This window comes from Brachyhypopomus gauderio, chromosome 11, assembly GCF_052324685.1.
Source record: "Brachyhypopomus gauderio isolate BG-103 chromosome 11, BGAUD_0.2, whole genome shotgun sequence".
NCBI classification, from domain to species: domain Eukaryota; kingdom Metazoa; phylum Chordata; class Actinopteri; order Gymnotiformes; family Hypopomidae; genus Brachyhypopomus; species Brachyhypopomus gauderio.
The window spans coordinates 24,340,135-24,391,593 of NC_135221.1; the positions used below are offsets into that span (position 1 = coordinate 24,340,135).

Consider the following 51,459-nt stretch of genomic DNA (forward strand, 5'->3'; position numbering starts at 1 on the left):
AAGGGGTATTCAAAAGACTCACAAAGCAATTCAGGAAAATTACCCTAAACTGCTCAGAAATGCAGTTTTCTAAAACATTGAACAGTATCTGGTTCTGTAAAGAATACGTATTAAGGAGGAACAATGTAAACACATCAGGATGCTAGATATCCCTGTGTCAAGAGTATAGGAATTTGTGACCCTCATACAAATAAAAATCTGTTTCCTAATGAACCTTACTGCAGTCATTCTGACAGATGGAGGGATGCCCTGGCCGGGAAACGGTTCAACAGATCCTTCATACCGTTACGCTACGATTAATTCATTTAAAAAAACAATCAGAGTCCAGCTGCCTCTCCCCAGCACCATATACAAAATCTTTCATGCAAAACAAGTTCTAAATGCCACATCACACTGCCCCAACTCTAAGTCATCAGACAACATCATTACAATTAACTAAATTAAGCCCTTCATAAGCAACTTCCATTACTCCCAGAAAAAACTCAAATGTGCAGAGTTTGGGGTCTGTGGACTGGGAACCTCTGGTCTGTAATTATTCCAAGACATTGCATGAACACACAAGTCGACTGATGCTATTCCATACATGCACTAAATCATCCAACAGCTTTATTTATTTTTATTTGCTATAATTACTTAGCTGATTTAATTGAAAGGGCTGGGAACTGCACCATGGCAGGAGAAGCAGACTCTCTAGAACGGAAGATCTCCAACCTTGAGCTGTGCACTGACCAGACGTTCTCCTGTGTGAGGCCAGTTCAAGAAGGACTTGATAGTTATGTGAATACTAGGGTGTGTCACTGCAGAGAAACAGCGAACCATGCAGTATGCAGGAGTGGCTCTGGAAGATGATATGGGGTAAATTTGCCTGTAATAAACTGTTCACACGATAAGGGAAAATGACTAAATGAGGCCGTATCATCCCTGTAATTTTACCTGGTCACACTGTAACGACAGAATCATTACAGTTGGACTCCGGTATGACACCTTGCTATCACCCTCCGTTCACATTGCGTCTCACAATATCTCAGGAGGAGATCTGTGGGTATTTCGACGGTGCTGAAGGTTAAAATAAAAAATGAAGGCAGTGACATAATGGAGCTACGTTAGTTGACTTGGTAAAAGGGCGCCATGTCTAGGTACATTTACCCAGTACAGACAATTGAATTTGGACCAAAATCAAACATGCATTTTGACTAAGACGTCCATTTTCCATTAAATGTAACTTAACTGCACAATTGAGACGTGTTAAAAAAAATAATAATCACTTTTGATTTACTGAATTCAGTGCAAGAAAAAAATACAATACAGATAAGGCATGACCAAGTTGAAATCCAAAATAGTTGGCAATATATGCACCTTTGCCAGTTACATGTGTTACATGTGATTATACATACACATTAAGTAGTGGCATTCACAAAGGTAACAGCTAAAATATTTATTCCAACTACAGTGATTTCAATTTTTGACCAAGATTAAGAGCCCAGCATAAAATTCATCGGGGAAAAAATTACTGGTTGTTGGAAAGACTACTTCCAAGTGAGCGTGTTGTTATAAACTATTTGCACATATACATGTTTACATATGCATGACACATATGTAAACATGCAAAAGTAGATCATTCATATACCACAGATGACCTAATGAAACTCAACATGATGATCGAGAGTGCTTAAAAATAAAGGGGGGGGGGGGAGCTAAAAGCCAGGCACACTACTAGTTGGTAAAACACCTGCTGAAGGAGTACAATGCAGCCCACACCAAAATGACGACAGGGATCCTCTTAAGTGTCATACTGTGCATTTCTTTTAAATGACAGCACTTACTTCAAGCTTCACTTACCCAATTAACATTAAGGACATTGTTTTACTTGCACCATTTCAGCAAAGAAGATACAAAAATATAGACATGAGATCCTGGCCAATCTGTGTTTTTCTTGCGGTAAATTCATGGATGAAGGTAAAATGACAACAGTGACCTTTCCTGCCTAGTTTCGCACATTTACAACCCCGTCTGCTTCAGGACCGGGTTGGGTTCAGGGTTGTTTGAAAAGTCATTAAAAAAAAAAATAAATAATAAAACAAAAACAACAACAACAACAACAAAAAAACTAAATAATAATAAAAAAAAAAAAAAAAAAAAAAACCTGCAGGGCAAAAGGTGGATAATTATAATGGTGTCATTAATTACCAGGCTAATCTGTACCGATCCCTTCTCATTTGTACTGTAATTTGGGCTCTAGTTTTCTGGGGGTTGAAGGGGTGTGGGGTGATGTTATATAATCGTGTCTTTGTGATGCCGCATTATGTGCTGGTTCTTTTCGGAGGGCCGGCGGAAGCCTTTCTTGCAGTAGTCACACCTGTGCGGGTAGTCCTTAGTGTGGATGGAGATGACGTGGCGCTTGAAGCCCGACGCGTCCGCCGTGTTGTATTCGCAGTACTGGCACTGGTAGACCTTTCGTCCGCTGTGCGTCTTCATGTGTTTCTTGAGTTCGCCCTGTTGCCGGAAGCCGCGCTTGCAGCGTTTGCACTTGAAGGGCAGGTCCTTGGTGTGCACGGACAGGATGTGCCTGCTCAATGTGAAAGGGTCCGAGATCTTAAAGTCGCAGTGCCTACACTGGTGCACCTTGTTGCCCTTGTGCGTCTCCGCGTGCTTCTTCAGCTCCGACGGCCGGTGGAAGCCCTTCTCGCATACGTCGCACTTGTGCGGAAAGTCCTTGGTGTGCACGGAGATGACGTGACGCTTCAGGTCGCTGGAGTTGGTGCTCTTGTGCTCGCAGTGCGGGCACTGGTGCGTCTTGTGGCCCTGGAAGATCTCCATGTGCCTCTGCAGCTCCTTGTCGTCGGCGAAGGCCTGTGGGCAGTGGCCGCACTTGAACGGCAGCTCTGCCCCGTGCTTGCTCTTCACGTGAGTCTTTAGGTTGGACTGGTCAGCGCAGCGGAAGTCGCAGTGCTGGCAGCGGTAGGGCTTCTCGCCCGTGTGCGTGCGCATGTGTTTGCGCAGCTCCGACGGATGCCGGAAGCCCTTCGCACACTCCACGCACACGTGTGCAAATGTCTTGCTGTGTACGGCCAGCAGGTGGCGGTTGAGCAGGCCCTGCTCGGCCGTCTCGTACTCACAGTACTTGCACCTGTGCAGTTTGGGCTCCTTGTCGCGGAGGATGAGCGTGTTGGGGCTGAGCGGGCTGGCTTCACGGTAGTGCCGCGTGTACTCCGTGTACTCCGGCGCCCTCTCGCTCTTCACCAGCAGCTTGTGGCCCTCCAGGTGGTTGTGGAAGCTGGCCTTCTTGTTGGTGGTGAAGTCGCAGTCTGTGCACTGGTACTTTTTCTTGAACATGTGGTCCGGGTGGTTCTTCATGTGGCGTTTCAGGAAGCCCCGTGACTTGAACTTCTTCCCGCAGATGTGGCATGGGTAGACAGTCAGCGGCTGGCCATCAGGACCGATAATTACAGCTGAAATGGAGAAGACAGTTTCAATATTTGTGCACATAATAAATAGGGGCGTGGGGGTGTAACAAAGTTCCCTTAACTAACTAATTATTTAACTAGTCAATATTAACAAACCAAATAATTACCAAAGAAATTACATTTTCTTTTCTTCCCAACTGCCTCCAAGTGGTACACTCGATCTGAATGTGGGTTATTATGAAGATGAATGAAGATTAATACAAGGATATGCTAATATTACTTATGATTTACAGATGGGGAGTTCAGGACTGCTAACAACTATAAATAATGTTAGATGACCAATGTGACCCTAAACTGCTTGTTTGCTGAAACCCAGTCGTACCAGTCTGGCACTGCCGTGTCTCTCCCTTCTTCTTCTTCTTGATCTTTTGTTTAAGAGCTCGACTGGTGCTAATGCTGTCGCTGATCTGCAGGTAGGGTGTGGCCGCCCCGTTCTTAGTTTCTAAACGAGACTCCAGATTGTTACCTGCGGTGACACAGCAGCAGTCCTTCACATCTGCACTTGCAATCAAACAGCTGCTCAAACGTAATCGCCACACGGTGAAGAGAGAACATGTTTATTTGCACTGCGGTCATTAATGTGAATCAAAGGCCTGAATAAACACTGAATAACTGACTGGGTTAATGTTCAAAAGATTGTAAGGAACAAAGGGTAAATGACGAACCATAAGCAGCTGCCCATGCAACAGGAACAAAGGTCTTATCCGATGGAGAGTCCTCTAAATGTGCTTCCTGGATTGCAGGAGCCTCGTCCTCCCCAACAATCACCTCCATGTACACCTGGTCAGTCATCTCCGAAACATCTATACCCAGGATGCAGTGCATTTTCAGACATGGGACAGTACACTAAGGATGCGAATATTTCCATTTTAAAACGATAACAGCACAGTATAGATTTTCAATTCTCTTTTAATTTCTCAAGATGGTATGTAATTTATTATGACAACAGACCACAGAGCTGTCTATCCAGCTTCAGTAAAATATACCTGTATGTATCCACTATTTTTAGACCTCTGGAATATACAAGAGTTCAAGCATGTTGCGGGGGGTTGTGAAACTCTCCAGCGCTGAATAGGTATGCAGGTGTGCTCAAACAAGAGTGTGGAGAACATTCCACACGGCGCAGTGACGCAAAGGTCCACCGGTGCACAATAAAGCTATTACGGCCTCGCACTGTGAGCTTCCACAGTTCCATCTACGGTTCCTCCCCCCTGATCTTCCAGAGAACTCACTCATGTCCTCGTCACCCTGGCCGCTGTCCTTCACTGCCATGTAGACCATCTTCTCCCTGGGCAGCCGGCCCGCGCTAGCCGGCTCCAGCACTGCATGACCATTGGGGAAATCGCTATCTGCTACCACCTCCGTTCCACCTACACCCACATAAACACAAAGGGTTGAGGTTCATTAGCGTTTCACCACTGGGTTTGGTTATTATTAAATTATGCTAATAATCTTTAGGGTAAAATATTTCTGGCAACGCATTACTATACACAATCATTTAGTATGCAAAATGTAATGAGGCATTTTTCCGTTTTGTAAATGTGGACAAAACAAGCATGTTTAAAACATTAATGCGCCTCCAGGAATTTGAGGTGTCACCTATTTCCACATCTTCATCCCCTTCAGCCTTAAAGATGTACACTTTGATGACCTCAGAGCCAAACTCATCCTCCTTGGGTCCGTCATCATCCTGGCCGACCTCTGTTCTGATCTTTAACGGCGTATCGCCGATGTCCAACTTCTCCCCCACATCATCCACTACAACATAACAAGAAAAAGATTGAGAATAAAGAAAAGTGGCGATAATATCAGGTGCACCTAGCATGGTGCCCTGTACTGATCTGTACATGTTTGATCCTGATGATCCATGCCTAGAGTCCCAATCTAACAAATGAACTTAAGTCATCATGAGAATTTCAATATTTGATCCATGCATGTTAGATCTGACCTGAACAAAGACCCAAAAGGAGAGTAATCTCCAGAAGACCCCTGTGGTACATTACTGTCCACTAACATGAAATCATGAGGTAGTCTTCCGAGGTACTTTTGCCATCATCTTCATCATCAGTCTTAAGAGTGACGCTGGAAGGCATGGTCTCATGTTCCTGGATGACAGTCTCTGTGTCAGTGACCATCACCTCCTCAGACACTAGTTCATGGTCCAGAGGGCTATCTTCATGCGCGGACATGAGGTCAGCCACAAAAACCTGGTCTGGCACAGTCTCCTCGATCAGGTCAGCGGCCAGGACGTGGTGGTGAGCATCCAAGGCCTCCTCGATGGCCACCTCGGCACCCAGAATGGACTCAGACATGATCACGCCTTCAGCGGCGATCACATCCTCGTGGGCGATGTCAGGCCCCTCCACCACCTCGGCTTCCAGGCCGTGCTCCAGCAGGACACCCTCGTCGGTCACCACATCCGAAACCAGCACCGCTTCAGGTACCGACACCACGATGTGCTCGCCGTCTATGTGGGCCATGCCCCCCATTCCTGCAACTGGACACAGAATCAGTACTGGACTGAGCAGAGCCTCAAACGGATATGCATCATAAACTGACAATTATGGATGCTAGACCAAGATTACAGTCTTAATAAAACACAAACAGCACATGTTGCCTATTGTAGTCTATTCTGCAAGATACTAACATGTTCCATGATTTTTGCTTACCAAAGTCTTGCATTATCATTGCATGGGGCATTTTTAAATCCTGCGTGTGAAGCTCCAACACCCCTCCACCTTGATCCATTATCTTTGTTTTTTCACAATGCTATATTTAACAAGAGGAAAAAAAGAAAAAGCAAGAACAATACAGAAAATACAAAAGAATAATGAGTTAACCATCGTATAGGCTTTAAAATGCAATTTTTTTTATTATACCCACACAGAAAATAATTATTTACTGCACATCTTATAGACATACCTTCACATTTGATGTCTATTTAATTCTCATAAAAGCACCAAATATTAAGCAGAGCAGTGCTTTTGTCATCTGGGAGGGAAATCCCTGGGGAAGAAAAAGGGTGATTAATAATGTACCAATGGCAACATCCTGCAGTGTAAACAGGACATCACTGTGTCCAGTCGTGATCACTGAAACACTTCGCCCATTAAGTCAGTCTACCTTGGTGGGTTGGTCTAGGCTAAACTGTGATTTTCATGTACAAAGTACTCATTGAATGCCACACGGTATGCATAAAGGTGACAGACGTTTCTCCTGCAAAACACGCGTCTCCAAACTTGTTTAGACGTTCGGGGGGGGGGGGGGGTGTCCACCGTGACGTAATGTCCCCGCCTCTGATGAACAGGACACAGGACACGTCCCCGCCGTCCACGACGGGCGTGCGCGCCGCCGCCTCGTTCAAAACGGGCAGCCAAACGTCCAACGTCTAAGAATAACGGGTTACGGTGTTTGCAGTTTCTACATTGTCGTTTTAACGTGTATTCCTGTCCCCCCCACCCCGTCCCCCCATCACGGCCACACGTCCGTCTGCCGCCTCCACACACACACACTTCACCCCAGTTTCCTTTTGTTTCTCCTCATTTCAACTGTTGACTTGATGAACACGAACACACACGAGAACGCGCCCGGTTCCGAGACGCGTCGCTCAGGACGGAGCCGAAACCCGCCGCCGACATCTTGAATTCCGCCATTTTAAGTTGATGCTAGTTAGCATCGGGGGCGCTAGCCAGCGAGGCCGCCGCCCGCGTACCCGCACACACACGGCGAACCCGTCCAAACCGAGCTGCACCGCGTGTGTCCGAACGCACGACGACACGCCGACTCCCGCACACGACGAGTGCGTGTCCGCACGGTCGGCCCGCGGGCGTTAGCGGCGTTAGCGGCGTTAGCGGCTATCCCCGGAGCTACGGCTCCTCACCAACCTTTGTTTGGCTTTCCGACATGGCTTGGCAAGGCCCAAAACAGGCCGTGTGGGCCCACCACTTCAGTTTCGATTACATCTGGCATTAATTCACACATTTTTACCTGGTGGTCGATTCCCTTCGGCGTGTCGACAAACCTCCTATTCTACCGAATATGTCCCGGTTAGTTTCGCTTTATTTTGCTACGGTTCCGCTTCTGCGGCCTGCACATTCTGAATCCCCGAGCAATCTTTTCCAGGCCTGAGCCAATCAGGCAGCGCCTTGACAACAAGGGCGGGAGGGGGGTAGGCACGCGCGGCCTCGCGCGCTGAGCCCTGTCTCTTTACGTCACATCACAGAGAATAACAGCAGCATCTAGGTGTTGTTGACATGCTGTAACTTTGATCCAGGCATACTCGTATGATGCTTTGCCAGTATTAGAGAGATGATCAGATTAATTAAAACCTACAGGTTCAGAATCTTTAAAGCGTCAGCCCAATTCTTCCACACAGCACATAAAAAAACATAACTCCACAGGTGCAATTCAATTTCCCATTCTTGCAAGTGCCATTTTTTACATTTAAAACGGAAAGGCAATACTATATATGCAATACTATATTTTTAAATAGAAGGGTAGTTTTGCAAAGATTATCTCATTTAGACTGAGCCTCATTCTGAGCTTCTTAGTTTCTGGATTTACCTTGAGTACTCACTAGTGCCATGCACCATGCTCTTCTTAAACTACTATAGCATTAAATAATGCCTTCTGCCCACTGCAAAAAAAAACGTTGACACTATTCTATCATTTTGAGCAGGCTGTACTCCTATTTGGAGTACATAGAGTTGTCAACCATATAAATTCAATGTTTATATATATATATATATATATATATATATATATATATATATATATATATATATATATATATATATATATATATATATACACACACACACACACATTATAGAGCCAGGATAAATTAGGCAAAAATTCTGCACTTGCATTTAGTTTATTGAAAGTTCATTACATTTCCTGGTTTTCCAAGGAAGACCTTTTGAAGGTGCACAGTAAAAGTGTAGCAAGTTGTGTACTTTGCATATTTAGTTATTCCTTCATGTTACAGACGTCCAAATAAACTTTATTCAAACACAGTCATCGGGGAGTAGGGAGAAGCACAGGATCATGAACTGAAAGACATCTGTAGCTGAGGAGCAGTGTTGCAGCAGTACCTTGGCACATAGACGTGACTTCAATTTTATTGTAAATTTCTCACCCCTCTACCTCTCTGTATCACCCCCACCCCCCCTCAGAGAGGATGGAACTTCATAGATAGTGTAGTACCTTGAAAATGCAATCCAGTTACCCTTCTTGCTGAGTGAAACACTTCACTCACCAAATTATGAATTACAACCTTTCCCAAAGTTTGAAAAAGTCCATATGAACTCATAGTATTTAATAGTATTTAATTTCTGGAAGAACAAACACGCAACACTCACCTTAAGTTATTCTCAATAAAAAGGTATAGGGACCAAATTCCAGACTTAGTAGTTAAAACAACAAATTAGATGTTTCATGTATTTTTTACAAGACGACATATTCTACAACATCAATTGTTCCAGCAGCTTCTCCAGTTTTCATAAAAATAAAGAACACAGATTCTTAAAACCAAAAATAAATCACAACATATTTTACAGCTTTCCTCAGGCAAGTGTGGCAGTGAAATGGGAGGATTCATGCTGGGGTCAATCTTTCTGGGCTTAGTGGTAGTGTGTCTTTGAGCTTCCAGTGTCCAGTGTCCAGTGTCTCTGCCATGTTGCCTTGGCAGCATTTTTAAGGAACGTGCGTGTGAGCCCAGCAGAAGCGTCAATAGCAACCGTCCTTCCAAGAATCATCTGTCACAGAACTGCATGTCTTTGTCATGCCCAGAGACCTACTGCAAAAACATCAATTAAGAGCAGAAATTGATTTGTTTTAGATTTCACAAGGTTTTGCCAAAATTAAAGCTGCTACAAAAGATGTTTAAAGGACCTTTCAGGTAAAATATATTTACATTTGATGATCACTGAAATAATTTATCTGAGGAAAAAAAAATCTGACTGGCCTTTGTTCTTTAATTAGCAACATATTTGCATGCCTCTCCTTCATGTTAACTAGGGCTGAACAATTAATTGCATTTGCGATAATCTCACGATATTTTAAAACGCGATTCTTTAATCACACAGGCTGCGATTTAAACTGGTCACGTGACTTGGGAGCGAGCCGAGGACGAACGGAGCAACCCCGAACAGGAGGCAGGGAGGTGGAGAAGTGAAGTTAACACAGCGCACTTTAACTTGTTGCACAATGGCTTCAGGCTCGACAGAAGCTGACAACTGAAAGTCTAATACCAAAGATGTGTAGAAAGTCTAATACACATCAGTTGTGTGGAATTACTTTGGCTTTAAAAAAGATGCTGCTCAACTTCAGGTACCCTGCAAAACGTGTCTTGCTACTGTCGCTACGACGCGAGGTAACACTACAAACCTTCAGCATTAAAAAAACCACCACAAAGCCTCGTATGATATTTGTAAGGCTGAAATGCCAACGACTAGTGCTGCGTCTTCAAATACGCCAAAGTGTTTATCTGCGCTTATACAGCCTTAGTATGCGGTGAGCAGCGAAATACCGTAAAATCACGCATATAGGCGCAATAAGATTTAAAGCACGGATGAATCGCAAAAGCGCGGATAGCTTGACCGCGGTCCAGCAGACTGGGTTCACTGACTGAATCGTTTGAAAGTGTAACTCCTTATGGATGTAATTGGAAGCGGCACGCTGAAATAACTCGGGCAGTAACGGAGTTCATAGTGAAAGACATGATACCCGTTAATATAGTGAACAAGCCCGGCTACATGGCTTTGTTAAACACATTGGATATGCGCTACCAAATGCCCTCACACACATATTTTAGCCAAGTTGCTATACCTGCAGGGTTGCCAACTCTCACGCATTGAGCGTCTTAAGACTAAAAAGTAAATTATGTTCGCCACCCACTCCAGGTTTAAGTCTCACTCCAAGCGCGATCTTGAAAAGTTGCCAACCCTGTATCTGAACTGTATTAAAAAATGCCGAAACAGAGTTTCCTGAAAACAGAGGAAAAAAACGCATTTTAAATCGCAATAGCGATTTATAGATAAAAAATTGCAATTAGAATATTTTCCAAAATCGTTCAGCCCTAATGTTAACCACATTTTACTTGCACACAGCACATACAAAGGTAGACTGAACAATAAGCATGCATGTCTTTGGAAGGAATGGCCTTGAAGAACGTTTTGGATAGAGGACATGGGATCTACACAGATGGCCAAGTCTGGAGGATGTTGGCAAAACAACGAAACACTGATTACATCAGCTTTAAAGAACAAAAATGCAAAGACAAGCAGAACACTCAATTCTTGGATGAGAGTGAATACCACAAATCACCTCCTGGGCGCCTGGGCCAGCCTGCCTCTGGACGGGGGTGTGGCTGACGTCACAGCAGCGCTGGAGCCTTGTCTGGGCCCTCCAGCAGCGGTCCTGGAGCCCGTGTACGCCCCTCCATTAGTGGGCCCGGGTGATGGCACCCGGCGCGACCCTGCTGAAAGCCCCCCCTGAGCACCCGGGGGGCCTCTTCCAGGCTGCCGTGCCACGGCCATGGAGCCCACAGGGCTGAGGGCTTTCATAGGGGCGCGGAGCGAGAGGGGTGACTGGCCACTCCCCCTCAGCCGGGCTGAGGACACACCTGTAGGAGGGTCGGGGAGTGATGAGCCAATCAGGAGATTGGGACTGAAGAGGGATGGAAATCTGGCTACCCTGGATGCTATTTTTTTTTTTTGTCTAAACTATACTGTGCTATTTCCTGTCCTTTCTTAAACACGAGTTGTTTAAGAAAAGACAGGAAATCATAATTTACCCCGTTTACTGGTGCATGAAGAGTGGCACTGGAAAACAAATAAATAATTCAGTGGTGAAAAATGCCATCTTCGGCAGGAGTTTAACAAATATGAAGATATGTCCTTTCAAAAAGACATGCAGTAGTATATAGTAAACTACACATATATTAATATTTTATTCTGTAAATTTAGTTTTAGAATTAACCATTAGAGGGAGACAGATCACATGTAATTACATCCTTGTATCTACCAGCCATGTTATAGTACTATCCATTACCACTACACTACCTCTCTCTCTGTAACCTAACAGTACATTATGCACTCTATTGATTCAGCATCAATGTGTCAGATCAATCAGTTTCACGGATGAGCTGTGAAAAAATACACATTTCCCCGTCCAGTCGAATGGCACTTCAAAAGAAGTCAATATAAATGAAGTGTGTTGCATTAAGGCTTGTAATAAAAGGGGCCGGTGGCTTTAGGAGACAATCTGCCCGCCAGCAGCATCCAATAACACCTCTAAGTGAAGGATATGGGACCCAGATATGTGAATTATGCTACAGACTGCAGGTTTGTACTCAAACCTCTACTGTAAGCTACACAGACAGGCCCCATTTGCACCTGGTATTAACATGCATCTCATCATGGTCATTCAGGACCATACGTACTCACATCTAGCCTTTTCATGCGCCTTAGCTGACCACTTGTGTTTGGATTTTGTGCTATATATATATATATATATATATGTGTGTATGTATGTATGTGTGTATGTGTGTGTGTGTGTGTGTCACTTCTGCTGGCAGATCAAAGCGGCCCGGACACATTTATTACGTCAGTAACAGGGGTCTTAAGTGTTCTTTGCTGCTGCTGTTATCAACTGTCGTATTTGTTTTGCAAGCCAGTTAGTCTTCGGCTTTAAAGCTTCAGGTTTGTGCACAGAGTAACAATACCCCAGATGTTGATGTGTTTCCACGGAGGCCGGTTCTTTGATGCTGCTCGTGACTGCATCGAGATTAATACCAGGTGTAAATGTGCTTAGAGAAACCTACTGCAAAACCCTGGAACTGGCCCGGGTTCCTAGGGGCCCCGCTGGTCCTAAGGGTGTGTGAGGTGAGGCGGGTACCGACCTGGGGACTGGGGCAAGCGGGATATGCGACTGCCTGAACTCTGCAGGTTAGCCTCCATGCTGCGGCTGTTTCTCACGGCCTCTAGGGAGCGCAGGCTGGTGCGTGGAGCTAGGTTAGGCATGCTGTGCCGTAGCTCCTCTGAAAGCCACACACACACACAACACACACACACACACACACACACAACACACACACACACACACACACACACACACACACACAGTCATCTTTATGCACACCGTCTGAGCGTGTCCACTGCTGAGCGTGTTCAGAAGGAGAAGGGTTGCATGCATGACCCCTTCCTTCAGAGTGGCAGCTGCATTCATTTGTTAATTCAAATGTGTCAGTGTGTGATATTCATTCCCTTAAAACTGCTCTCACCACGGGGCTAGAATTCAGAAATAGGAAATATATGTGACAATATACGAGGAAATATATGTGACAATATAACAGACAATATAACGTCTGGTTGAAGCCAGTCTTGTGCCAATTTATCCAGCGCGATATACAAAGCATTTTAAGTACATGCAAATCTACACACATGCTCAGTGTACACAAAAACATAACTGGAACTACAAGAAGCCCAAGCAGTAGATATTCCCCCCCCAGCTGGTTACAGAAAAAGAAACACAAGCAATTAATTAAAACAGTTTTACACGCAACTCAGTGTACACTACTCACCTTGCCAGAGGAGGGCGTAAGATGCAAGTACGTGCCTCTGAAATGCTAATAATTACAGCGGTTTCAGGCATGCCAACTAATATTCTAATAAGAATATTTCCCAGTTCTTCATAATGGTGTGTAACATGAATTGTTACTATCAATATGACCCAAAGAAGGGACAGTAGCACCTGACCCTGTGGTGGACATTATGATACATAATGATGGTATGTAATGATCCAGTCCTCAGATCAGCCAACCATCAGTAACTCGTAAGACAAAAACCACAACAAAGGAAAATAATAATAGGCCAAAATAACAAGAATAGGTTCCACAGGCTATATGAATGGCAGAATGAAAGACGAGAAAGGATGTATGTGGTTAACCTTTACACTGGTGTATAACCGCTGCACCATCAAAATACACTATAAGTATATTGTTCAATCTCCATTCTATCGTACAACTTTGACAAGGTCCTTTTCACCTCCAAATGGAAAACCATTGTAGACATGTTTAGGGGAGACTGCTGCAGGTTAAAACGGGAAAAACCCGTCCTTTCCTTTCACTAACGGGTTTTAAAACAAATATATAAAGATGTAAGATAGCGTAAAAAAACAAACTTCCAACAGCGATCACAAATGTCATGGGGTAAGTGAATGTGTGAGACATCATACCCTCACTCCGGGCGAACTTGAGGAGCTCCGGTCCAGGCGTGGGCAGAGAGCGTGCGGGGGCGTGTGCGCGGGGGGCCGCCCGCCCGCCGGGCTCGGGCGGGGCGCCGGGCGAGGGGCAGCGAGGCGAGGCAGCGTGCCGGTGAAGGCGACGAGGAAGGGAGGAGCAGCCGTCCTCCTCGTCCTCCAGGCTGCGGGAGTCCAGCTCCTGGTCACTGTGGGCGCCCCACCTGAGGGACTGCAGTGAGGCCGTCGAGCTGCGGCGAGACGCAGACGCCGAGCTGGAGGCGTAGTCCTGCCTCAGACCTGCGCACAGGGCACGTTAACCACACTCACACTACTGACACACTTGCACCGCACCTACCACCTCAGTCCAGGACCTTGCTTCTAAAATAATATAAGCTTTACATAAGCACACCACTCCATTTTCATATGTCACATAACAGAAGTGTAGTGAGATATGATGGTGTGAGTGGGCGGGGCAGAAACACAGACGTGTTAGTGTAGCGAGATATGATGGTGTTAGGGGGCGGGGCAGAAACGCAGACGTGTTAGTGTAGCTAGGGCTGTCGCGATAACTGCAGTATAGCAATACCGCGCTATTGACGAGAAAATCGCAACGTACGGGAATTAACCGCAACAACCGCAATATTTGTGTTTTTTCCCATGCGAGGGGAAAGTGCCTGTGCAAGAGTTAAAGTCATTTTCCCATCAACCCCGTTATCATCCGGTGCGGCTGATCAACAATCCGTCTCCTTTTTTCAAAGATGGAAACTACGGCAGATGCTCTGGTCAAAAAACAAAACGCGACTTCGCCGGTTTGGGAGCATTTCGGGTTCAAGTCAAATCCACGCAGATCCACTCGCCTGGTGGCGCGTAGGCTAGATTTCCTCTGCTCTCCAAACTCGCCCACAAGTACATGTGCATTTGTGCAACAAGCACACCATCAGAGCGAATTTTTAGTACTGCCGGGAATATTGTTAGCCCTTTCCGCTCCTCACTGAAACCACATAAGGTGAATATGTTGGTTTTCTTAGCGCGCAACAGGGACGTGACAACTCCGGTTTAAGCTGAGACGTTATTCTTCTGGTTAAGGAAAGATTTCGTTTTATTGATTTATTTATTAAATTCTCTTTTTGTGTTTAAAATCTCGTTTAAAATATTTACCCTACACTTTTAAGAAAGCGAAAGAGCATGGGTTTTTACTGCATCTCATTTGACTTCTGTGTTCTCTATTTGACAATAAACACATTTAACTGCTCTTAAAACTGTGTCTTCTTTGCAATTTAAAAACAATAAGAACCCCTTTACAATAAAAACAATAAAACAATTATATAGCTCTAAAATTAAGATTTTAGACGACAAATGACGCATATCGCGTCATACCGCATATCGCGGTGTTGAGCCACCATAAATAACCGCAGGGGAAATTCTTTCACCGCGACAGCCCTAAGTGTAGCGAGATATGATGGTGTGAGTGGGCAGGGCAGAAACGCAGACGTGTTAGTGTAGCGAGATATGATGGTGTGAGTGGGCGGGGCAGAAACGCAGACGTGTTAGTGTAGCGAGATATGATGGTGTGAGTGGGCGGGGCAGAAACGCAGACGTGTTAGTGTAGCGAGATATGATGGTGTGAGGGGGCAGGGCAGAAACGCAGACGTGTTAGTGTAGCGAGATATGATGGTGTGAGGGGGCGGGGCAGAAACACAGACGTGTTAGTGTAGCGAGATATGATGGTGTGAGTGGGCAGGGCAGAAATGCAGACGTGTTAGTGTAGTGAGATATGATGGTGTGAGGGGGCGGGGCAGAAACACAGACGTGTTAGTGTAGCGAGATATGATGGTGTGAGTGGGCAGGGCAGAAACGCAGACGTGTTAGTGTAGCGAGATATGATGGTGTGAGTGGGCGGGGCAGAAACGCAGACGTGTTAGTGTAGCGAGATATGATGGTGTGAGTGGGCGGGGCAGAAACGCAGACGTGTTAGTGTAGCGAGATATGATGGTGTGAGTGGGCGGGGCAGAAACGCAGACGTGTTGGTGTAGCGAGATATGATGGTGTGAGGGGGCGGGGCATTCACACTCACTCTCTTCCTGCAGTCGGGCCATGATCTGAACGTCAGTCAGGTCCTGCAGCTTGTAGCCCATGGAGATGGAGTCATCAGACGTGCTCAGCTCACTGTCAATGGATGACTGGGAACTCAGGGTGGAGCGCATGCCTGTGTAGCCTGCAGTGACAAACACACAGCACCATCACCTCCACCCGTACACGTGCTACATGTGTAAGTGTTGTGTGTAAAAACTAAAAATCTACACATATCACACTTATATTTTAAGGGCTGTCATAATTTTCTGTGCTTTAGATATTTAAAATAGACAATCCTTACTCAAATTGACTGCAACAAATTATATGCATTATGCTGTGTGAGATTTACTGTCTACATAAATGTTAGTCAGAACAGCACTCAAATCTTAATGGGGCAACGTCACGTGCACTGAACAAAAACACACACACACACACACACACACACACACACACACACACACACACACACACACACACACACACACACACGTCACTTTACTTATTTACTTGCGCTACTTGCATATTTATTTATGGATTCCTTTTCAGTCTATTAATGTACACTGTCCCTCCTGAAAACCCAAAGCACTGCGTTAGTGCTTCGGGCCCTTTAATTACTGCATTACATTTTACTTTACCCCTGAAAAACAATTCACATGAAAATCACAAAGGATGAGGTTTTAAGTTCACATTTATAATGATGGAAATGTGTATGTGTCTGTATGGAGTATAATAGCTTGTTCTGTAGTTGAGCAGTGTGTGTTACAACTTTAACTGAAACTGGTAAATGAGCTGTACTTAAAAAAATAAGCACATTGTATTCACATTAATCAGTACCACTGATTAGCCAGACAGGGCTACTACATAAATCAGACTGAAGGGTACTGAAAGAAAATAGTACAGCAAAATGACTTTTGCATCAAGACCACTTCAGAGTTGGATTAGAATCATGGACATTGTTCTTGATAAATGTTTTGAGCTTCCTTCTTGCAAACAATTTGGCATCATTTATTGCCCTAATTTATGAGGAACACACTATAAGAATAGGATTACACAGAATGAACTTGTGTTCGTCACAAATCCAGTGACTAACTGCAATAAATCTAAACATCTAGGTTGTACTGGAATACTGGACCGAGAACTAAAATTTCTGATAAAAGAACTGCTGGTGATTCCTCTGAAGCAGACCAGGCAAGTTAGCAGAGACAGACTGAGGGAACAGAGAGGACGGAGCTGGACAATGAGCTAACAGAAGAACATGCCTATAGGAGGGGGGGCGAGACCTTCAGGAGGGGGGGGGCGAGACCTTCAGGAGGGGGTGGGCGAGACCTTCAGGAGGGGGTGGGTGAGGCCTTCAGGAGGGTGGGTGAGGCCAGGTCAAGCTCGAGGGTTCCGTGTATTTAATTTCTAATTTAGACAAAGTTTGGATCCACGGGGCTAAAATGGGTCAAGGAGTACTCAGAACAATGGGATTCTGGGTAAACAGGAACCAAGGGCAAGCAGGAGAAGTCAGTGCAGTCCAGTGACATTTATAATGAATGAAAGCCCTGGATCCAGAGCTTACGGCAACTGTTCAGGAGGCTTTAGCTGGATATTTATCATGGTGAAGAGGATTTTGTGCTCACCAGAGCCTTTACCGACAAGAGAAGAGTAATAAAAGTAGAAAGCTGAATTAAGCATCCCTGAACTGGTGGGATGGTAAGGCCAATGCTCTCATACAAGTGCTCAAGATGCCTATCTGCAGCTTTCATAGCTCAAACATTCACAGGCAAGTCATGAAGGGGTGCAAGTGGACGGGGCAAACATGGTCCTTAAAGGGGCAAGGGTACTAGAATCTCTAGAAATAAGGCGAGTAGTAGTAGATGAAGATTAATAATGTGAAAAGGGGAAGACTGCACAGGTGCCAAGGAGGTCTTTAAACAGGTCTGGTGCAGCTGATCCACACTTTATGGTAATGATCTGTATATGGGTGGACATTTAAATAGAGATCAGGAAGACTTTCTCATCAGTTATGAAGACACACTATCTAGACCTGAACTGCCAATCAAATCGAGTGAATATTCAACTAACTGAAGAGGAAAACTGGTGTATAAACTGAAGCATTCAAATACAATGCATGGATTATTTTGCAAAAGGACATCGTGTCAACATGTACAGCAAAATCACACAAGGCCACTCAAAGCAAGCAAAGCGTGCATTAAATCGTGTCTATGTATCATGTCCAGGATCTTCTCTAGAAGTCTTATAGTTTTGTTGGTTGTGGAGGAATACTTTAAACAGCAAGTTCCTGTGCACCAATGAGGTCACTCTTATGAGGTTAATTTTACCTTCCTAAAATTTTTCATAGAGAAATTTGTATAATTTCTATGGAACATGTACTATTACTACAAGGTTGTTTGTGAGTATTTAGCCAAAATCTCCCCTTCTTTAGCCTTTAACCCACAACTCTGCTTAGGTGTGATATTTACTCTACAAATAAATGAGTCACCAATAAACGAGTCATACAAAAGCTGTTCATTCTGAATTTTTCTCACCATATTAAAAAATGATTTGACAGGGAAAATAATTTGCCCGTCATCTCATGCATGGGACATGATGCACTCGAGCGGATGCAGACCAAGACCAATAAAAATAATAAATAATTGAGCTTGGCAGTCTGGGCTGACAGCTTGAAGGCAGGTCACCCGGATATGCATGTGTGTGTGTGTGTGTATTCTGGCTGCGGGTGTGTGTGTGTGTGCAGTAAGGGAGGTGGTGTGTGGAGCGAGGCCAGACAGGAGCAGGTGAAGCCATGTGTTAACGTCATACCTGAGCTGCCACAAGTTAGTAGGGTTTTGTTAGTTGATTTGTGGTACCCAGGAGAGAGCAGGGCGGCTGCCGAGGAGCCGGGCTCCACCGAGCCTGCGCAGCTTTGAGAAGGGCTGCAGTACACGTTCCTCCATCGCGAGGCTGGGGGAGAGAGAGGGGATAGTCAGCACACAAACCGGCGCCACCGGGCCACGTGCATCAGGCCTCCAGGCAGTACGGTTTACACTGAGAACACAGGACAAGGTTGTGTAAAAGCAGTCCTGAAAAGTCTTCTTTTACTGTACTGTACTAGTTCACTGTACTCTAATGGCCTCCACAGTCACCAGATCTCAGTCCAATAGGGCACATTTGGGATGTGGTGGAACGGGAGATTCACATCATGGATGTGCAGCTGACAAATCTGCAGCAACTGTGTGATGTTATCATGTCAATATGGACCAGACTCTCTGAGGAATGTTTCCAGTACCTTGTTGAATCTGCCACAAAAGGATTAAGGCAGTTCTGGAGGCAAAAGGGGGTCCAACCGCGTGGCCGGTGGGTGTAGATGCATTAATGTATGTATGTATGTATGTATGTATATATATATTAGGCCATGATAATGCTGGTGAGAGTAGTTCCTTCCCCTGTAACATGGTGTTAAAGATAAGCCCCCTTTGTCTGAGCCAACACTCACCATTTCTTCCTTCCTGCTCACTGCAGTCTTAAAGGCACTGTTCCACATTCTGGAGTTATTTATACACATCTATATGCAGTTAAGTGATAGAATAGATTCAACTTCAGCAAATAATACTGCCATGAATGTAGCAGTGCTGGTGTGAGGGCAGTAAGCAAGAGCACTACTGGAACACACAGAATCATTGTAGCTGCTGGAAGAGTGTTTGTGTCAGAGACGAACCCGTGAACAAACAGGGGAGATGGTGCCACAGGATAATGGCAAAATCCACCTGACTGCTGTTAATACGTTTAAGTGCAGGCGGTGCCTTTTGATTTTGTTATTCAAACTGATGAAATACCACAAGAGCGTGATGGGTGTGAGCTGCGAGCGTGATGGGTGTGAGCTGCGAGCGTGATGGGTGTGAGCTGCGAGCGTGATGGGGGTGAGCTGCGAGTGCGTTTGTGCTGCGGGTACTTTGGTCCAGGCGGCTGAGAAGCGTCCTGCAGGCCACCTCGGTCTCAGGACTGGGGTGATCCAGCACCTTTCTGCACCACTTCAGGGGAGACTCGGGACCCTGCTGCACCAGCAGCTGCTTCTTAGGAGACACGTACAGCCTGCGGAGGAGATAGGAGAGGAGCTGACTGAGCCGGCCGGGCCACCTCGGCGTAATGAGACCAGACCGAGGAGCAGTTTACCATGACGGACTGGTAACACGAGGGTGTGAACGTCACGAAAATATGGCTTAAAACTCAAGGTCAAGCCTTCATTCACACAGGGAGGAAGAACAGTCATGGTTAAGATCCGCCCTTTCAAAGTGAGCACAGGATCTGAAGGATTATGGATTTAAATGTAGATTCATCATCTAAAAGACAAAATTGGATTGGTTTTCCCAAGGAGTCCAAAAAGAAGTTCAATTTCCCCCCAATATTTCCCTCACCTATGCCTTTTAGTGAACGCTTGATTGATCAAATGTTCAATATGGTCTTTTTCAAAAGCATTAAATACACGAGAAAATTCGGTACACTGTCCATGCCTAACCTAATTCAGGACTCAGCAGGGCAGTCATGGCCTGCCGGTTAGAGAACAGGTCTTGTGACCGGAGGGTCGTGGGTTCGATTCTCAGACCTAAGGCCATGGCTGAGGAGCCCCTGAGCAAGGCCCTCAATTGCTCACTTGTATAAAAATGAGTTAAAAATGTAAGTCGCTCTGTATAAGGGCGTCTGCCAAATGCCGTAAATGTAAATGACTCCTGAGCAGTACAGGTCAACTAGCTCTTTCTTCAGGAAAGAACTCCATTTTGGAGGTCTGCACTGAGCACAGTCTTGATTCCTATCAATCAACAAGGCCGCTAGGATGACACTCAGCATCAAACTCAGCGCCGCTGCTTGTCGGGCCAGTGAAAGCTGTTACACACCCAGGGGCCGCACACTTGCCTGGTGTCTGTGCTTCTAAAATGTCAAAGTGCTACTGAGAGCTATCCAAGTCTACACTGTACTATTCACCATTTCTCCCCTTGGTCACCACAGCTCCCTTCCCTAAAGGATCACGTGCACTCTGACTGCAGCCAAAACATTTTAACCGTCCAGCCAAAGGCAGATGACAGCCCTCTTAGAGGATTACAAAGCAGCGCAGTTGTACCGGCACCATGTACAGCTGGACTGCTACTGTGCAACAGAGTCACAGGAGGTTTTCTCCAAAGGGCTTTGGAAAAGCTGGTGGCTGCTGGAGTAAAGTGGAGTCCATGGTAAATTAGGCTCATAATGAAGCCCAGAAGACAGTGAGCAGCTAAGTACCGAATGAAATGAATGAATTATCATCCACTTTCTCGTACTAACCATTTTTGGACAATTATTCCAAAAACAATAATTTTTTTTTTAATGTCAGAATGAACTGACAAAAAGGAAGTCCATGTTTGACTGTCCCTTTCACGCACTGCAGAGGGTAAAATGCACCATTTCTGACCGTAGTTCCCATGAAGGAAAACTTAGGCCGTTCACGTTTCTCAATGCTACAGTTTCCTTTAGAAACAGCAGTTCAACTACCATGAAAAGGAAAGCCAGGCCCAGTAATGTTACACTACACACTTGGCAAGGTGATACAACGCAAGAAGAGAATGTGACGACCTGAATGAGCTCCATTTACAGCCTTACCATTGAAATTCAAAATACTAGGCTACACTCTGATACTCTTTCAACTGGTATAATAATAATAATAATAATAATAAATCAATTAATCAAATAATAATAGAGTAATCTGTGCTTATTCCCATTGATAACCACATTTTACCTTCATCTTCTGACAGCCTTTAATCTTTTATTTCTTATTACTTCTTAATTGAAGACAAAAAAATGTTTAAACATATTTAATAATACAGAAACACAGATGCATTGATTAAACTTGTTTTGTCAGGAGAACTACGTCAAATCTACAGAGCTGATGGAAACTCGCAGATCAGTCCGCCAGTGGCTGCCACACATAAACGCTGCTTGTGTTGTGTGTTAAATCTCTGCATAGTTCTGGCCCTGCTATCCTGAAAGACTGAAGCCCATTCTCAGCTGGCTCTCTCTCTCTGCTGAGGCCCCTCCTCTAAGCTGCATTACCACCGGAGACTCAGTGTTGAATGTTACTGGCCCCGAGCTGAGGAAGAGACTCCTCTGTAGTTACATGCTCCTTCACCTGTGTCTTTATTCTAAGCCAGTGCCAAATCCTACGTGCCTATGGGTGAGACAATGTGTACTGGGTATTGCACGTGTTTGTATGTAGGCCTACAACATTACAGTACATGTACATTAAGATCTTCTTACCATAACATCGAGCGTTTTGATGCTACTCTCATAAAGATGTAATCCAACCTAATTACGTAGTTGTGTAATCTAATGCTGATGGAGATTTCGTCATGTTAAACAGATGCAGTCAACCTACTGCTTCTTTACACAGCACTCTACTGCAACACAACACGTAGTAAGAATACGAGAATCCACAGAAACCATGTCCAGGAGTGCCCTAAAGGTGGCTCATTCAAAAAACACATCCATGTCCAGGAGTGCCCTAAAGGTAGCTCATTCAAAAAACACATCCATGTCCAGGAGTGCCCTAAAGGTGGCTCATTCAAAAAACACATCCATGTCCAGGAGTGCCCTAAAGGTGGCTCATTCAAAAAACACATCCATGTCCAGGAGTGCCCTAAAGGTGGCTAATTCAAAAATACACACCCATGTCCAGTAGTGCCCTAAAGGTGACTCATTCAAAAACACACACCCATGTCCAGTAGTGCCCTAAAGGTGACTCATTCAAAAACACACACCCATGTCCAGTAGTGCCCTAAAGGTGACTCATTCAAAAACACACACCCATGTCCAGTAGTGCCCTAAAGGTGACTCATTCAAAAACACACACCCATGTCCAGTAGTGCCCTAAAGGTGACTCATTCAAAAACACACACCCATGTCCAGTAGTGCCCTAAAGGTGACTCATTCAAAAACACACACCCATGTCCAGTAGTGCCCTAAAGGTGACTCATTCAAAAACACACACCCATGTCCAGTAGTGCCCTAAAGGTGACTCATTCAAAAACACACACCCATGTCCAGTAGTGCCCTAAAGGTGACTCATTCAAAAACACACACCCATGTCCAGTAGTGCCCTAAAGGTGACTCATTCAAAAACACACACCCATGTCCAGTAGTGCCCTAAAGGTGACTCATTCAAAAACACACACCCATGTCCAGTAGTGCCCTAAAGGTGACTCATTCAAAAACACACACCCATGTCCAGTAGTGCCCTAAAGGTGACTCATTCAAAAACACACACCCATGTCCAGTAGTGCCCTAAAGGTGACTCATTCAAAAACACACACCCATGTCCAGTAGTGCCCTAAAGGTGACTCATTCAAAAACACACACCCATGTCCAGTAGTGCCCTAAAGGTGACTCATTCAAAAACACACACCCATGTCCAGTAGTGCCCTAAAGGTGACTCATTCAAAAACACACACCCATGTCCAGTAGTGCCCTAAAGGTGACTCATTCAAAAACACACACCCATGTCCAGTAGTGCCCTAAAGGTGACTCATTCAAAAACACACACCCATGTCCAGTAGTGCCCTAAAGGTGACTCATTCAAAAACACACACCCATGTCCAGTAGTGCCCTAAAGGTGACTCATTCAAAAACACACACCCATGTCCAGTAGTGCCCTAAAGGTGACTCATTCAAAAACACACATCCATGTCCAGTAGTGCCCTAAAGGTGACTCATTCAAAAACACACATCCATGTCCAGGAGTGCCCTAAAGGTGACTCATTCAAAAACACACATCCATGTCCAGGAGTGCCCTAAAGGTGACTCATTCAAAAACACATATATGTCCAGGAATGCCCTAAAGGTAGCTCATTCAAAAAACACATCCATGTCCAGGAGTGCCCTAAAGGTGGCTAATTCAAAAACTCATCTATGTCCAGGATTGCCCTAAAAGTAGCTCATTCAAAACACATCATCCATTAATGTTCAGTGACTGCACATACAAAACACACACGCATGCACAGGCAGTTGTGCACAGACACATTGAGAGAATCACTTCAGGTTAGATGCTCCATGCAAACAGAGGAGGTTCATCTTCGATCTGTGTATCTCATAATCCTCAAGCACAATCACAGAGACAAGCATGCTGACCACATCCCCACAGAGCTTAGTGTCAGCATCGGTGTGACAGAAGTAGCTGACATGTTGGCCCAATGTGATACAGGTGGATATAATTCAAAAGATAACTAAAGTAAAGTAAAACGGCCATTGTTGAGAATGTTATGGTTGCCTTAAATTTTACCTGAGAAAAAAATATGCCGTTAAGTACAAAGTTTCAAATGTCAGGATACTTCAATACAGACAAATTGTGACAGGAATATTTATTATCATAGATCAAACATAAATTGGTAAAGACTTAATACACAATGTTTAAAGACAGACCTGAATTACTTTACCATTTTAAAGTGTGAGAGCACATAGCTTAACTGAGCAAAACACCTTACACATCACGCAGAATATACATGATGCTATAGGTGGTGAACCTTGTGAAACCCTAAAAACGTGTAGTCCAGTGATATCAGCCTTTCTTCTCAGCGAAGCTACAAAAATGTACTAAGAATAACTAATTCTAACTAAAGTTAGTTCATTCTGAAACTGTTCCAAATGAGGCAGTATTAATTATTAAGAATTAATCAGCAGAATCTTACCAGCTGTCTTCGTCTTCTATCTCAGCACAGTCCTCCAAGTCGAGCACATCCACCTCATCCAGAGCGGACTGGTCCATGCCTGTATCGCTCCCACCGAGCGTCTCTGAATCATAGCTGTCAGGAGACGGGCTAGCCAGAGGCTGTCCCTGCATGTGTCCTAGCCCACATGGAAGACCCAAGAACCCGGCACACTGCAACAACCCCTCCTGATCCTCCTCCAGTCTTGTGGCTTCAGGGACCGGAGACATTTCTTCGCTACTGCCACTGTCCAGGGGAGGGGACCGCTCAAACTCTCCACCTGTGAGGTTGCCAGCATCCTCTGCGTTGGCTGAAGAGTCTGTAGTGACCCCTTCGCACAGCGTATGCGCACCACCGTCGCCAACGGCGAGGCCGCTGTCGGGGGCCCTGAGTTGAAGCTTGCCCGTCCTGTTGCGCAGGGTCTGATTCTGGACCTCCAAGCGTCGTACGAGCTCCTGCAATTTGCGCACCTCCTCCAGCTCCATGCCTGCCATGTCCTGGTCCACCACGAACCCAGGCTGTGCGCTGGCCATGATGCTGCTGGCATCACCATTGTCTGCCTGCTGAAGCGAACTGCCACTGTCTGGGACCACCATTCTCCCACTCTGTGGAACTGAAGAGATTCACTACAGGTTTGTGCATGTTCTGTGAACACAGTTCTTCATACATATCAGATCACACCATTACTCACGAGTACAGCAGGGCTAACCTCAGTTAAGCCAGAAGCAAAACTTGTCTTCCTGCAGGCACTTATTCCAATTCTACAGTATATAACTGAATGGTGATTGTATTATTTACAATCAGTATTATATACCTACATAGATTATGCTTTGAAATTCCATATGTGCACATACCAAATGGCAACAGTTGTATTTTATTGCTGTGTTTAACAAAAGAAACTGCAGGAAATTGTGCAAAAACAAGAGTTCATATTCCTCGTGACGGTGTTGTCTATCAGACCCTTGAGCCATCAGACCCATAATGAGAGACAGCCTAGCTGATCAAGTTTTCACTTACACTTACCTTAGGTTTAAATCTATGAAACTCCAACTGAAAATACTTACAACGCCGTCCGCAGTCTGAGGGTTTAGTATCAGGACTAGAAAATATAATTTTCAGGGTAACGTGATTTAAAAAGCGACTACAACCATAACCCAGCTAAGTAAGCCTAGCTACCCATCTAATGGGCAGACTGCGGTAGCGGTGCGGCTAGCCTCGCCGGCTCCACCCGCGTCCAGGGGATCCGCCAGCTAGCCCACATTAGCTGGAACAGCAGCCGAGTTACGGCAGCACACACACGGCCACCACACGTAAACCAGCCCACTGAACATGTACAAGTACAGTTTACACGTATTTATATATGTTGCTTAATGACAGGATGTGATTGTCTGGCTAACACAGTTGGTAGCAAGACAGCTACACACGTCCTACAATCCGGCACGTCGCCACCTCAGCTAACAGCTAACAGCTAACCGCTAAACTTTATTTGGTCTCAGCTAGCTAACGCTAACGCTAATGCTAATGCTAACGCACAGGCGCTGCTGAGGTGATTCGCGCTGCCGAAGCGTTTCAGAAATTATTAGTCCCGTTTTGTTCTTTAACCGCCTCACCTCGCCAACTGCTCCCAGTTCTTCAGTCAACGACTGCCTTGTTCCGACATTTAAGAGTAAATGTGTTAATAACCGATAATCCCCCGTGCGTGTCCTAAAACCCTCTGCTAGTTAGCTAGCTGGCTAGCTTTCTCCCACATTAGCCAGTTTGTTATCAAGCGGCGGGTAGAATGACACTAGTTGAACCAATCAGACACAAACTCCCGCCCAATTGCAGTTTCCACGCACGCTGCTTGGAGCTTGAGCTCCCCCTGCTGGAGACTTCCCGTAGCGCTGTGTTGGTCCTCCAAACCTGCAACAAACCAGTTCATTCAGAAGATGGCAGTAATATTTCGAGTTTATTACAGTAAACGCGTCATCAATCGGAAGGGGCGGGTAATTTATTTATCATGGACGTGATTTTATTACACATGTCCTTCAGAAAAACGCAGTTTTGCCTTCAGAACTGCCTTAATCCTTTTGTGGCAGATTCAACAAGGTACTGGAAACATTCCTCAGAGAGTCTGGTCCATATTGACATGATGGCATCACACAGTTGCTGCAGATTTGTCAGCTGCACATCCATGATGTGAATCTCCCGTTCCACCACATCCACCACAAATGTGCCCTATTAGATTGAGACTGTGGAGGCCATTCGAGAACAGTAAACTTATTGTCATGTTCAAGAAATCAGTCTGAGATGATTAGCACTTAATAACATGGCATGTTATCCTGCTGGAAGTAACCATCAGAAGATGGGTACACTGTGGTCATAAAGGTCAGCAACAATACTCAGGTAGGCTGTGGCGTTGGCACGATGCACTAATGGGCCCAAAGTATGCCAGGAAATATGGATGAATGTTCAATTTATATAGCACCTTTCAAGATACCCATGGTCACTTTACAATTTTAACACAGGTACAAGTCTTACATGACCAATCACACACCGCGAGAAGTGGCAGCCAATTGCACACAGCGTACTCTCTACCGGGATCCACAGCCCCCTGGGGGACTGAATGGGGTGCAGGAAGGGGAGAGAGGACAGACCCTAGGTTGTGCGTGAAAATCCCAGTAGATCAGCAGGTTCTGAAATACTCAGACCCGCCCGTCTGGCACCAACAACCATGCCACATTCAAACTCAATCTGATGCTCAGATTGAACTGCAGCAGATCGTCTTGGCAATGTTTACATGCCTAAATGCATTGAGCTGCTGCCATGTGATTGGCTGATTGTACATTCATATTAATGAGTAGTTGGAGTGTCCCTGATAAAGTGGCCAGTGAGTGTAGAAGCCAGTTAACCTAGACATTAATTTAGGGGTTGTAATCAGATGAATAAGGCAAACTGTTGGCAAACACCGATTAGATACATTCAACAGAAATAAGAAGCTTTGATTTCACCACGGGTGAAATATAAATATGCCGTAAAGCACACATAATCTAATAAATTTTGTTCCTACTCCATTTCGTGTAATATTGCCAGGTGCACCACAATGATAGACCTTTTTTATGAGCAAGTAGTCCCCATGTCCATGTGTGCATGCCGATTCAGTACACACCCACATGCATTACTGCCAATGTGTTGGAACTTGTCTACGTGGTCCGCATAGAGAAACCTGACCTACTGCTAACTGTTACTAGCTGATGGAGTTAATCGAGGACAAAGAGTGAAGTGTAGGATAATGCACCGAGCTAACAGGCAGGTCATTCACGTCACGCCCTAAAAACAGCACTACTGTTATCTATACAAATGCTCAATTAACCGATTGTTTATAATTGTTCATGTTGTGGCCTGGTGAGATTTTATTCATGCCTACGACCTGCAGTGGAAATTTACTGGCTCCTTAACTGAGAAAGGGACTTGTCTTAGAAGTGAGGTTTCCAGATGGAGCCTTAAAAAAGAACCAAAATGTTAGTCAATTACATTCATAGAATTCAAAGGAAGATTTTTTTCAGGTGTTATGCAATAATCTTGTTATTTTTTGGCATCAATCCAGAAGAGAAGCTGTAGTAATAATTGTACTCATCTTGGGCCTAAATCTGCAGTGGCAGGCTTTCTTTTCTCCTTGCTAAAGCTTGCTCAGGTCATTTGACCAAAGAAAGCTCCATATTTGAACAGCAGTATAGTTGGAGGACAACAGACATTTTGCAGACTTGCTCAACCAGTGCAACAAGTAACTAATCACACTGCATGCTGCTTACATTCTTAGGACAAGCATTCTTTGTCTAAAGATGAAAATCAGCTTCACCCACCAAAGGTGTATTTCTTTCGGGAGAAGGGTTGTTTGTTTTGGGTTTGCCTGAGTATTTTATTGCTATTTATTTGTTTTTATAACATAGAAAACACTGTATAACATTTACATTTTAGCCATTTAGCAGATACTTTATTGTAGAGTGATTTACAAAAGTGCTTTCATCTACTCATAGAATGTATCCTAGTGACTACAATAGGTTAGAGTTGCTAGATACCGTTGGACTAGAATACTGTTGAAATCATGCTAGGTTTTCAATTACTCAACAGCAGTATGAATTTCATAGGTGCAGGTTCAATGGTCATATAAATGCGTTTGAAGACTGCAAAGGACAGCCAGGAAACGTCTCACCAGCAGGGAGCCAGGTCAGGGAAAAGTCTCAATGCTTATATTGCACAAGACTTGAAGCACCTCTACAAAGCCTCTGGTAATTTTGGCTTTGACCATTATAATCATGCATGTAGGGACTCATTTTTGACTTTGTAGGTGAGCATCAGGGATTTAAATCTGATGCGGGCAGCTACTGAAAACCGGTGATGGTAACACAGCAGTAGAGTGACGTGAACTTTGGAAGACTGAAGACTAGTCATGGTGTATTCTGGATCATTTGTGGAGCACCGATGGCCCATAGAGGAAGTAGGAAGTTGCAGAAATCTAGCTTTGTGATGACTAGAGACTGCACAAGCAGTTGGTTAGCTTCTTGTGAGAGAATATGACAAAGGTGAAATCTGAAAAACCAGGTCAGATTTGAAACACTGAGAGGGACGACATTGAGAACGATTGTCCGAACCTTTTCTCAGGCTATGACCACGGACTGTGCAAGCATATAGGCTGCACTAGCGAGATAATATGAATAAAGCATGAATGATTTCCACTGTCCAGACATGTCAGGGGATCTCAGTGGGGTTGACTTGCTACACGACTTGTGTAATAAGATTGCTCTGCGGAGGAAATCCTGTTACACACATTGAGTAACATGCAACTGCTCCAGTTATATTAACCAGACATATCACACACCTGACTGTTTACATAACTCGCACACATGTGCTTCATGTGGGATGTGAGTAAATGCTTTTCTGTTCCATGTGTGCCTTACAGTGTCCTTATTCACACAGAGCCGCTTGGAAATGCAGCTGTCAGCTCTGCCTACATGCACAAACATGCTGTGCTGCTGTCGTGCCCAAGCAAGTCGATTGCAGCGAAACATTCTTGTTGCAGTCTTCCAGCCACATTCTTCACCCACAGATGTATGTATGCATGTACATGTTTGTTTGATTTTGGATTTCCCACAATTCATACCCTTTGGTGTATGCCAAAACACAAATGCCCTGATACCGAAGTATGGGCCTCCTGATATATTCGGTTTCGGTATGCTTTTAGTTATTCAAATCAAGGACAACTTAAGAAAGTCCAAGGTATTTAAAGATGCAGTGAGAGAGCCTTACAAGGTGGGGAGTCTTGAGATGATCACTTCTGTATGTCGAGACTTGTTGCTAACCTGGTCTGTCAACTTATGCAACATCGTTGCCCTTTGATCGTTTCCGTTGGTTTCTAGATCATTTGCTCATAGCATTATTGTAGTTTATTTTGGAAGAGTTTGCACTATGATTTTTTATCATTCAATTATTGAATAATTAATGAATTATTACTAAAAAGAAAGTTTAATTCAGCATTAGGCTTTGTGTCTAAAAAAAAACAAGTCTTGTGTTGGACTCTCTCATGAGCTGTGAAAACGAAGAGTGCACTCTACAAGTTTACTCTAACCACACCCTCGGGAGTGGAGCGCTGGGTCTGCAGCAGGAAGACCGAGATGTGCTGCTCACTCATATGAACATGTCAGATCCCCAATACCATGACAAGGAACACTGAACTGAAGTGTCATTGTCACCTTTCACAGCAAAATGACAAACAAGGACAAGATATAGTACTGTAATGTACTTAGAGTGGTGAGAGTTGTAAACATTTTAGGACACTCCAGAAATTCATGGTTATAATTTTACTTGTAAAACACACATTTTGTATAAAAAGATGGAGTGAGAAACATGAAGTCTTCTTGATTGGTCAATTATCATTCTGTCCATCTGTACACTGGATTTGATTAAGCTTTTTAGTGTCACTATGCATATTTATTCATACATGTATCACAAAATTCCAAGAAACTAAGTAAAACAATGTCTGAATGTGTTTTTAAAACAGTAACACAAAGTCCTCATGTTCATGATCAAAACATTGTGATCTACAAAGCCTACATGATATAATGCAAAATAATCTATTACCTAATAATCCAATCATAATATCATGCAAGAAAATCTATTGCAATGATTTGAGGAGGCAAATCAGTAAGGTATGTTTTAAAACATTTATTTTTTTAAAACAAAAATAGCATTTTACATGTCATTCATTCAATATCTCATCCAGAATGGCACCAGATACATGACACCGACATGGGCATAGTTGAAAAAGTTATTGGTTTGCTACAAGCGATATACACATGCTTGTGCTTGTGCTGGATTGCTCAAGTGCACCTATGTCATCTTTTCCTACTCTAATGAATGCAATATAAGAAGTTTCAGAATATAGCTGCAATTATACATGGCTTTACAACTGGCCTCATCCGCCCCTTAACGTTGCACTCCTCTTTGCCCACAGAGTTGTGGGACAATGCAATATGATTTAAACATGGATTTACAATGCACAAAGCAAAGCAAAGGTGGTGATCGCATTAAATCTCTTAAGATGGTGGAGGAAGAGGGGGAGGGGCTTGAGAAAGGGGCGTGATGGGCCGGCGCACGGGGATCTCATGGACCCGCATCTTTGGCCTTCTTCTCTTGCTCAATATCTGTTGAAGAAAAAGGAAATGCCTGTAAGAATTGGGATGATGCAACAGTAGAAACTAATGGTGGCGAGTGCAACAAGGCACCGAGAACACTCCCATACTGCACTGGGCACGAACACTCCCATACTGCACTGGGCATGCAGGGTTATTTTAGGAAGAAAGTAAAAGTGAGATGAATGCACATTCCATGAGTCAAGACACCATCATTCAACACCAGTCATTCTGACTTTGTATTACTCAATCCTGCAAACTTCTACATGGAACTTAAAGCCATTAGAGTTAAAGAAAGTAAAAAAAAATCTGGTCAGCTTTAATGATGTTCTCAGTATTCTATATGTTCATCTGGACATACATAATATATCTACCTACCCATCTATCTATCTATCCAGACTTAATTTATTTCATGTTTCTATTGCACTATGGTCCAGATACCATCTTGAATTATACACATGTTAATACACAAGGTAATTACATTTTCGTAAAACATTTGGTATATTTATATCTGTCTATGCCACACTCCTAAGCCATTTGCAGTCTGCACTCAAGATACCATTTGGCAAAAAATGTGCGGGAGGTGCTTAAACAGAATGCGTTAAGCACGGCATGTTAGGGTATATACCATTTTTCGCCATGATGGTGAATGCCGGAATTCATAGAGACTAATGTGGGATGTATTGTGAACAGGCTTTAAGATTTAAGAACAGGCTTTAAGATTTTATATAGAGGCCCCTGCATTGCCTCTCCAGACTAAAATCTTCATCTGTCCTACTGGAAAGTTTAGAGTCCTGTAAGGTCATGGTGGAAACCAAAGGAAAACTGGTGCAAATCCACTCACTCAAGACATTTGTCCAAATCACAGCGCTACCAGGAGCCTCAGACACAGATGGACTTATATGCAATAAATTGTATTGCTGTTTAAGGTCAAATCTTTTGTTATTGTGAGCAGGGAACATGGGCCAAGTGACAGTGACTGATCTGATTACACTGGGGTTATGTAGTCTTCACAAGCAGTGGCACCAGTGTTGTGCAAAAAAGTGAGGCCAGTAAACTGTTCTCAACGAGAAACCTTTGTTGCAACACCAGTGGAGCAGGAAGAGAATGAAGGGGACATGGGCGAGTAACAGCGGACACTAGCCAATGGAATGGGAGAAATGTCCCGGAAAAAGTAGAGAGTCGGGAGTAGATGAGGACATTCGTCACCTTTTGAAATTCTCTCAGGTTAACATACCTCCCCTGGGCTCGGAAGCTCCAACATTACCATTAATCATTTACACTGCAAGTTATATTTTAACTGCAGGTTTACATATAATGAAAGTTCGACAGGTTAATTAGTAGTATTACCAATAAAATGCAACAAGAAAAATATCAAGTCATTTTTATGAGACATTTTCTCCTGGCTATGAGACTGACGAGGAGGGATGAAACAACAACACAATTAAAGGACATGCCTTTCTATATTTTGGTTCTTTTTCTTGGCACCAGTAAGCTACAGGTGAAACACATACAAGCAGTCATTTCCACCATTTCCTCCCAGCATGTCTTTGACTGCCAAAGTCTTCACATATCTACTGTTGTGATCCGCTGTTTGTTCCCCTCTGTAGAGGCAACACAAATCTTGAATACATGGATCATTGAAGGAGCTAAACTATCTCACCCTCTTTAGTTGGAAGGGTGTTCTTCTCCGCCGTATTTGTCTTTTTTAGACATTTCTTGTCGAAGTTCTGGACCTCCTGTTTGACTGGGTTGTCACTCATTTTGGATGATCTGTGGGGAGAGTAGACATTTCACTGGATCATTTAGTGGAATGGGAGTAAATTCAAGTATTTGACTTGTTTGAATGCTAAAAGCTAACCATTTCATGCTTATGTAAAAAACAATATGTAATAAAAAGCCTATAAAGGAAGTGGAAGTCTTTGGGAAGTGATAAAAATGCCAAAATGGACATTGCAGATTCTGAACCTGCAATCTAGTTAGACCAAGTACACTCAGATAAATGTAGTAAATGTTTCCAATTAAATCAGTTTCTTTGAAACTGGCAGGCTTGTCTTTCTGATTGCCTCAAGGACTGAGTCACCTTTTACATGTTAGTTCATGCCTTTACCCGATTTCTCCACTCCAAACAGTGTCTAGGCAGGTAGTTGGGCCCCACCCCTGAAGTTATTTTGATGTTACGTAACATTTCACTATCAGTACATAAGATAAGCTAGTTTTAAAACTAAAAAAGAGTGCAAAGTATACTAAAGGGTTTTGTTTATTACAAGTGACAATCTTCCTGTAGAAACCTTACTTTGCTAAAAATCAGCAAATATATAATTGCAATTTTTTTGTGGTACAAAAAAATAATAACAACTACTATGAGTAAACCACTCTGTCCCACAACTTTAGCAAGCTTTAACACGCTCACACAGCTGCAGGGCATAAACAGGAGGTTGTTGCAGGGAGTAAACTCTCAATTTAGTTTTTTTACTCCTTTGTCCCAATTCATTAATACACATGTACAATTAAAATAGGGATTTTTTAAACTGTAATGCTAGCCCCTGGATGTTCGATCATTCTAATATTGGCACTGCACCATTAGTATTAACTATAGTAACTAAAAGAGTCAAATACTCAACACCAAAGCCACAGTGTGGAAATGTATTTGTTTCATCAAGCTGTGCAAACAATTGCAGAGCTTATACACAAACACAATGACAACTCATATGAGTCACTACAACACAGAGTAGTGCGGTTATTATTATTAGAAACACAAGGTTGGAGCATTGCCCACTTTATATGGAATACATTTCATCTGGCTTTTGACTATTAGCAAAATGCAGAAAGCAAACAATTTATGAAGCATTGCAGATTTTTACTGCATAACATGCCTACTTCTCATCATCCCTCATGTGACAATGTCGCCCACACATTCTCGTTCTGGAACAAAAAGGCTACTGTGTATTTCTATGCAGATTTGTTGCTGAGCGAGAGATCGGTACATGATCTTAATGCAAATTTGTCTTTCCAACCTTACTCTACAGGAAAATAATAAACAATGTTATCACTTGACTTCCTTATCAGCAGGTGCCCTTGCATAAGAGGTGGGTGTGGATGAGGTGGCAAAATACATTATGGCTCAAGTATACTTTTTTAATTACAGAGGAGGCAAAGTAAATACAAGAAAAATCTATTTGTCATCTCTCACCATAAATAATGGTTTTTTAGTTTTGTCAGAGATATGAGAATACATTATTGGATCTACAGGGAAGTGAAAGCGTGCTACTTTACCCCGCCCAGAGCATTCAGCAGCTGTTATCAGTCCCCACGATGCAGGTAAAAACTGCTTCAGACTTTATATTGTGCCATTAGCGAGTTATATGTACTTTTGATCACAAAAGGGATCTCTTATTTTCTCTAGAGATGATCCATTTGATAATATATTTGCAATATTTTTTACTAATAGTGCTGCAATGAAACAATTTGAAGATAAAGCTGAAGGGGAAATAATACCAACTGGGTAACTGTTAATCCATAAATGCTTATAAATGTTTACTCAAAGGAATGCAGCTCAGCCTTGGCATTTAGCCCTCGAGTTGGCACTGAGAAAACGGAGATCTTGGACTGTAAGATTTGACACATTTGTGGGCAAACCCCTAAATTCTCCTCGAAACTGACCAGAATGCCAAACAGCTCTCACGCCATCACATTAACGGGCTTGTATAAGACCTGGTGTTAGAATAGCTTTTGGGTGGGTACCTGCATATCGTTACCTTCAAACACTCGGCACATCCTTAACGAGACTACACGATTACAGCCTACCTGAAACCGTAGCAGACTAGGTCAGCTACACGGAGAGTAACAGATATAGGACTTTATCGTCCTCCCTTACCTGGTACTGTCCTTGTGCGAGTCCTTCACAAAACGTCTTTATGGGACCTATGCGTAATGCACGGAAGTCGACCTGTTTAAATAGTAAATCACGCCCTGCGCCGTGTAACATGGATGCAACACGGTGGCTGTCATTGGTCAGATCGACCCGTCCACTTCATCATTGGGTAAACCCAGTCCACCACACCGCCGTGGAATAAAGTGGCATACGTCTACCAGAAGGGATGTGCCATATATATATCTTCGTGTTTAATAGAACTCGCATATAAACTCTTCACCATCAATGCAACTAATTACATCCATTTAAGTCCTAAGAGAAAATTCGGTAAAATTCGTTTTTAATCTTCTTTCTTAAGGTGTGGTGAAGTGAATGTTAAGAAAGCAACAGCACAACCTTGAGGTTGCTTTGGTTCCGTCAGATGCAGAATTGAATTTGCTATGTGAAAAAACACGTATCTTTATCACAACCTCCCGTGGTGCATTTTTCAATGAACACTAGAGCGAATAACTGACCACCTTAAAAAATATTCAAGCAGATTGTTACTTTCTTTTTCTTACCTGTGATATTATTCATTTATGTTTTCCCTCATTCACATTTTCACACCACGCTTATACTCTCCCCGGCCACTTTATTAGATACACCTTGCTAGTACTGGTTTATTACACTTTATTAGATACACCTTGCTAGTACTGGTTTATTACACTTTATTAGATACACCTTGCTAGTACTGGTTTATTACACTTTATTAGATACACCTTGCTAGTACTGGTTTGGACTCCTTTTGTGAGAGACATAATAAAAAAAATCCAGAAATCACAATGTATGATTTTTTAATGATTTTTTTTTGTGTTACTGCTGCAAATAAGTATTTGAACACATGTGAAAATCAATGTTAATATTTGGTACAGCAGCCTTTGTTGCTGTACAGAGAACTTGCAAAGTGTGTTTAAATACTTATTTTCCTCACTCTGTATATATATATATATATATATATATATATATATATATATATATATATATATATATATATATATATATATATATATATATATATTAGCACACCTTGCTAGTACCGGGTTGGACCCCCTTGTGCCTTCAGAACTGCCTTTATCCTTTGTGGCATAGATTCAACAAGGTATCAACAAGGCATTTGCACCCACAGAACTGCCACCCACTGGATATTTTCTCTTTTTTGGACCATTCTCTGTAAACCCTAGAGATGGTTGTGCGTGACAATCCCAGTAGATCAGCAGTTTCTGAAATACTCAGACCAGCCTGTCTGGCACCAACAACCATGCCACGTTCAAACTCACTTAAATCACTTGTCCCCTGTCCCTGAAGGTAAGAATGATTAACCCACAGAGGATGTTTTCTTATCCCTCAGATATACTGGATCTCTTCTGCACCAGCAACTTCATGAAGTTCGCTCAAGACTACCGGAGCTGGATGGCCCACGCTCCCTCTCCCAACACACACAGGTACAGTAAGCAGCAGTTCTCAGTTCTTTATTGGTCCTTTACTGTTTAAAAGACATTGTCCTTTTATGGATGACTTAATGAGGCTGGTGATAGGCAGGGGTACACGTACTTAAATCCGTGATATCATGCTAGAGTGAATGTTTTTCAGAAATTTCACCCGAAAGCCAAATATCCCTACATTTTTCTGGGTAGTGAGGGTTTCAAACATCCCTTAAAACTACCAGTGATATGCCAGTATTGATTAATCACATTAATTGATGCACAATCTTAGCACCATTTTACATCTATGAAGATGTAATAGGTAAAGAATGTATTAAATCAAAATCAAATCAAATATATTTGTATAGCGCTTTTCACAACATATGTTGTCACATATGTTGTCATATTGTCTACACAGTTGCATTTATATAACCTGTGATGCTTTTAGGTATGCAATACCTAACCAAACCAAAAGTTATATTTTAATTTCCATTATGTGGTCTTGTATTCATTTTACACAAAAACAAGACTATAGTCCAGGGGTCGGCAACCTATGGCACGCATGCCACCGTTGGCACGCGGAGGCATAATCAGTGGCACGCGACACGCTGGACCAGCATAAGCAAAAAATCTCAGACAGAGAGCACGATCCTCCAATCGAAATCGCTCCTCAGCGCTCTGCTAAGCTGAGGCGTTTATAATATAATATAATTTCGATATAATTGTGCCCATTTACACCCCCCCCCCCCCCCCCCGCTCAACAACTTACGTTCGCCACTCGGCACACACTCCGTGTCTCAAAGGTTGCCGACCCCTGCTATAGTCTGTAATATTTTAGGAAATTCCTAGCCATGTGAAACCAGATTATTTGGATGTTATCAGATTATTTATATGAACAGAGAAGATCCCTAGAACTTAAAAATAAATCTGGAGGAAGAGTGGAGCCTCCTGACCACGGAGATCCTGACCACGGAACTCCTGACCACGGAGCTCCTGACCACGGAACTCCTGACCACGGAGATCCTGACCACGGAGCTCCTGACCATGGAGATCCTGACCATGGAGATCCTGACCACGGAGCTCCTCAGCCTGCGCGCCTCTCCAGCTGGTCATATATAGCAGTGGTTATGCCCCAGGTGATGCAGGAGCGGAGGACAACCAGCAGACCCCCACGATACAGCAGAGCCACACGGCACTGCCGGGCCTGCCACAGACGCAGGGCGCTGGCCCTCACCCCCGGGCTCTCCCCACCAACCCCAGCCTGCATGTTGGCCACCAGCACTGAAAGTGGGTACAAGGGCAAACTAATCACTATTGAGTTCACCACACCCGACATGAAGGAAGAAGCTATGGGAGAAATTCCATGATCTCTTAAAGCACTGGAAGTGGGGTCCTTCAGGCCGAAGTACAGGCTGTTGCCTAAGGCATTACGCACAAGTATGGGCAGCAGAGCTCTGTAGTACCCAGACGCTAACGTTTGCCGGCTGAGCCGGGCCAGGACACTCCTGAGGGTGGGCAGGCTGCGGTCATTCCCACTGTTCTGGAGCACGTTCTGCACGCGCTCAAAGGGAGTGAAGACGAGGGCTTCGGCGACACCCGTGCCTAGGCCGGCCAAGGCTTGAAGCGCCGCTCCGGGGAAGACAGGCTTGGCCCAAGAGGAGAGCCGCTCCAGAAGGGAACCCTGGAGGCCAAACAGGAGGGTCCCATTAAGGGTCCTCATCAGCAGGGGCGGGGCTACGCCACGGTACAGCCTCCACGGCCCCTCCCTGTACAGCTGGGCCACGGCACCGCGCACCGACGTGCTGTGCAACTGCTGGCGGAAGACTGTTTTGTAGACTGGGAAGGTGAGGAGGGTGGTGAGGGTGGAGACCAGGCTGGACGTCCCCCCGTGCATGTAGCTGCGGAACCAGGCGGCAGCATGCGGGCCCGGCTGATCCTGCTTTAAGTTGCTGTCTGCGTGAACCTGACCCATCACTCGCTCCGCTGTATCGCTGCACTGATGCACAAGAGCAGAAGGGAAAACAGAATCATGGTAAATTATCATAGTATGCTGTAGAATGGGAGTGTTTAATAGGAGCCAAGACACACTAAACCATAGACCATATACATGTAAGTGAAAAAGTGAAGTCTCCGTGAGTCAGCTGCCCTCTAGTGGCTGGCTGCAGTACAACTTTTAACCCTGCCCATTCCCATGTAAGTGAATGGCACAGATAACAAACTTTCAATTTACATTATACATCAAATAGGTTTTGGGGGCAGTTATGTTTTATGTTTTATTTCTTACTATATAAAAGCCCCTTACAGGCCTGTGGCAACTTTATGATAAACTCCACAAACCCTCTCCCTGTCTCTCTCACTAGTTCACTACAGACTAACATGATCATTAATACATTTGGACACAGTATGCACAGGTTTTTGCTGTTGTTGATGAAAACCAGAGAATGTAATATCCAAGATGGAGTTCCTATGAGGAGCCACCAGACTTTTCCCTCTCTCAGTGCTAAAGTGCATATGCACGTGACCTAGAGGGTGTGTTGCAGTACAATTCCAAGACCTACACACTATAAGGGTATTTGTTTGGGCATTTAACTGAACATAAATTAAATGTCCTTTAGGCCTATAAATAAAACAAACAAAGCCACATTGTGGGTGAGTTACATCCTTCCCTGCTGAACTGACATCCTCAGCATCTACCTTAACTTTAATTTAAGCTTACAAGATTTAACAAAATTTCACCTAGATTTTGCTGTACTTTAATCTGCTGTTCAATTAGTTGACTGACATAATTACTTTGGAGCTTTTGAATAGCACCTTGAACAGTGCATCTGTCATAATCTCTTCATCAAAGGAGGGTGTGTTTCCCACTGAAACTGTAGTGGTGGTGTTTGTGGCCCTTCCCAATTCAACAGCAGTCTGAACTCTTTGCATCATTTCCATTAACTCCAGCCATGTGACTTGAACACTCTGCTGCCACAGTGGATTAATAAGATAATTCTTTCTTTTCTGTACCAAGTTATCATTTTGTTCTTTCACACATGAAGACCTCCGAACAATGACCTCATTGTGAATTACAGAACAGGAATGCTCTTCACTAACTAGTGGATTTGAGTGCCCCTGATTTACAAATGGACAACTGCAGAATTAAAATAAACCGTAGGGTTGCTCTCCTCAGGGACTTTCTCTTCTACCTCTTCTCCCTTAGAGGAGATGTTTCTCTCATCACTTCTGCGTGTCTCTTGTTTCTTTGCTATATGTGAGAAGTACATCATTTGGGCCACCAGGTGCTATTGTGGATGTGCTTGGTATGGTGTAGTGGGTAACAGCACTGCATCTTGTGGAGGACCAGCGTTTAAATGTTGGAACGTGTACCTGCTAGATTTGACTGTTCACAAGTGCAAGACATGCGAGAGGTTAAAAGAAAAGCTCATAATCAGAAAGCATCTAAGTTGTGAACATTAATATCAAAATTTTACAATGGACAGAGTAGCAAGCTACCATATACCATCTAACCTGGTATTAAATGTCAAGGGATTATCATCTATTAGCTTGCTGAAAAGTAGTACCATAAAGGTAATTGCAAAAATGTTTTGAATATGACCCATTTTAGTGCCTGAAATTCTAATTTGGACAGAGTGGTTATTTTCACTCCTACTGTAACGCAGCTCGCGCTGCAGAGCGAGAGGACGGACACAAATGCTGAGAAGAGCGAGATTTATTACAGGGCATACCATCATCGGAGTCCGAGAAGCAGTCCAGGGTCATAACAGGAGGGCAGTCAGAATAACAGAATAACAGAATAAAAGACAGGGAAACACTGACCAGGCAGGGAGACATAGAGCACAAGAACAACGGGCGGCAGAATTCAAAACTAGAGAGTACAACGAACATCAAGACAACCAAAATAACCGACGAAGGACAAGGGAGACTCAGGGGCTAATATACACAGGACTGAAACAAGGAACAGGTGATGACAATGACACACGGGCGTGGTAATAAATAGGGAATCACGGAGACAAACGAGCAGGGCGGGGTGAACGGGCAAGGAACACAGACACGAGGGAACCCGGAGTGACAGCTAAGGGAGGAGGGTGCGGCCATACGTGACACCTACTTAGGTCTCTGCATAAGCAAAGACTCTAGTCTTCCCTTCCCAGATTCTGACACATTGTAGCACCCAAGATTTGTGGTGTTAGGGTTTTTATGTAGGATAAACTTCCAGATTGCATAGCACTATACTGGCATATTGGTCAGTTTCTGTATAATGCTCTAAAAAGCAGACTGTCTTGAATGGGTTATCTGAGAACATTGGCCCCCACCAATAAAGGTGTAGTTAAATTGTAAGTTGGATCGGGGCAGGTAAGAACTATGAGACAAAAAGTTGGTCCTGTCCCACAAACACTACTTGGAAATTTAATGTCTGTGAATTCATCTCTTTTATGGATATGTTAATGCACCCTCAATAAGCAGGGTTTTAAACCTATAAAGTGATACAAATGGTGCCTGGGAGACCTGGGACACCAGTATACATGAGGCAGTGACACCCCCCCCCCCCCCCCCCCCCCCCCATCTAGCCATGTTACCAATCACAAGGCTCTTAATTATTTTATAACATATTTCTGCTTATTTCTTTACACTAATATCTTGAATAACTGCATTCACTGGATTCTGAATATAAATGTAATAAATGTGTTTCTTCTCCACACTGATGGTAATGTTATTGTTTTGGCTGTTCCCGTTATCTTGTCCTTGCGTACATTGCTTCCTTCTCACCGTTCTTTGTGTTAGACACTTTGGCTTCAGCCTCTTCTGTTTCAAGCTGATCAGATTTTCTCTCCGTCTCAGGAATGAATGGTCTCAGCACTTTGGTTGGTGCCGTAGTGTCGCTCTCCTCAGCTCTTTAAGGTGCCTTTTGTACTGAGAGCTGGAGTGTTAACCTATGGACTCTGCAAGCACTCTGCAAGAGCAAAGTGCTCTGGACCCGAGTGGATCTAAATGGATTTTGCGCATTGTAATCCTCACTTTTTGTGAGCATCTTAGCAACATGCTGGCTAAGTGTGACGGCGGGAGAGACAAGACGAAGACGAACAAGGAAGCGGTCACTGGTACAAAGACAAGAGATACATAAACAAAAAACCCTCAGGTGTCGGGTTTCTTAATGGGCCACGCCCACCTGAGGGACGAACCCCACTGCAGGAGTGGGTCCATTATGTAATATACTCAAGCTGTGTGCTTATTGTAGGCAAACAAAGTCTACTCTTTAGATAATTCTTTGGCTGCTGGAAAATTTCTCCAAGGGGTCAAGGATCACAAGGATCACTACCAGTTATTTTAGGAAATGTCCTGGGTTTTGACTGTTTCTCTGATTGCTGTGTTCTTAGTTTGTACATGCACACACACACACACACACACACACACACACACACAGAGGAAGACAGCTGTGTAGTTTATATTATGTAAAATTATTTTAGAGAATGTATAATATATGCTTAATTAGGTATAAAGAAAAAAAATCATTATTTATACCTAAAGCATAAAAATCCCTCTAAAGCATAAAAACCAACTGAATTGTAATGATAATTCCTTAGTAACTCCAATAATAAACAAATCAAATAAGTTTTATTGTCACATTACTCATAGGAGCTAGGTGGGTAAAAAACTTAAGTGTGAACTTAAGTGTGAGAAGGAAGATTGTATATATACAGCACTATAATAGATATATATTGCAGACAACCTTAAAGCCAAGTGCAGCATGAGAGGAGAGGGTAGTATCATTGGATGTTGTCTAACGTGATCTTCCTATTAAGTACTGAGGAACTGGGGTGGCACCATGGGTCGTATTAGACGGGATGGGATGTGAGTATGTGAGGGGAAGAAAAACCCAGTTGCTCTGTCTCATGCTCAGTTTGAACCCAAATGTGCTCAGTGCCGTTGTATACCTCAGTGTGGTGTTCAACATGTTTTTACCCATTAATATTAAATACTGCTTCACTGCTAAACTTAATGTCAATTTGAAGAACCAGACGGACTGATTCTTATCCATACTATGAAATAAATGTCTCTGTGGCTTTCCATAAGGAACGTGCTTAACTGTTTAAAAATACGGACCCAAATACGGAGGTGCCAGGTCAATTTATATACACACGCACATGTATAAGAGACTTACTGAATTATCGTCATTCTACATCAATATATAGAAACCTGAATAATTGTCCTACGTTGCATAAATGCGAAATGACAGAGAGAGAGACAATTGCTTGCATCATAGGAAATAAACCGTGTACCTCCGTGTCGTTTTCTGCGTTGTCTGTGTCGTTCTAGCATCACTTCGTTACCCAAGTACAGTAACGTCGAATTGAATACAGTTCATTTCTATTTAAAAAATATTCTTGAAGAATAGTTCGTTGCTGAAACCAAACCAATGACTTTACATTTGTATCTAATATTTTCCCGTTATGTGTTGTCCGTCGTTTTCTCAGACACGCCCAGTGACCATGGGAGGGGTTCATTCACATCGGTTCTGACGGAGCTTCTACGTCAACCATCAGATCTCTGGTCTCAGCACATTACAGGTTAAAACTACGCTAGTCTTTTAAAGTTAATGCCTGATCTAGAGTACAATACAGTTTTAAGCGAGTAAGAATTGCCTAGTCATTAAGCTCCATTCACATGGGTTGGTTATATTTATGGACTCCGTCTACTTACATCTACATGATGTGCAGGTTACTACGGAGATGAACATGGACGTAATTTTGATTTCAAAAGTGGGGGGGACATAGATTCGTCGCTATTTAAATATTTGGTTTTAACCGTAAAAACTGGGGGGACCAAAGCCGCCTTTTGAAAAAGTGGGGGGGGGACATGTCCCCCCCGTCCCCCCCCAAAATTACGTCCGTGGAGATGAAGCCAACTTGATACCTGCTTAAGTGACGAGATGGACGTGTCCCACCAGTACACATGCTGCCATACACATCGGGCATTTTGGCCAATAGCTAATAAGGACGCTCAAGGAGGTTACATTTGGCTAGCGTTACTGTAATTAAAATCCAAAAGTGCAATACCAATAAATACGAATTAACTGGATTTAATTTAATTGTTATACCTAGCCATCACCGTTTATTAGAAATTAATTAAACCTTTAAATAATGGATATAGCAGATTCCAGAGGTAACACCACATCATCAAATCTGCTCAACTGAAGGCTGAAATTAAGAAACGTCTCTCCTTCCCCAGTGTTAAAACTACATTTTGATGACCCTGAAGTGGTTCATGTACTTACATCCTGTCTTGTGACAAACAACTGCACACAAGGCATCGATCACCAAAACCACTGTTTTCTATTTATCATCATCATCAATGTAAATGACCAATACAAAGTCAAATGAAAAATATTCAAATGTGCAAGTTCTATTTCATTGCATTACTGTAACGAAAAGCCAACAAGGGCCCCCTTCCACTCATTTATCTCTAAATCTAATAACACATTAGGCAATTTGAAATGGATTATTTAACAAACATATAAAAGTGAAGTAACAAGCACTTTATAGCTTCATACTGGAACAAAGTGTGACATTCCAGAAAATTCAAAGATTTCTTAAAAAAAAAAAAACAAAAAAAAACAAAAGCAATAAAAACAGACTCTGTCAAGGAAGCTCCAGCCTGCAGAGACCCCAAGGTACAATCCCCAGCATCAACTAAAACGAATGCCAAAGAAAAAAACAAACCCACAAACATCTTCTACACAAACACATTCTTCAAACGGGATGCCAGTGGCAACACCACCTAAACACCTCTTTTACCGTCATCGACAAAGCCCAAATAAATTAATCTGTAACCAGTTATTAACCAAACGACCTCACGTGTATGTGATGTCTCAGTCAGTGTATTATAACAAGAAGGAGGCTGTGAGATCAGGAACTAAACGGTCAGGCTCTCAACCTTAAGGGGAATAATTTAGAAAGCTTTGCTAGAATGCTGAACTACAAATAAATGCTCCAGCTGGGGCGGTGGGGGGGGGGAGAGGGGGGAGGGGGGTGTCAGGGAGCTGTTGATTTCCCCTGGGTCAGGATGAAGGGAGTTCAGGGAGCTGTTGATGTCCCCTGGGTCAGGATGAAGGGAGTTCAGGGAGCTGCTGATGTCTTCTGGAGCAGGATGAAGGGAGTTCTCAGCGAGATATCTGCTGCTGAAGACCTGGGCTTGGGCTCCCTTGTTTTAATAACACAGCCAATGGACAAGTGGCAAGAGAGAGAAGCTACAAAGGAACATGGCTGAAAAGATAAGAGACAGACTCGCCATTATGGGTCCTGCGAATGGCCTCAGCCAGGATCATGGAGATATCAATGACCTGGAAGAAGTGGGAGGTGAGAAATGTGATCACAATCTGCGCAAGATCAGATTTTAGACCCTTTTTAAATTTTAAGTCAGAAGTTTCTCTAGACAAGAACATTATAACTAGCTAAAAAATGTTTGTTTATGTTGTCTTCATGTATTTTTCTAATTACATTTATGTATTTGCTTTAGGACATAAGTCAAACACAAATGAAAAAGTAAAGTCCTCTTGATATCTAATTTTCATTGACTGAACAGTACAGCTGATGACCCAGAGAAAGATTCCCTCTCACACAGTCATTGACAGGAATGTTTGTTGACTGGATAAATAATTGGAAATACATTTTCATTTTGGCAGAGCTGGAGTGTGACTGAGAGGAAATGCAGTTTGAGTGTTATTCAGTTTGTATGATCACAGCTATACTATTGAAACAATGAAAATGAAACACCAACAGGACTTGCAATCTCCTTTTGAATTAAATTTTAAATGCACACTCACATGTAATTATAATAAAAATTTGGTAATTATAAATTCAATTAAATTTTAAAATTTTGCAGCCAATGTTCACAGAATTGCAAATATAAATATAGGTATTGCATTTGAATGAGTGCACTTAAACATGGAATATGCTGCCATAGAAAAAAGATTTTAGTATTTTTGGCAGCGTTTTAGTATTGTGTCAAATGTTTGTGAACGGCCAAAATGTGGTTAGACATAACTCAGGAATCCTCCTTAAGGAATGTGCGTGTTCCTGACTGGGATCGAACCTGTATTTTAGGACAGTGCTTCATCTTTTCCTCCTGTGGTATGGTGTTGGTGACAACTACAGCCTCGAAGCAAGCATTGTTGATGCGTGATATGGCGGGCCCAGAGAAGATGCCATGAGTGAGGATAGCATAAACCTTGGTGGCACCAGCAGATATAAGCCTAGGAAAACATACAGGGGAAAGAAACCCATTAATGAAACTAGTCCTTAGAATGTCAATACACAATATTCTTTATTAACAAATAAATACAGAGTAATACCACATAAGATAAAATAAAAGCATTACTTGTCAGCCGCATGGCAGATGGTACCACACGTGTCAGCCATGTCATCAACCAAGATGGCCACCCGGTCTTTCACATCTCCAACCAAGACCATGCGATCCACCTCATTAGCTTTTTTCCTCTCTTTGTGAATGAGGGCAAAGTCAACATTTAGTCTGTCTGCTATGGAGGTAACCCTGTCAATGGAAAAACACATTTTAGAGACAGATTACTTCAAATTAAGAAGAAAAAAAAAATGCTAGGTACACACACCATTAACATCAGACACATTTCGCTCAGTAATAGGTAATAGGAAACCTTTTAGCTCCGCCAGCATCAGGTGAAACAATGGTGCACGTTTTCCATTCAGGGATATTCTCCTTAATCCATTTTAGGACAGCAGGCTCCGCATATAGGTTGTCCACAGGAATGTCAAAGAAACCCTAACAAACACATAAATTAGGTGAAAGACAATCAAAGACATAACTCAAGGAATCAACGTATGCTGAAGAGACTGAATGGGTCAGGCGTCAGATCTCACCTGTATCTGGGAAGCATGCAGGTCCATGGTGATTATATGATCCGCACCTGCAACCGAGAGCATGTTGGCCACCAGCTTGGCAGAGATGGGCGCCCGGCTCTAGAGAGAGAGAACAGTCAGTGTGATCCTGTGGTACACAAAGCACTAAACACTGGAGGAGGACGACAATGGACTTGGACAATGGACCCAACCAGTTAGATAGATGGGTATCGTAGGCTATGACTTTATACTTAAGCATTTTCAACTCTCAAATGCTATAGCCCATAACATCTTTATATTATTCAATGGAAATTACATTAAGACTGCCAAAGTGCAATATTGTAAATAATCTACAAAAAACTATTATTTATGGCCTATTGTCATTTGAATCTACTGTATAGTATAAAGAATTAACATTCTAGCAATATTTAAATAATTTGTCCAATTTAATCACTGATTGAACCATTTTTAGGACAGATTTTAAAATGCCAGCAGAACTATAACTTGTGCTATAATAAGACCTTAGAGGTCTATTTAGAGGTGCTATAATAAGACCTTAGAGGTCTATTTAGAGGTGCTATAATAAGACCTTAGAGGTCTATTTAGAGGTGCTATAATAAGACCTTAGAGAGGTTCTGCAAGCTGCCTGTTCTGTGAACATGTAACCAAATACATGCTGTCCACAGGTTATGGTGCTGAAATATCCAGTGTTATGACTGTTTTGACTACAATGTTATTTTGAGGCAATACAATCACACACAGATTTATATAATTTTACTCTGCTTTGTTCTTGGATCTAGAAACTATGACTGCTGTATATACACAAACGATTCAACAAGGCTTGTAAAGTTTGAATGCCTCAAAGCACACTCATACTCTCATATCTCTTACCCTAAACTAAGGATTAGTACCCAGATATCAAAATCACTATGCTTAGCAGCACATCTTACTAAACAGCGAGTTTCTGCATGGAATTTTACGGACACATCCTTAAAACGGACTTTGCCACTCCATCAGTGGCGAGTGGTTCATAACTCTGCGGGGCCCACAGACGCACCTTGTCCTTCTTGTCCTGACGTGCGTAAGGGAAGCAGGGTATGACGGCAGTGACGCGGGAGGCAGACGCTATCTTGCACGCGTTGATCATAATGAGAAGTTCCATCAGGTTGTCGTTTATTTCTCCACAGCCACTCTGTACAATGTAGACATCCTCCCCACGAACACTCTCTCCTATCTCCACACTGTAATGCAAAGAGGGTTAAAGGTTAGATTTACTTCACATGCATGCCTAAAAATACAGCCAAAGAAAAGGAACTCATCTTTAACTGTGTTCTTTTTGAGTAAAGCCTTTTGAAACACTAACAGAACGACAACAGTGGAACAAAAATCAATTGGGACACAAATTAGACACAATAGAGACTCAAAGTGCTCATAGTGGCTCAAATGTAACATTTGATAAAGGGACGGTGTTAACATTAAAAAACCTTTCATCTGTTCAATAGTGTAGAGCAATGCACTGTAATTTTAGGGGTGCTAGTTACGTTTTCCACTCAGAAAAGTGGGGTCAGGGAGACAGAGTTAGACACAGATGATGTAGCAGGAGAAGTGGGAAATAAAGCTTTAACAAGAGCAAGAAGTAGAAATGTTGAAAGGACAAGAAGGAACATACAGTTCAAAGAGAAGACCACAGACATATAGCAGAGGGGAGAAGAGACAGTTAGCTTTCCTCAGGTGATACCGAGTTGTTCTTGTCCCCATGGTAAGATGATTATGCCTATTCCCATTTGAATTTGAATCACTGTTGGAAGATGAGCTTCAATATTACAATGAAACATTGCCATGTAAAAAATTCCAGAAGTGGCAGCCGAACACAGCCACGTCTGGATAGACTCCCCAAGACGTATCAAGGGTTTGCCTAAACAATCTCCCAAAAAGACCGTTATAAAACACAGTGCTGGCTGGAATATTATTGCAAGACTTCCTTTTTGTTTTGCTTGTTGACATTTCTCTGTTCCCGATGCCACAAAAGTATAGTCAACTCATCTGAGTGAGATCATAACCGGAAGAAAGCCATGTTTGAAGACAGAGTGTTCTGTTCTCATGCCTGAATGAGAAAAATAAGTGAAACTTTGTTTCTATTGATCGTTACGGATACTCAAACACTTGCAGAAATTCTCATCTTCACTGCCACAGAAAACAGTACCAGCAGGGTCACAGGGAGGCTGTTGGCTCAGAAAAAAGTGCCATGTTTACCAGAAATGTTCAACTTTATGAACAACTACGATCCAGGTAAAAGGAGACTTGAACAAGAAACCAAAAATATTTTGCAAACAAACAAATCATTTAAAACTGTCTGGCTGAAATCTTTAACGTCAGTGTGCACCCTGTTTTCAGTCACTGCTGATGAGATCACAGATGTCAAAATAATCTGAGCAATTGCCGTTTGCAGTCAAATACTTCTACTCTGCTGGGTTGGATGTACCATTGCCGCAAGAGGACGTGCCGATGCTAGCTCCTACCTGAGGCTCATCTGCACTGAAGGGACTGTGACTAATTGGCCTGGGAACTAGAACCATAACGATAACTGTAGAACCACCTTTTGTCCACCAATACGGACTTGTGCTAACGGGCCGCCCAACGGAGGATGGGTTCCCTTTTGAGTCTTGGTCCTCCCGAGGTTTCTTCCTAATCCCCACCATCATAGGGAGTTTTTCCTTGCCACTGTCACCTCTGGTTTGCTCATTAGGGATCAGGACCCATATGATTGTAAAGCTGCTTTGTGACAACATGCGTTGTAAAAAGCGCTATATAAATAAATTTGACTTTACCTTTTTCCACCATCAAGATGAGTGGCTGTCTAAAGAAACAGAAACAGGCCAAGACTATGAGGGAGCATCTATGATGCAAGTCACCTTTTGACAACAAGCAAACAAAGTAGACAAGTACGTCTTCTATATTCATCACAGTGCCGCTGCTTTATCTAGTCATGCTTGATTGAGTCCAGAGTGTACATGAAGCTGAACATTTCTTTACTTTATTAAAACAATGCTTATTTATATATGGATCATATGTACATCAGAAATGGCTTAAAGGTCCAGCAGGAAATGATTGATAGAGAAGGGAACCACAGTGCCGTAGGTTATAGACATGGGTGTTCCAGACAAATGTCCTATCAGATAATGGATATGTTGGCTGATTGTGCAGGAAAAGATCTGCTCTGAGAAACATGACTTATAGGAACAAAAGGGAATGTGGTTCAAATGGATCTAAATTCTGGTCTATCTAGAACTATTGATCTTAAAGACAATGAAAAATCACACCGAGGCCTTTTTTGTTGACTCATGCTAATTGTGCAGATATGAAAAAGTGGCATTTCAGCCCACAAAAAGGTCAATATAGAAACAAAGAAACTTGATTGTCTAGTTAATGCCACCCTTGAACAGCACACAGAACCAGAAAGCAAGCAAATGTTTGAGGTCAAAGTATACTACCCAGTAATCAATTACATGATAGTGGCAACGGAATTACTTTTCTAGCCTGAATTGCAACATAATGAAAGGTGTTCAGGCATTTAATCTGTCAAGAGTCACATTTTCCGAGAACAGACTATTTATTGCTCATGCCCATGTGATCTAACAATGAAGGCCTGAATCATAACAAGTTTCACGTACAACATGTACCAGGTGGACCTCACAAAGACCTACAAAGAGTGAATATCGCACCACTCTCCAACAGTGTCAAAATTGTGGGTTTTTTTTAATTATTATTTTGCAAAATATTGCACAGCTTCTTGTGAAAGGAGCTTTTGATCTCTAAATATCATTCAAAAACATTTACAGAACAGGTAATCAAGTCTGGCCATAGTCAGTACTGAGTCCAAAGCACCAAAGCATTGAACTGGGATGAGCGTGAGGCAGCTCGGACATTAATACCCAAGTTACATTAGCTAACTATCTGTAACTTCAGATTCACAGTGAAGTCAAAATTTGGATTGCTGTTTTTTTTTTTTTAACACAAACATTCAACGTTTTGTTGGCTTTGGGTGGAAAATGTTTTTATCCGTGGCATTTTAGCTATCCATGACGTCTAATTGTTTAAACATTTAATCAACATGTCTCATGCATGTAAGATTGACAGCAGTAATTTACGATTTATCAACTCGGGTCGTGACGCCCACCTAGTTTCAATCGATGGTTCAGGTAATCATCTACCCAGCCTTGATCTGTGACGTATTTACACTTGTAATCATGAAGCGAGCAGAAAACTGAAACACGCGCTGAAAACAGCTGTGAGCGCACTTAACCGGACAATTCATGTTTCTCTGCTCTCGCAGTCACTGTTGTTGCTCGGTTTTCTTGATTTTTGCGTGCTCAGTGTGTCTGACTTGCTCGATTTAACCCGATCTTTGCGCTCTCGTATTAAAGACAGTAATCTAATCTCACTCCACAAGGAGCAGCACTCCGTACAGCCAATGCAGCTGGCTAACGTTAACATAGAATACATTCACCACTCACACACTCACCACGTCTCTTGGTTGCTAAACTTTTTGGTGACGACCTTTCCCAGCTCCAGTCCGAGGCGGTCTGCGATTCTCTGAGACAAATCCTGGTGGGAGCTCCCGCTGAAGATCTTGATGTTGGGCATCTCGATGGGTTCCGCAAGGAGAACGGGGCAAAACGGCCTAAAACTGCACAGGAGGAGCTTGCTGTGTGGGGTCAGATGGTGTAAGGCGACGTTAAACTCCCCTGTTAGGTCTGCACTACCTTCACGTCTTCACTACCTTTCCGCCATAACTGATCTCACGAGTCTCCAATGGCGCGCGAGATCACCAGCGAGTCCTGCGCGTCTACGTCATTTAACCCCTTGGTGACGTTTTGTTCCACGTGAACAGCCTTCTCACCACGTGGTGCTTTGAATCTCCTGTACGTCAAAGCGCGCATATTTTCCATTGTGCATATATATATATATATATATATATATATATATACGCACGTGGAACACTTCATTATAAAAAAATTACAAGCACATGTTGAATGAAATTTGACTTTTATTTGTCACATTCTCTAAACGTGAGTTTTCAATGGAAAAAAGTCACGCA

At 43.2% G+C, this 51,459-nt stretch overlaps 5 protein-coding genes and 1 long non-coding RNA gene across 11 annotated transcripts; 1 reads left to right on the forward strand and 5 right to left on the reverse strand.

Annotated features, from left to right (window-relative positions):
• Nucleotides 1-588: 588 nt before the first annotated feature.
• znf711 (zinc finger protein 711) lies at nucleotides 589-7,669 on the reverse strand. 3 transcript variants are annotated; one of them, XM_077022838.1, is made up of 10 exons: nucleotides 7,452-7,669; nucleotides 6,387-6,470; nucleotides 6,134-6,233; nucleotides 5,479-5,961; nucleotides 5,064-5,222; nucleotides 4,697-4,834; nucleotides 4,130-4,267; nucleotides 3,787-3,930; nucleotides 3,584-3,625; nucleotides 589-3,449 (listed from the first exon to the last, which is right to left on the reverse strand). In XM_077022838.1, exons 3-10 carry the CDS (start codon nucleotides 6,210-6,212, stop codon nucleotides 2,272-2,274), a joined length of 2,361 nt encoding a protein of 786 aa, XP_076878953.1. In that variant the 5' UTR covers nucleotides 6,213-6,233; nucleotides 6,387-6,470; nucleotides 7,452-7,669; the 3' UTR covers nucleotides 589-2,271. The 3 variants fall into 3 exon arrangements, with proteins under 3 accessions (XP_076878953.1, XP_076878952.1, XP_076878954.1); XM_077022837.1 differs by having other exon boundaries at nucleotides 3,572-3,625; XM_077022839.1 differs by lacking the exon at nucleotides 3,584-3,625 and having other exon boundaries at nucleotides 7,452-7,667.
• Nucleotides 7,670-8,318: 649 nt separating this feature from the next.
• Nucleotides 8,319-25,080, reverse strand: LOC143527546 (SLAIN motif-containing protein-like). 3 transcript variants are annotated; one of them, XM_077022841.1, is made up of 8 exons: nucleotides 24,467-25,080; nucleotides 19,714-19,853; nucleotides 18,585-18,725; nucleotides 15,781-15,921; nucleotides 13,701-14,003; nucleotides 12,367-12,504; nucleotides 10,791-11,088; nucleotides 8,319-9,258 (listed from the first exon to the last, which is right to left on the reverse strand). In XM_077022841.1, the coding sequence occupies exons 1-8, from the start codon at nucleotides 25,078-25,080 to the stop codon at nucleotides 9,192-9,194; spliced, it is 1,842 nt and encodes a 613-aa protein (XP_076878956.1). In that variant the 3' UTR covers nucleotides 8,319-9,191. The 3 variants fall into 3 exon arrangements, with proteins under 3 accessions (XP_076878956.1, XP_076878955.1, XP_076878957.1); XM_077022840.1 differs by having other exon boundaries at nucleotides 8,319-9,261; XM_077022842.1 differs by lacking the exon at nucleotides 18,585-18,725 and having other exon boundaries at nucleotides 8,319-9,261.
• LOC143527551 (uncharacterized) lies at nucleotides 24,979-44,107 on the forward strand. 2 transcript variants are annotated; one of them, XR_013134164.1, is made up of 4 exons: nucleotides 24,979-25,116; nucleotides 29,441-29,572; nucleotides 36,414-36,507; nucleotides 42,963-44,107. It is a non-coding gene; the product is annotated as an uncharacterized LOC143527551 (long non-coding RNA). The 2 variants fall into 2 exon arrangements; XR_013134163.1 differs by lacking the exons at nucleotides 24,979-25,116; nucleotides 29,441-29,572 and adding an exon at nucleotides 34,282-34,473.
• On the reverse strand, nucleotides 30,666-35,186 carry tmsb1 (thymosin beta 1). Its single transcript, XM_077022845.1, has 3 exons — nucleotides 35,030-35,186; nucleotides 32,816-32,925; nucleotides 30,666-31,164 (listed from the first exon to the last, which is right to left on the reverse strand). Exons 2-3 carry the CDS (start codon nucleotides 32,913-32,915, stop codon nucleotides 31,124-31,126), a joined length of 141 nt encoding a protein of 46 aa, XP_076878960.1. The 5' UTR covers nucleotides 32,916-32,925; nucleotides 35,030-35,186; the 3' UTR covers nucleotides 30,666-31,123.
• Nucleotides 37,251-42,966, reverse strand: LOC143527547 (solute carrier family 25 member 53-like). Its single transcript, XM_077022843.1, has 2 exons — nucleotides 42,768-42,966; nucleotides 37,251-38,482 (listed from the first exon to the last, which is right to left on the reverse strand). The coding sequence occupies exon 2, from the start codon at nucleotides 38,456-38,458 to the stop codon at nucleotides 37,571-37,573; it is 888 nt and encodes a 295-aa protein (XP_076878958.1). The 5' UTR covers nucleotides 38,459-38,482; nucleotides 42,768-42,966; the 3' UTR covers nucleotides 37,251-37,570.
• On the reverse strand, nucleotides 43,802-51,188 carry prps1b (phosphoribosyl pyrophosphate synthetase 1B). The gene is made up of 7 exons (XM_077022844.1): nucleotides 50,884-51,188; nucleotides 47,419-47,602; nucleotides 46,383-46,481; nucleotides 46,160-46,284; nucleotides 45,865-46,038; nucleotides 45,580-45,739; nucleotides 43,802-44,827 (listed from the first exon to the last, which is right to left on the reverse strand). Exons 1-7 carry the CDS (start codon nucleotides 51,003-51,005, stop codon nucleotides 44,735-44,737), a joined length of 957 nt encoding a protein of 318 aa, XP_076878959.1. The 5' UTR covers nucleotides 51,006-51,188; the 3' UTR covers nucleotides 43,802-44,734.
• Nucleotides 51,189-51,459: the final 271 nt, after the last annotated feature.

Bases quoted from the DNA above. Each gene is read 5' to 3' on its own strand.
- LOC143527546 (XM_077022840.1), bottom strand. From the start codon at position 25,080: ATGGTGGTCCCAGACAGTGGCAGTTCGCTTCAGCAGGCAGACAATGGT. The intron at 11,089-12,366 runs GTCGGTACCCGC...ACCCTCCTACAG, and splicing joins CCGCTTGCCCCAGTCCCCAG to GTGTGTCCTCAGCCCGGCTG. The intron at 9,262-10,790 runs GTGATTTGTGGT...ATGTTTTTGCAG, and splicing joins CTGGCCCAGGCGCCCAGGAG to TAGGTCTCTGGGCATGACAA.
- znf711 (XM_077022837.1), bottom strand. From the start codon at position 6,212: ATGGATCAAGGTGGAGGGGTGTTGGAGCTTCACACGCAGGATTTAAAA. The intron at 5,962-6,133 runs GTAAGCAAAAAT...TTCTGTGTCCAG, and splicing joins AATGATAATGCAAGACTTTG to TTGCAGGAATGGGGGGCATG. The intron at 4,268-4,696 runs GTGAGTTCTCTG...TCCTGGGTATAG, and splicing joins CCAGGGTGACGAGGACATGA to ATGTTTCGGAGATGACTGAC.
- tmsb1 (XM_077022845.1), bottom strand. From the start codon at position 32,915: ATGAGTGACAACCCAGTCAAACAGGAGGTCCAGAACTTCGACAAGAAA. The intron at 31,165-32,815 runs GTGAGATAGTTT...TTTCTTCAACAG, and splicing joins CACCCTTCCAACTAAAGAGG to ATATTGAGCAAGAGAAGAAG.
- LOC143527547 (XM_077022843.1), bottom strand. From the start codon at position 38,458: ATGGGTCAGGTTCACGCAGACAGCAACTTAAAGCAGGATCAGCCGGGC.
- prps1b (XM_077022844.1), bottom strand. From the start codon at position 51,005: ATGCCCAACATCAAGATCTTCAGCGGGAGCTCCCACCAGGATTTGTCT. The intron at 46,039-46,159 runs GTTTCCTATTAC...TTCCATTGACAG, and splicing joins GATGCTGGCGGAGCTAAAAG to GGTTACCTCCATAGCAGACA. The intron at 45,740-45,864 runs GTAATGCTTTTA...ATGTTTTCCTAG, and splicing joins ATCTGCCATGCGGCTGACAA to GCTTATATCTGCTGGTGCCA.